We start from the raw sequence: 72,089 nt of genomic DNA, 5'->3' as shown, positions 1-72,089 counted from the left end.
ACGTGAGTAAGGGTCGATCCCATGAAGATTGTCGGCTTGAAGTAAGCTATGGTCACCTTGTAAATCTCAGTCAAGCGGATTCAAATTGGTTATGGAGTTTTCATAATTAAAAGATAAATAAAACATAAAATAAAGATAGAGATACTTATGTAATTCATTGGTGAGAATTTTAGATAAGTGCATAGAAATGCTTTGTTCTTGTTGAATCTCTGCTTTCCTACTGCCTTCATCCAATCCTTCATAGTCCTTTCCATGGCAAGCTGTATGTTGGGCATCACCATTGTCAATGGCTACTTCCCGTTCACTCAGTGAAAATGGTCCAAATGCGCTGTCACCGCATGGCTAATCATCTTTCGGTTCTCGATCATGTAGGAATAGAATCCAGTGATCCTTTTGCGTCTGTCACTACGCCCAACACTAGTGAGTTTGAAGCTCGTCACAATCATCCCTTCCCAGATCCTACTCGGAATATTACATACAAGTTTTAGACTTTTTGGATTTCAGGAATGGCTGCCAATAATTCTAGCTTATACCATGAAGACTTCGATCTTTCGGAATGGAGGCTAAGAGATATACACTTGATTTAACGTAGAATGGAGGTGGTTGTCAGGCACGCATTCATAGGTTGAGAATAGTGATGAGTGTCACGGATCATCACATTCATCAGGTTAAAGTGCAAGTGAATATCTTAGAATAAGAATAAGCTGAATTGAATAGAAAATATTAGTAATTGCATTAATACTCGAGGAACAGCAGAGCTCCACACCTTAATATATGATGTGTAGAAACTCCACCGTTGAAAATACATAAGTGAAAATAGGGTAGGCATGGCTGAATGGCCAGCCCCTAATGTCTAAGGACTAAAAATGATCCAAAGATTCTAAGATGAAAATACAATAGTAAAAGGTCCTATTTATAATGAAACTAGCTACTAGGGTTTACAGAAATAGGTAAATGATGTAGAAATTCACTTCTGGGCCCACTTGGTGTGTGCTTTGGCTGAGCATTGAGCTTTACACGTGTAGAGGTCTTTCTTGGAGTTAAACACCAGCTTTGGTGCCAGTTTGGGCGTTTAACTCCAACTTTTATGCCAGCTTTGGCGTTTTGACGCCAAAAAAGGGCAGAGAGCTGGCGTTTTGACGCCATTTTACGTTATCAAAACACGCGAAAAGTATGGACTATTATATATTGCTGGAAAGCCCTGGATGCCTACTTTCCAACGCAGTTGAGAGCGCACCATTTGGAGTTCTGTAGCTCCAGAAAATCCACTTTGAGTGCAAGGAGGTTAGAATCCAACAGCATCAGCAGTCCTTTTACTATTGTAAAGTCCAGAAATGTAAATTTTGCTTAAAAACTAATAAAAATATACTAAAAACTAACTAAATCATACTAAAAACTATATAAAAACAATGCCAAAAAGCATATAAATTATCCGCTCATCACAACACCCAACTTAAATTGTTGCCTATCCCCAAGCAACTGAAAACAAAATAGAATAAAAAGAAGAGAATATACAATGAACCCCACAGTATTAATGAAACTTTGTTCTAATTAGATGAGCGGGGCTTGTAGCTTTTTGCTTCTGAACAGTTTTGGCATCTCACTTTTTCCTTTGAAATTAAGAATGATTGGCATCTATAGGAACTTAGAATTTTAGATAGTGTTATTGATTCTCCTAGTTCAGTGCGTTGATTGTTGAACACAGCTACTTTATGAGCCTTGGCCGTGACCCTAAGCACTCTGTTTTCCAGTATTACCACCGGATACATAAATGCCACAGACACCTAACTGTGTGAACCTTTTCAGATTGTGACTCAGCTTTGCTAAAGTCCCTAGTCAGTAGTCCTTTGTCAGCCTCTGAATCAGATTTTTGCTCAGGTCCCTCAATTTCAGCCAGAAAATACCTGAAATCACAGAAAAAACACACAAACTCATAGTAAAGTCCAGAAATGTGAATTTTGCTTAAAAACTAACTAAATCATACTCAAAACTATATAAAAACAATGCCAAAAAGCGTATAAATTATCCGCTCATCATATGCATATTCACAAAACATGGCAAAATTGGTAAATTAATGAAAGCTATGAACCATAAATGATCAAAATCAATAAAGGCAACTCAAACAAACATAAAACAAGCATCAAACATCAATATCATCAACAAGAACATCAAAATTGCAAAACCAAGCATATATTGATAAGGGAAAGTAAAAATAGAAATAAGTGTAGAACAAGTATGGTAATTGAAAGAGACAATTAAAGAAATACTTACAATGTAAATTGCAAAATCCAAAAGCAAGGCTTGAAATATAAAATTCTACAAAACCCTAATTAAACCCTAAGAGAGCAAAACCTAAAACTACACTACACTACTCCTAATATGTGTTTTTCCTATTCTAAGATGGCTCCCTTGATAAGCGTTGAATTCCCCTTGATATAACACTCCAATTTAGCCTTCAAGCCTTCCAAAATGGGCCAAGAGGCCTCAGAAATCACGAAGCATGTGTTTCATTAATAAAATCACGTGCAGGGACCTGTGCGAATGCACAGATGTGTGCGTCCGCACACTTGGCTGAAAATCCTCCTGTGCGTACGCACAGGTACTTGTGCGCACACACACGTCGCTGTGTGTGCTTTTTCTTGTTTTCTTTATGTGTTCTTCCTTGTACATGCTTTCTTCCACTTTTGGCCATCCATTCTTGCCTCTAAGGCCTGAAATTACTCAACAAACATGTCATGGCATCAAATGGAATAAAAGTGGAATTAAATTGTTCATTTCAAGCTCAAAATTGAATGTTTTCACAGTTAGGATCAAATTAGGGACCAAACACAAAAGTATGTTATTTTAGTTAATAAGTGTGAGTTTATATGATGAAATCCATCCAATTCAAGTTAAAATATATCGTTAAATATGGACCCATTAGTGGCCAACCTAAAAGGAGAGAAAAAGAAAGAAACTTAAGCCTACAACAAAAATATCAAAGCAAATAGAACATAGGCGGGGGCTAATGCAAAATAAGAGTAAGGTTCTCAACAACATGGTAGCTATAACATGTGAGTGAGAAAACAATATGAGCTAAGGCATATTAAGTAACTCTTGATAGACGAACAACATTAAAACATGAAGAGCACTTAAGAGCATCAAGTTCAAACAAGATTGGCGATAAGTGGTGTGGTAATTTATAACCCACAAACTAAACGACAAGTGCACCGAGTCGTACCAAGTAATACCTCAGGTGAGTGAGGGTCGATCCCACGAGGACTGATGGACTAAGCAACAATGGTTAAATGATTTACTTAGTTAGGCAAGCAGAAAATGGTTTTGAGATGTTCAAAAGGTTTAAAAAGTGACTTCAAAATATTAGAAGGCAGCAAGTAATTAAGTTGAAAATAAAATATGGGAGAAAACAGTTAAGGCTTCAAAGTTATCTATTTTTGGGATTGACTTTTCTTATTAACTATTTTAATCATGCAAGATTTAATTCATGGCAAACTATTTGTGACTAGACCCTAATTCCTTAGACCTTCCTAGTCTCCTCTAAAATTCATCAACTGCTAATTCCTTGGTCAATTAATTCCAATTAGAGGGTGATGATCAAATTCCAGTTTATATGCCACAAGAATCCAAAATATCCAAAAATAAGGGAATTATATGTCACGTATATCGTTAAATACAAACAATTAGAAATTTAGGATAATATGTTTTCAAGCTGTTGTTCAAGTAAAGTGCTTTTCGAAGTTATACAAGAACTGAATTAGAACATGGGTCATACTTCCGTTCCACCCAAATTCATAAAATAAAGAACGAAAATAATTTTTGAAATATAAATCAAAACATGAATTAAAATAGAAAAGTAATAATGTCAATCCATATAATAGACAGAGCTCCTAACCTTAACAATGGAGGTTTAGTTGCTCATGACTCAGAGAAGAAAACTAGGATTCTGGTAAACTGTAGAGTACGGAATCATAGTTGGTATAGAATCTAATATCTTTTATATCTAATCCTAATAAATTTAAATCCTAATTTTTAAAACTAAAAAAAGTATCTTTTCCTATCTTAAAAATAATATTTAAATTTAAATAAGAATTAATTATGGCAATCAACAAGTCTTCAATTGATGGATGGGGACCACTTGCTTTGTAGGACCCACGCCGAACTTGGGAAGTAAATGAGAAGTGTTCCCCTGATTCCTCCGTTCTGCAACCTCGGATCTGTGCATTCTGGGCCGAAAAATGGGTCAAAAACATCCCAGAAATTGCCCCTAGCATTTTTTGCATTTTCTACACGTGGTGCATGTCACGCGTACGCGTCGATGGTCTATTCTGTGTGTTACGCGTACGCGTCAGGTATGCGCACGTGTCGCTGCACAAATCTTTAAATCACGTGCACGTGTCAGGTACACGCACGCATCGCTGTGCAAATCGCCAAATCACGCGCACGCGTCAGGTACGCGTACGCGTCGCTCATCGCTGATTTTCTCCTTTAATTCTTGTGCTGCAGAAACTCCATCAAATCCAGCTGAATGCTATCTAAAATAAATAGAATTGCACAAGACTCAAAGTAGCATCCATAGTGGCTAAAAAATAATTAATTCTTGATTAAACTTAACAATTTAAATGCAAATTCACTAGGAAAATATAAGAAAGATGCTCACGCATCACAACACCAAGCTTGAATTGTTGCTTGTCCTCAAGCAACCAAAATATTACAAGCTTAGGATGTGAATTTGCATGAGAATGAGAGTTCGATTAAGCTCAAGCCTATTCTTAAAATTGTGTTTATTCATTGTAATTTTAAACAGTTTTGGCATCTCGCTCTCCTTTGAATCAGAGGAATGTCAATGTCATTCAGAATTAGAATCCGGATCATATTTTGAATTCTCTGATCTTTATACCCCAGTTTAATCCTTGAACACAACATGATTTTCTTTAATTTATTTTTCTTTGGTGCTTTGCACCTTGAACCTTGCCGTGACTTTAAATGTTTTGTATCAAGGGTTACTTGACACAGAAATACCACAAGCACTTAACTGTGGAACTCTCTTTAAGTTCTGCTTTTTCTTTTAGTTACTCCCAAACAGTGGTGCTCAAAGCCTTTGGCATACTCTGTTAAACGCACTTGGTCTCGACTCAAAGTGTTCTGTCTCAAGGATTACTTGACACAATCACACCACAAGCATATGACTAGGGAAACAACTCTTTGAGCTTTTAATCATGTTTGACCTCCCTAGTCATTGATGCTTAGAGCCTTGGACCTTGATTTTATAGTTTTTTTTTTCTTTTGCTGTTTCTTTTACTTCAAGGGTTAAATTTTTATTTATTTCAGAGAAGTCATAATAATTCTCTAAATTCCTATTCCTTATACATCAACATCCTTTGATTCAAATTAAAATATGCACTGTTCATGTCATGCATTCAAAATCACAAATAATACCACCACATTTAAGTAAATAAGACTACTCTTAAAATTAGACTCAATTTCTCAAGCAATACATCACTTCTTTTCTTTTCTTTTTTGATTCAAGTTCAGTGAGTGGTGCATAAAACAAATTTTTTGGTCTAAAAGTACTAACAATCATGCAAGCATTCAAAGCAACAAAAAAAAGAAGACAACAACATAAGAACGGAAGAGAAATAGAATGAAAGAAACTCAACCACCTCAGTTATGATGGTGGTCATCTCATTCCTTCATGAAGAACACTCATCTCCCTTTGGTGCTAGACAGAAAAGCCATAAGCGAAGCATCAACACCAAACTTAAAGGTTTGCTTGACCTCAAGAAAAGAAGAATTGCAAATAGCGAGGGACATAAAAGCAATTAGTATGATAAAAGAAGAAGAAAAGAGGAAAAGAACGAGAGAGAATTAGGATGTGGGAGGAGAGGGAATGAGAATTAAAAACTAGGCGGCGCACTAGTGGAGGTGTGCAGCACATGCGACGCGTACGCGTATGGCACGCATACGTGTGGGGTACGCGATTATCATAGTGACGCGTGAGCGTCAAGCACGCGTACGCATGCACTTGGATTGTGCGAATCGCGTGAAGCCAGCCACATGCATGCGCAACTCTCTGCTCGCGTGGCTTGTGGATCAAAATTTTATATGACGCGTGTGCGTCATGCGTGCGCACGCGTGGATGGCCATTTGTGCAAAGGACGCGCACGCGTCAGGGACGCGTACGCATGAACAAGTTGGTGCTTCTAGCACACTTCCAGCCCCAAGCCAGCACAACTCTCTGCCCAAACACCTATTTATGCCGATTTTCAAGGTCACACGAACACATCAGTGACGCGCACGTGTGGATGGCTAAAAGCGCAAATGACGCGCACGCGTGAGGGACGCGTACGCGTGGTCTTGTCTGTCTGCAAAGCATAGTTCCAGCACCACTCCTGCTCATCTCTCGGGTAACTTTTCTTCTTCGTCTCCTTCCTCTGTTTTTTTCATCCGGTTCCTGTCCTGAAATAGCTGCATGATTAGAAAAATATTAAACACTCAGTAAAAATAAAATAAGTGAGAAAACTACTACTACGAAAAATAACTATGGATACGAAATTATCGGGTTACCTCCCGACAAGCGCTTCTTTAACATCACTAGCTTGACGGTCAACTCTTCTAAGGAAGAGGATCATAGGGGCTTAGCTCTTCATCCCTTGATTTGAACTTCTTTCCTGTGTCTCCATAAATTAGCTCAATATGCTCCAAAGAGAGGATTCTGTTTACTGTATAAATCCATGCTGGATTTCTAGTCAACACCACTTTCATACCAGGGGAGAAACCTTCAGTGGGAATCTTTTTGTTTCTCCATCCTCTGGGCACTTTCTTCTTTTTAGGAACCTCCTCTTTGGTGGATGATGCATTCCCGACACCAAACTTAGGTTTGATGTCAGGAGGAATTTTATTGGTTGTCACCAAAGGAGGTTTGAGCTGCAATTTCTGCTGTGTATCATCAGGGGGCTCTTGAAGGTTTGGATCAATAAGCTCAGTCCACATGCATCTCTCTTCTTTACCTGCTGAATGTATATCTTTGAAGACATGAAAGACTAGCTGCTCATCATGCACTCTAAGTACTAATTCACCCACTTTTACATCAATCAGAGCTCTTCCAGTGGCTAAGAATGGTCTTCCTAGAATTATAGAGGCATTGTCATCCTCTCCTGTGTCAAGAATCACAAAATCTGCTGGGAGGAAGAACTTACCCACTTTGACCAAGATATTCTCCACTAATCTGTATGCAGGCTTCATAGATTTGTTTGCTATCTGTAATGCTATCTTTGTGGGTTGTGCCTCTTGGATTTGTAGCTTCTTCATCACAGATAAGGGCATTAGATTTATGCTTACCCCCAGATCACATAGGGCTTTCTCAAAGGTTGTGCTTCCAATGGTGCATGGAATTTGAAAGCTCCCTGGATCTGTCATCTTCTTTGGTAAGTTATTCTGAATGATGGCACTGCATTTTTTAGTCAGGACTACTAGCTCATCTCACTTTAAACGCTTCTTCTTTGACAACAGCTCCTTCATGAACATGACATAGATAGGCATTTGCTCCAAAACCTCAGCAAAAGGAATATTGATTTGCAACTTTCTGAAGACTTCCAAGAACCTTGAAAACTGCTTGTCCTTGGTCTCCTTTTGAAGTCTCTGAGGGTATGGCATTTTAGGCTTGTACTCAGGAGCCTTTGGCAATGTGGGATAAGTGTCAAGAGAGTCTGGGAATAGGTTGTCTGCACGCTTTGGTGGGGCGTGCTCTACTTCTTCCTTCTTCTCCTTTTTAGCTTCTTTTTCAACTAACTCTTCATTGACCTTGGTCTCAGAGCCAGCTACTTTACCAATTCTTAGTTGAATAAGCTTGCAATCATTTTCAACTGACTCCTCATCAACTTGTGCTTACATACTTGCCACTTGTCCACTTATCAAGGTGATACCCTTGCATTCCTCTCTTGGATTTGGAATTGTGTTACCAAGAAGGCTATTAGTGGTCCTCTGATTAATTTTATTAACTCTGGTGGCTATTTGACCCATCTGAATCTCTAAATTCTTGATCGATGCTCTGGTTTCCTGCGCAAAACTCCTCATTATTTACCAATTAGAATCTTCTTGGGACTTAGAATTTGCCTGTGGAGGTTATTGTTGTTGATGAGATTGAAATTGGCGGTTATTATAATTACTCTGTTAGAAGCTGCCCTAAAAATTATTGTTGAAGTTCTGAGGTCTCTGAGGTTGGTCTCTCCACCCAAAGTTTGGGTGATTTCTCCACCCTTGATTGTAGGTCTGAGAATAGGGACCATTATTCGGATTTCTAGGAGCACTCCCCATGTAATTAACCTGTTCAGCAGAGAATTGAGCATAATCATAAGTATCATTTTGCACAAAATTACCTGTCATGTCATAAGAGACCTCTTGGGGTCGATTTTGGGTGTTGATAGCTGAAACTTACATGCCACCCATCTGCTAAGTAAGTAGATTTATTTGCATAGACATAAACTTGTTCTGAGCAAGAAGAGCATTAACAGCTTCCACTTCCAACACGCCTCTCTTCTGAGAGGTATCAGAGTTCACAGGATTCCTGTTAGATGAGTATAAATATTGGTTGCTTGCAACCAATTCAATAAGCTCAATAGTCTCCTCCAGTGTCTTCTTCTTGTGCAATGAACCTCTTGCAGAATTATTTAAGCATATCTTGGACATTTCACCCAAGCCTTCATAAAAGATATATAGTCTCCCATTTGGAGAACATGTTCAGAGGATATTGCCTAGTCAGTAGCTTGTATCTCTCCCAAGCTTCATAAAGAGTTTCACCGTCCTTCTTTCTGAAGGTCTGAACCTCCACCCTAAGCTTAGTCAGCTTCTTTGGTGGGAAAAATTTAGTGAGAAACTCAGTAACAACCTTGTTCCAAGTATCCAGACTCTCCTTGGGTTGGGAATCTAGCCATAGCTTTGCTCCATCCCTCAGAGCAAATGGGAAGAGCATAAGTTTGTACACCTTTGGGTTCACTCTATTTGTCTTCACAGTATCACAAATCTGTAGAAAATTGGAAATAAATTGATTTGGGTCTTCGTGGGGAAGATGGTGATACATGCAATTTTGTTGCACCAGGGTGACCAATTGTGGCTTCAACTCAAAGTTGTTCGCAGCTATAGGGGTTACCACAATGCTTTTACCATAAAAATCTACAGTAGGAGCAGAGTAAGAGCCAAGTACTCTCCTTTGTTGCTCATTTCCATTCGAATTTGCCACATTGGCATTATCAGCATTGTTAGGGTCCATAGTGGATTCTGCAGCCCTGTAAAGTCTTGCTTGTTGTAAACGCCGCCTGAAAGTTCTTTCAGGTTTAGGATCAAAGTCTAAGAGATGTTCTTTGTCTCTGTTCCTGCGCATAAACAAATAGAAAATAAGAAAAGATGGGAATCTCTACGTTAGAGTGCAGAGAATTTCCAGTGAGGTCACCTGTACTAGGAAACACCAAACTTAATTTCAGAAATTACTAAAAATATTAGTTCTAATAATTTTTTTTCAAATATTTTTTTAAATAAAATTTAAATAAAATTAAAACTAAAATGCCTAATCTAATCAATCAAACAACTGATAGTTGTTAATCACAGTCAGTCCCCGGCAATGGCGCCAAAAACTTGGTGTGGAATTTATAACCCACAAACTAACCGGCAAGTGAACCGGGTCGTACCAAGTAATATCTCAGGTGAGTGAGGGTCGATCCCACGAGGATTGATGGACTAAGCAACAATGGTTAAATGATTTACTTAGTTAGGCAAGCAGAAAATGGTTTTGAGATGTTCAAAAGGTTTAAAAAGTGACTTCAAAATATCATAAGGCAGCAAGTAATTAAGTTGAAAATAAAATATGGGAGAAAACAGTTAAGGCTTCAGAGTTATCTATTTTCGGGATTGACTTTTCTTATTAACTATTTTAATCATGCAAGATTTAATTCATGGCAAACTATTTGTGACTAGACCCTAATTCCTTAGACCTTCCTTGTCTCCTCTAAAATTCATCAACTGCCAATTCCTTGGTCAATTAATTCCAATTAGAGGGTGATGATCAAATTCCAATTTATATGCCACAAGAATCCTAATTATCCAAAAATAAGGGGATTATATGTCACGTATCCCGTTAAATACAAACAATTAGAAATTCAGGATAATATATTTTCAAGTTGTTGTTCAAGTAAAGAGCTTTTCCAAGTTATACAAGAACTGAATTAGAACATGTGTCATACTTCCGTTCCACCCAAATTCATAAAATAAAGAATGAAAACAATTATTGAAATATAAATCAAAACATGAATTAAAATAGAAAAGTAATAATGTCAATCCATACAATAGACAAAGCTCCTAACCTTAACAATGGAGGTTTAGTTGCTCATGACTCAGAGAAGAAAACTAGGATTCTGGTAAACTGTAGAGTACGGAATCTTAGTTGGTATAGAATCTAATATCTTTTATATCTAATCCTAATAAATTTAAATCCTAATTTTTAAAGCTAAAAAAATACCTTTTCCTATCTTTAAAATAATATTTAAATTTAAATCAGAATTAATTATGGCAATCAACAAGTCTTCAATTGATGGATGGGGACCACTTGCTTTGTAGGACCCACGCCTAACTTGGGAAATAATGAGAAGTGTTCCCTTGATTCCTCCGTTCTGCAACCTCTAATCTGTGCATTCTGGGCCAAAAACTGGGTCAAAAATAGCCCAGAAATTGCCCCCATCGTTTTCTGCATTTTCTGCACATGGCGCATGTCACGCGTATGCATCAGTCACACGTACGCGTCAGTCATGCGTATGCATCAGTCATGCGTACGCATCAGTCACGCGTATGCGTCAATGGCCTATTCTGTGTGTCACGCGTACGCGTCAGGTACGCGCACGTGTCGCTGTGTGAATCGCCAAATCACGCGCACGCGTCAGGTACGCGTACGTGTCGCTCCTTGCTGGTTTTCTCCTTTAATTCTTGTGCTGCAGAAACTCCATCAAATCCAGCTGAATGCTACCTAAAATAAACAGAATTGCACAAGACTCAAAGTAGCATCCATAGTGGCTAAAAGATAAGAATGATGCTCACGCATTAATAAGCATGAAAGCAATTGATCATATCCTACCTCAATGATAATGAGGTGCAAAAAACAAATAATAATGAGTTAGGAAGGACTAAAGCACTAAAATACCAGGAGTCCCAACATCGCATACGACGCGTACGCGTCCCCCACGCTTACGCATGGGTGTGCAAAGTGAACAAGTGATGTGTACGCCACCGACGCTTACGCGTGGAAAGAAATTGTGCTCCCAGCATAGAATTCAGACAGATCCAGCCCAACTCTATGGTTTGTGTGCCAGGAGTTGTGGAAGCGCATCGACACTTACGCGTTGCCTACGGCCACGCATAGGATGACTTTCTTTCTTTCTTTTTTTAAACATTAAAACAAAAACAGAGCACTCTCGTAATCCATAATTATTCTAAAGCAACCAAAATACTAAAAAAAGAACATGCAAAGAAGAAAACTACCTAACAATGGCAACTCAATTCATTCATTATTTATATATACAAGAGAATGGAAAGAGGTTACCATGGTGGGGTGTCTCCCACCTAGCACTTTTAGTTTAAGTCCTTAAGTTGGACATTTGGGAAGCTCCTTGTCAAAGTGGTTTATGCTTGTATTCATCCTTGAACCTCCAAGGATGCTTGCTCCTCAAACGGTTGTCAGAGTTTCCAACCAACTTCACCAAGCTTGGGTGAGGTTCTTCCCAAGATATGAGCTCCCAAAATTAGTCTTCATGTTGTGATCCGGGATCCCATATCTTATTTTTACACCCGTCTTCTAATTGGTCATCATGATTCCATCCGGGTGGTAGGCACATAGAATTCTCAAGTGAGCACCCAAACATTCTCCTAGACTCGAGCAATCGAACTCTACACCAACCTTTACAATTCCACTTTGAGCATGCAACCATTATGAACCTAGAATGATGTTTCTAACCATTGCACAATTCTCTACTACTCTTAACTCCACAAAGAGCTCTAAGTTGCCCATCATTTTCAATCAAGCCATATTCAGGTGGAAAAGCTTAGGGATAAGAAATTTACCCACTTGAATGGAAGGATGGATGGTAACTTAGGAAGGGGGACCTCCTCACACTTAGACAATGCAAGGTGCCCTCTCTTGTGTTCTTCTTTGAATGCCTCTACCTCTTGACAACTTTCTTCAACTTCAACCTCTTCCTTTTGGTAGCTTTCCTCCAATTCAATTTCTTCTTCATCACTTTCCAAGGGTATGGGAGGTGAGTTGTCTTCTTCTTTAATCTCTATGTCAAGCCCAATGGGAGAGGATTCAATTGTACTTAAGAATTCCTCAATGATTGAATCCATCTCTTGGTCAGCCTCTTCAAAGTCTTCAACCTGATATGCCTTGGAGGTTGTATACCCTCCTTAACATCAATATCAAGCTCCTTGGAAGAGGGTTCTCGAGTTCTACATTCCCATGGACTTCCAACGTCTCCTAGGTCTTCAACCACTTCTTCCGGCTCAATTGTTCCAACCTTCTCCCTTTGTGGTAATTCTTACTTCAAGTTCTCTTCTCCTCCTTGGAGCTCTAGATTTACTCCCTCACTAAGCTCTGTGGTTGCTTCTCCAGATTCAACAATGGGAGTGCCTTGATCGTATAGGCTTAGGCGAGAGGAGACCATGTTGTTTACGGCATCCGCTACGGTAGCAATCTTGGCTTGTAACTCCTTGAACTTTTCTTGCTTCTCCTCTTCTTGCCTTAGGATACGAGATCTAAGATCTCTCTGTTCTAGCATGAGGGCATAAGGATCTTTGTCCATTAGAGGCATTGGAAGAGAGGGTTCATTATTTGGGAGAAAGAGCTCATAATTGGAAGGTGGTTTTTCTTGGTGAGGGTATGGAGATGATGTGTATTGAGGTGGTTCTTGGGAGTAGTTGTGTTGGAATTGTTGTGGTTCTTCATAGGGTTCATATGGCTCATAAGGTGGTTGGTATGACAGATATGGATTAGGGTCATATAGAGGTGTTTGGTGGTGAGGGGCTTGTGAGTATGATGGTTGAGGACTATATTGTGGAGGGGGTTTAAAGGCATATGGTGGATGTTGTTGGTAATCACAAGGAGGTCTACCATATGCATTAGGAGTGGAATTATACCCATACGAAACCGAAGGTTATTGCCACGAAGAGTGATCAATTCCTTGAGGCTCCTTCCCGCTTTGATTGTTCCATCCTTGATGCATATCCTCATTGAAGCTTCTATCCCCAACAACATAGTTGTAGCCAAACTCATAGCCAAGATGATGAGAATTCATAGTAGCAAATAAAAACAAATGCTAACAAAAATAGGAAACAAAGTCCTAAACCTAACAAAAACTAACAAACAAACAAAAGACAAACATATTCACATATTCACAATAGCCAATAACATAACACCATTGCAATTCCCCGGTAACGGCGCCAAAAACTTAGTGTGAGCAAAACTGTCGGCTAAGAATTTCCCTCAGTTAAGAGGAAAATAACTTCGTTGGTAGTATAGTTCTCAACCGACAAATGATGCTCAATCAACGTTTTAATTTGGTTTTGTCACAAGTACAAACCCCAATGAAATTTTAACCGAAGTATTTAAACCTCGGGTCATCTCACAAAGAATTGCAATGAAGTGCTTAATTATTGGCTATGAAGATGCAAGGGGGGTTTAATTGGGAAAGGGCAACAAAAGTAAAGGAAACAACTAAAGGAAACAAGTAATAAAGAGAGATATTCATGGCAAGGGTTGAGAATATAGGCTTTCTATCTTAGTCATGCAATGATTAATAAGAGCTTATCTTATTTAGTCAACCCAAACAAGGATGAAGGTATAATGTTATCTTCCTTGTTCGAGAACGTCAAATAAGACTTAACAACTCTAGATCGCTAACATAAGTTGGGTGTTCATGACTCAAGATTGCCCAATTCCTCTCTGCAAGCCAAGAATGCTCAAAAACTACTCTAAAGCCCAACCAAGTATTTTGTCAAACACTTGGTGGGTGTGAAAGGAAAACATAATAAAAGTGCAAGGAAATATAAAATCTACAACTACTAATTGCAAGGAAACAATAATAACAACTACATTAACACTAAAAGAACATCAAACATCAATTGCATTAAAAGAAGATCCAAATCCAACAAGTACTCAATAACATAAAAGAGAGGCATAAAAGAGAAATTAACACTATAATTAATAGAATTAAGATATAGCAACAAGAAATCTCAAAGGAAATGAGATGAGAACAAGAGAATGAACCTAGATCTAAAATACAAATATCCTAAGAACCCTAACTCTAGAGAGAAGAGGGAGTTTCTCTCTCTAGAAACTAAACTACATGATGCTATCCTACAATTAATTGCTGCCCCCTTTGTCCAATCTTCAATTCTGCATGAAATAGTCCCCGGAAGCAGTTGGATTTGGGCCTGGGAAGCTCAGAAATTGCCCCCAACGTTTTCACTTTAATGAGGTCACGTGCGAGCAACGACGCGTACATGTCATGTCATGCGTACGCGTCGCCATGCGACTTCATCTTCATGCGTTGTCACGCATGTGCGTCGGTGTTAGCACTCCAAATCCTTGATTTTTCATGACTTCTCCACTTTGCATGCTTTTCTCTTCACTCCCTTGATCCATTCTTAGCCTTTTCAACCTGAATTCACTAACAAACAAATCAAAGTATCTAGTGGAATTAAAGTGAAATAAAATTAACGATTTAATGGCCTAAAAAGCATGTTTTCACACTTAAGCACAAATTAGGAGAAATTCACAAAACCATGCTATTACATTGAATAAATGTGAGAAAAGTTGATAAAATCCCCTAAAATCAACGCAAGATAAACCACAAAATTGGGATTTATCAGTACGCGTGGGTGATGCGTGCGCGTGGCCCTTAATTCTCCAAATGCTCATTTCTTCATGCATTCTCCACTTTGCATGCTTTTCTCTTCACTTCTTCCATCCAATACTTGCCTTATGAATCTGAAATCACTCAACAAACATATCAAGGCATCGAATGGAATTAAAGTGAATTAAAATTAGCAAATTAAAGGCCTAAAAAGCATGTTTTCACTCTTAAGTACAAAATTAGGGAGAATTACAAAATCATGCTATTTCATTGAATAAATGTGAGAAAAGTTGATAAAACCCCCCAAATTAAGTACAAGATAAACCACAAAATTGGGGTTTATCAAACCTCCCCACACTTAAACTAAACATGTCCTCATGCTAAACTCAAGAAAGAAACAAAGAGTATCAACCTTTATTCATTGCAAACTATCTAGATGCAACTCATCTACATGCAATCTATCTAAATACATGCAACTACTTGGTCAAAATAAATCAATCCTCAAGAATACAAATATGAACATAGGGGCTAAAGGTATAAACAACCAAATCAAACCCACAATAGAATTGAGTTCTTGAAAGGATTTCACAAACTTGCAAGAAAAGATGATCATGGGTAAAAACATGTAATTGAGCGATCGAACCCTCACTGGATGTGTATCCTCTCTAGTCACTCAAGTGTATAGGGTTGATTCACTCAATTCTCCCCTAATCATGCTTTCTAAGATTTGTTTTTTTATCTAACGATCAACAATTATTCAATACATGCATACAAATATCATGAGGACTTATCCAAAGGTTAAATGAGGCTAGGGTCAAGGTAGGATGCATATGGTCAAGTGAGCTTGAAATTTGAATCTTTGATTAACTTAAACTTCCTACCTAACCTATGACAACCTATACAATTTAAAGCAAACCTAACTACCCATTCTTCACTTTTTCACACACTCATGCATGCATTCTCTTTTTTTTTATCACCACACATATACATTGATTATTATTGAACTTTACTTTAGGACGTTTTGTCCCCTTTTTATTGCTTTTCTTTTTCTATCTTTTCCTTTTTTTGTATTTTTCATTTTATTTTGCTCATTCATTCTTTTTTTTCTATATATTTTTTTTCAAGATAAAATATATACAAGAGTATCAATGCATATGATTTAACATTTAATTAATACATGAGTATGTACCTAATTCCTAATATTTTCAATAGAAATTCAAAAATACTCTTTTATCTCAACCCAATATTCCTAAACTTCCCAAACTTGAATCATAACACCCTCACTAGCCTAAGATAATCAAAGATCCAAACAAGGGACATTTATTTTTTTCGCTTTAAGGCTTGTAATGTGCTAAAATTAAGAACAAATGGGTTTAGCACAGGCTCAAAGTTGGCTAACAATGGAAGATAAAAGGTAGGCTATTTGGGTAAGTGAACTATTTAAAATAATTGCCTCAATCATATAAGTGCATTCATACACAAAATAATGGACATAAAGAATCAAACAAATCAAAGATTGCTATCATAGAAAGAGAATAATACACACAAGAATGAAAAATAGTGGTCATATGATGTAACCACACAATTAGGCTCAAAACTCACATGCTTATGTGTTCTTAGCTCAAAAACATGATCCACAATATATAGTTCAAGAAAGTTCAAATTTTTTTTAAATCAATTGGTCGGTGCCATAAAGATAAAATACTTGGAAAACTTCATTATTTTGACTAAGCTTATTATATATATATGCAAAATAAGAAAATGCATATAAAACTTCCTAAAAGACCTAAAAAATGAAATGCAAAAGTGTTAGAATTAAATTTGTCACCCAAAAAATACTGACTAGTCGGATGACCTCCCCACACTTAAAAGTTTGCACCGTCCTCAGTGCATTCAAAGATGAGCAAGGGGGTACGACGACTTTCTGGATTGCCACCTTCAGCTAGTGGATCAACCGAAAGTTGCATGTTCTTTCTCCCGCTTCCGTTTTTGCTTATGGTGACTTATCCTGAAAATAGAAAATAGGATATAATGAGACAGGTAAGTGCAAAAGCAAGTGATGAGCGGATAATTTATACGCTTTTTGGCATTATTTTTAGGAAGTTTTTAGTAGGATCTAGCTACTTTTAGGGATGTTTTTATTAGTTTTTATGAAAAATTCATATTTCTTGACTTTACTATGAGTTAGGGGTGTTCGCGGTGCGGTTTGGATCGGTTTTGAGTCAAAAACTCATCCGATCCAAACATTAATTTTACTTGCGGTGCGGTTTAGATTGGATGATGTTTTATAAAAAATCCGATCCGATCCGATCCAATTTCAAGCGGTTTGGATTGGATTGGATTTGTGGTTTTGTAAATTAAAAAAATTAAATACATATAACAAGTCTTAACATCAAATTTTAAATAATTAACAATGACATAATAAGTTTAAACAATATCTTAAAAAACTAACGATAACATAACATAGAAATAAAATTATAGGTTAGTTAAAATAAATAATAAATAACATTTTGAACATAAACTATTTATTAAATAATAATAATACATGAATAATATAAAAATATATAATAAATTAAACATGTTATAAGTATAATTATAAATATAATAATAAAATAATAATATTATAGCACATTGTGCGGTTTGGATTGGATTGGATCGGTTTTGAAAAGTAGATCCGAAATCCGATCCGATCCAGCTGTTTGTAAAAAATAAAATCCAATCAGATCCAAATTAGTGCGGTTTTAATCGGTTTCGGTTTGGATTGGATTGGATGAGCGGTTTAATTTGGATCGGTTTGGATTTGAACACCCCTACTATGAGTTTGTGTGTTTTTCAGTGATTTCAGGTATTTTCTGGCTGAAATTGAAGGACCTGAGCAAAAATCTGATAGAAGGCTGACAAAAGACTACTGATGCTGTTGGATTCTGACCTCCCTGCACTCGAAATGGATTTTCTGGAGCTATAGAACTCCAAATGGCGTGCTCTCAACGGCGTTGGAAAGTAGACATCCAAAGCTTTCCAGAAATCTATAATGGTTCATACTTTGTTCGAGCTTAGAGGATGCAAACTGGCGTTTAATGCCAGTTCCATGCTGCATTCAAGAGTAAAACGCCAGAAACACGTCACAAACCAGAGTTAAACGCCAAAAACACGTTACAACTTGGCGTTTAACTCCAAGAGAAGCCTCTGCACGTGTAAAGCTTAAGCTCAGCCCAAGCACAAACCAAGTGGGCCCCGTAAGTGGATTTCTGCATCAATCACTTATCTCTGTAACCCTAGTAGCTAGTTTTAGTATAAATAGAACTTTTTACTATTGTACTAGTGTCTTTTTGACCACATCTTTGGATTATTTTTGGATTACCTTATGATCCTTTGATCATGTTTATGGGGGCTGGCCATTCGGCCATGCCTGGACCATCACTTATGTATTTTCAACGGTGGAGTTTCTACACACCATAGATTAAGGGTGTGGAGCTCTGTTATACCTCAAGTTTTAATGCAAAGTAGTACTATTTTCTATTCAATTCAGCTTATTCTTGTTCTAAGATATTCGTTGCACTTCAACATGATGAATGTGATGATCCGTGACACTCATCATCATTCTCACCTATGAATACGTGATTGACAACCACTTCCGTTCTACCTCAGAACGAACGAATATCTCTTGGATTCCTTAATCAGAATCTTCGTGGTATAAGCTAGAATTATTGGCGGTCACTCTTGAGAATCTGGAAAGTCTAAACCTTGTCTGTGGTATTCCGAGTAGGATTCAGAGATTGAATGACTGTGACGAGCTTCAACCTCGCGATTGTTGGGCGTGGTGACAGACGCAAAAGAATCAATGGATTCTATTCTGACAAGATCGAGAACCGACAGATGATTAGCCGTGCTGTGACAAGAGCATTTGGACCATTTTCACTAAGAGGATGGGAAGTAGCCATTGACAACGGTGATGCCCTACATACAGCTTGCCATGGAAAGGAGTAAGAAGGATTAGATTAAAGTAGTAGGAAAGTAGAGATTCAGAAGGAACACAGCATCTCCATACACTTATCTAAAATTCCCACCAATGATTTACATAAGTATCTCTATCTTTATTTTATGCTTTATTTATTATTATTTTTGAAAACCATTTATAACCATTATAATCTGCCTAACTAACATTTACAAGATGACCATAGCTTGCTTCATACCAACAATCTCCGTGGGATCGACCCTTACTCACGTAAGGTTTATTACTTGGACGACCCAGTGCACTTGCTGGTTAGTTGTGCGGAGTTGTGACAAAGTGTGATTCACGTTTGAGAGCGCTACCAAGTTTTTGGCGCCATTGTTGATGATCACAATTTCGTGCACAAAGTTTTTGGCGCCGTTGCCGGGGATTGTTCGTGTTTGGACAACTGACAGTTCATCTTATTGCTCAGATTAGGTAATTTTCTTCTTATTTTATTTTCAAAAAGTTTTCAAAAATCTTTCAAAATTTTTCTTCTTTTTCGTTTTTCCAAAATTTATTTTCAAAAGAAATCCAAAAAAAAAACCCAAAAAAATTAATAAAATCATAAAAACCAAAAATATTTTGTGTTTCTTGTTTGAGTCTAGTGTCAATTTATAAGTTTGGTGTCATTTGCATGTTTTTAAAATTTATTCATTTTTCGAAAATTCATGCATATGTTCTTCATGATCTTCAAGTTGTTCTTGACAAGTCTTCTTGTTTGATCTTTATGTTTTCTTGTTTTGTGTTTTTTGTTGTTTTTCATATGCATTTTTTCATTCAAGTGTCTAAGCATTGAAAATTTCTAAGTTTGGTGTCTTGCATGTTTTTCTTTTCTTGAAAATTTTTAAAAAATAAGTCTTGATGTTCATCTTGATCTTCAAAGTGTTCTTAGTGTTCATCTTGACATTCATAGTGTTCTTGCATGCATCATGTGTTTTGATTCATAATTTTCATATTGTGAGTCATTTTTGTTGTTTTTCTCTCTCCTCATTAAAAAAAATTTAAAAATAAAAAATATCTTTTCCTTATTTTGCTCATAATTTTCGAAAATTTGAGTTGACTTTGTTAAAAATTTTTAAAACTTAGCTAATTCTTATAAGTCAAGTCAAATTTTCAATTTTAAAAATCTTATCTTTTCAAAACTTTTTCAAAAATCAAATTTTTTTCATTTTTTTATTATTTTCGAAGAATTTTTTAATTTGATTTTCAAAATATTTTTCTTATCTTTATTTCAAAATTTCGAAAACTTTACTAACAATCAATGTAATTGATTCAAAAATTTGAAGTTTGTTACTTTCTTGTTAAGAAAGGTTCAATCTTTAAATTCTAGAGTCATATCTTTTAGTTTCTTGTTAGTCAAGTAATCAATTTTAATCTTAAAAATCAAATCTTTTTCAAATCATATCTTTTTCAAAAATTTGAGTTCAAAATATCTTTTCTAACTTCTTATCTTTTCAAAATTGATTTTCAAATCTTTTTCAACTAACTAATTGACTTTTTGTTTGTTTTTTATCTTTTTCAAAACCACCTAAGTACTTTTCTCTCTCTAATTTTCGAAAATCATCTCCCTCTTTTTTCAAAATTCTTTTAATTAACTAATTATTTCAAATTCTAATTTTGATTTTATTCCTTCTCTTAGTTTTCAAATTTTAACTTTAATTTAAAATAAAAACAAAAATATTTTTTTATTTTAAGTTAACTTTCGAAAATCCCTCTCTCTCATCTCTTTCTATTTATTCATTCATTTACTAAAACTTCTCTTCATCCTAATATTTGAACCCCCTCTTCTTCTCTGAGTTTGAATTTTCCTCTTTTCCTTATTCTATTTCTTTTTTTCTTCTATTAACATAAAGGAATCTCTCTACTGTGGTAAAGAGGATCCCTATTATTATTTTCTGTACCCTTCTTTTTCATATGAGCAGGAGCAAGGACAAGGACATTCTTGTTGAAGCAGATCCTGAACCTAAAAGGACCTTAAGGAGGAAGCTAAGGGAAGCTAAAGCACAACCCTCTGGAGAGGACTTGACAGAAATTTTCGAAAAAGAAGAGGAGATGGTAGCTAAAAAAAATAACAACAACAATAACGCAAGGAGGATGCTTGGTGACTATACTACACCTACTTCCAAATTTGATGGAAGAAGCATCTCAATCCCTGCCATTGGAGCAAACAATTTTGAGATGAAACCTCAACTAGTTGCTCTAATGCAACAAAACTGCAAGTTTTATGGACTTCCATCAGAAGATCCTTACCAGTTTTTAATTGAGTTCTTGCAGATCTGTGAGACTGTCAAGACTAATGGAGTGGATCCTGAAGTCTACAGGCTCATGCTTTTCCCTTTTGCTGTAAGAGACAAAGCTAGAACATGGTTGGACTCACAACCTAAAGATAGCCTGGACTCTTGGGATAAGCTGGTCACGGCCTTCTTGGCCAAGTTCTTTCCTCCTCAAAAGCTGAGCATGCTTAGAGTGGATGTTCAGACCTTCAAGCAAAAAGATGGTGAATTCCTCTATGAAGCTTGGGAAAGATACAAGCAGATGACCAAAAAGTATCCTTCTGACATGCTTTCAGAGTGGACCATTTTGGATATATTCTATTATGGTCTATCTGAGTTCTCTAAGATATCACTGGACCATTCTGCAAGTGGATCCATTCACTTAAAGAAAATGCCTGCAGAAGCTCAAGAACTCATTGACATGGTTACAAATAACCAATTCATGTACACTTCTGAGAGAAATTCTGTGAGTAATGGGATGCCTCAGAGGAAGGGAGTTCTTGAAATTGATGCTCTGAATGCCATATTGGCTCAGAATAAAATGTTGACTCAGCAAGTCAACATGATTTCTCAAGGTCTGAATGGATGGCAAAATGCATCCAACAGTACTAAAGAGGCATCTTCTGAAGAAGAGGCTTATGATCCTGAGAACCCTGCAATGGCAGAGGTAAATTACATGGGTGAACCTTATGGAAACACCTATAATTCCTCATGGAGAAATCATCCAAATTTCTCATGGAAGGATCAACAAAAGCCCCAACAAGGCTTTAATAATGGTGGAAGAAACAGGCTTAGCAATAACAAGCCTTTTCCATCATCTTCTCAGCAACAGACAGAGCATTCTGAGCAGAGCTCCTCTAGCTTAGCAAACATAGTCTCTGATTTATTTAAGGCCACTTTAAGTTTCATGAGTGAAATAAGGTCATCCATCAGAAATTTGGAGGCACAAGTGGGCTAGCTGAGTAAGAAAATCACTGAAACCCCTCTTAGTACTCTCCCAAGCAATACTGAAGAGAATCCGAAAAGAGAGTGCAAGGCCATTGACATAATCAAAATGGCCGAACCTAGAGAGGAAGGGGAGGACGTGAACCCCAATGAGGAAGACCTCATGGGACGTCTCCCAGACAAGAAGGAGTTCCCTATTGAGGAACTAGAAGAATCTGAGGCTCACATAGAGACCATAGAGATTCCATTAAACCTCCTTCTGCCATTCATGAGCTCTGAAAACTATTCTTCCTCTGAAGAGGATGAAGATGTAACTAGAGAGCAAGTTGCTCAATATCTAGGAGCTATCATGAAGCTGAATGCCAAGTTGTTTGGTAATGAGACTTGGGAAGATGCACCTCCCTTGCTCATTAGTGAATTAGATAGATGGGTTCAGCAAACTTTACCTCAAAAAAAAACAAGATCCTGGTAAATTCTTAATACCCTGTACCATGGGCACCATGACCTTTGAGAAGGCTCTGTGTGACCTGGGGTCAGGTATAAATCTTATGCCACTCTCTGTAATGGAGAAACTGGGAATCTTTGAGGTACAAACTGCCACTTTCTCATTAGAGATGGCAGACAAGTCAATAAGACAAGCTTATGGAATGGTAGAGGACGAGTTAGTGAAGGTTAAAGGCCTTTACATCCCTGCTGATTTCATAATCTTAGACACTAGAAAGGAAGAGGATGAATGCATCATCCTTGGAAGGCCCTTCCTAGCCACAGCAGGAGCTGTAATTGATGATTGACAGAGGTGAACTAGTTCTTCAATTGAATGGGGACTACCTTGTCTTTAAGGCCCAAGGGTATCCCTCTATAAACATGAAAAAGAGGCACGATAAGCTTCTCTCAATACAGAGTCAAACAAAGCCCCCACAGTCAAACTCTAAGTTTGGTGTTGGGAGGCCACAACCAAACTCTAAGTTTGGTGTTGAACCCCCACATTCAAACTCTAAGTTTGGTATTGGGAGGTCCCAACAATGCTCTGAACATAAGTAAAGCTCCATGAGAGCTCACTGTCAAGCTATTGACATTAAAGAAGCGCTTATTGGGAGGCAACCCAATTTTTATTTACCTATATTTTTATTGTTATTTTATGAATTATTAGGTTCATGATCATGTGGAGTCACAAAACAAATACTAAAATTAAAAATAGAATCAAAAACAGTAAAGGAAATAGCACACCCTGGAGGAAGAGCTTACTGGCATTTAAACGCTAGTAAGGAGCATCTGGCTGGCGTTCGACGCTAGAACAGAGCATGAATCTGGCGTGGAACGCCAGAAACAAGCAGCAGTCTGGCGTTTAAATGCCAGGATTACACCCTGAGGAGAGCTGGCGTTAAACACCAGAAACAAGCATGGAACTGGCGTTCAACGCCAGAAACATGCTGCAGACTAGCGTTGAACGCCCAAAACAAGCATAGAGCTGGCGTTTAACGACAGAAACAAGCATAAATCTGGCGTTAAACGCCAGGATTGTATGCAGAGGGCGTTTTACATGCCTAATTGGTGTAGGGATGATAAATCTTTGACTCCTCAGGATCTGTGGACCCCACAGGACACCTCAGAATCTGTGGACCCCACAGGATCACCTCAGGATCTGTGGACCCCACAGGAACCCCACCTACCTCAACTCACCCTCTCTCTTCTTCACCCAATCCAATAACACTCTTCCCCCAAAACCCTTCACCAATCACCTCAATCTCTCTTCCCCATCACCTCTTCACCACTCACATCCATTCACTCTTCCCCATAAACCCCACTTACCTTCAAATTCAAAATCCCTTTCCCACCCAAACCCTTCCTAATGACCAAACCTACTATCCTCTCCCTCCATTATATAAACCCCTCTATCCTTCTTCATTTTCACACAACACAACCCTCTCTTCCCCCCTTGGCCGAATACACATCCCTCTCCCTCTCCTTCATATCTTCTTCTTCTTCTTCTTCTATTCTTTCTTTTCTTTGCTCGAGGGTGAGCAACATTCTATGTTTGGTGTGGTAAAAGCATAGCTTTTTTGTTTTTCCATAACCATCTATGGCACCTAAGGCCGGAGAAACCTCTAGAAAAGGAAAAGGGAAGACAAAAGCTTCCACCTCCGAGTCATGGGAGATGGAGAGATTCATCTCAAAGGCCCATCAAGACCACTTCTATGAAGTTATGGCCAAGAAGAAGGTGATCTCTGAGGTCCCTTTCATGCTAAAAAAAATGAGTATCCGGAGATCCGACATGAGATCCAAAAAAGAGGTTGGGAAGTTCTGACCAACCCCATTCAACAAGTCGGAATATTAATGGTTCAAGAGTTCTATGCTAATGCATGGATCACTAGGAACCATGATCAAAGTATGAACCCGAATCCAAAGAACTATCTTACAATGGTTCGGGGGAAATACTTAGATTTCAGTCCGGAAAATATAAGGTTGGCATTCAACTTGCCTATAATGCAAGAACACACACGCCGCTACACAAGAAGGGTCAACTTTGATCAAAGGTTAGGCCAAGTCTTTATGGACATATGTGTGAAAGGAGCTCAATAGAAAAGAGACTCAAAAGGCAAGCCAGTTCAATTAAGAAGACTGGACCTTAAGCCTGTGGCTAGAGGATGGTTGGAGTTCATCCAACGCTCCATCATCCCCACTAGCAACCGATCCGAAGTTATTGTGGATCGGGCCATCATGATCCATAGCATCATGATTGGAGAGGAAGTAGAAGTTCATGAAGTCATCTCTCTAGAACTCTACAAAGTAGCCGAAAAGCCCTCCACCTTGGCAAGGCTAGTTTTTCCTCATCTTATTTGCCATCTATGCTACTCAGCTGGAGTTGTCATAGAAGGAGACATCCTCGTTGAAGAGGACAAGCCCATCACTAAGAAAAGGATGGAGCAAACAAGAGAAGCCATCCATGGATCTCAAGAGATGCATGAGGAAGCTCATCATCAAGAAATCCATGAGATGCCTCAAGGAATGCACTTTCCTCCAAATAACTATTGGGATAACATCAAGAAATCCTTGAGTTATAACATGGACCAATTAAGGGTGGAGCACCAAGAGCATTCCATCATTCTCCATGAGATTAGAGAAGATCAAAGACCTATGAGGGAGGAGCAACAAAGGCAAGGAAGAGACATAGAAGAGCTCAAGAACATCATTACTCCTTCAAGAAGAAGATGCCACTATCACTAAGGTGGACTCATTCCTTGTTCTTATTTCTCTGTTTTTCGGTTTTTATGTTATATGTTTGTCTATGTTTGTGTCTTTATTACATGATCATTAGTATTTAGTAACTATGTCTTAAGGCTATGAATAATTCCATGAATCCTTCACCTTTCTTAAATGAAAAATGTTTCTAATACAAAAGAACAAGAAGTACATGAGTTTTGAATTCATCCTTGAAATTATTTTAATTATATTGATGTGGTGACAATACTTTTTGTTTTCTGAATGAATGCTTGAACAGTGCATATTTTTTATCTTGTTGTTTATGAATGTTAAAATTATTGGCTCTTGAAAGAATGATGAACAAGAGAAATGTTATTGATGATATAAAAAATCATAAAATTGATTCTTGAAGCAAGAAAAAGCAATGAAGAACAAAGCTTGCGAAAAAAAAGAAAAAAAAAAAAAAAGCAAGCAGAAAAAGCCAATAGCCCTTAAAACCAAAAGGAAAGGGTAAAAAGGATCCAAGGCTTTGAGCATCAATGGATAGGAGGGCCCAAGGAAATAAAATCCAGGCCTAAGCGGCTAAATCAAGCTATCCCTAACCATGTGCTTGTGGCATGCAGGTCTAAGTGAAAAGCTTGAGACTGAGTGGTTAAAGTCGTGTTCCAAAGAAAAAAGAGTGTGCTTAAGAGCTCTGGACACCTCTAGCTGGGGACTTTAGCAAAGCTGAGTCACAATTTGAAAAGGTTCACCCAGTTATGTGTCTGTGGCATTTATGTATCCGGTGGTAATACTGAAAAACAAAGTGCTTAGGGCCACGGCCAAGACTCATAAAAGTAGCTGTATTCAAGAATCAACATACTTAATTAGGAGAATTAATTAACACTATCTGAACTCTGAGTTCCTATAGATGCCAATCATTCTAAACTTCAAAGGATAAAGTGAGACGCCAAAACTGTTCAGAAGTAAAAAGCTACAACTCCCGCTCATCTAATTAGAACTAATATTCATTGATATTTTGAGATTTATAGTATACTCTCTTCTTTTTATCCTATTTGATTTTTAGTTGCTTGGGGACAAGCAATAATTTAAGTTTGGTGTTGTGATGAGCGGATAATTTATACGCTTTTTGGCATTATTTTTAGGTAGTTTTTAGTAGGATCTAGCTACTTTTAGGGATGTTTTTATTAATTTTTATTCAAAATTCACATTTCTGGACTTTACTATGAGTTTGTGTGTTTTTCTGTGATTTCAGTTATTTTTTGGATAAAATTGAGGGACCTGAGCAAAAATCTGATAGAAGGCTGACAAAGGACTGCTGATACTATTGGATTCTGACCTTCCTGCACTCGAAATGGATTTTCTGGAGCTACAGAACACCAAATAGTGCTCTCAACGGCGTTGGAAAGTAGACATTCAGAGCATTCCAGCAATATATAATGGTCCATACTTTGTTCGAGCTTAGACGACGCAAACTGGCGTTCAACGCTAGTTCCATGCTGCATTCTGGAGTAAAATGCCAGAAACACGTCACAAACCAGAGTTAAATGCCAAAAACACGTTACTACTTGGCTTTTAACTCCAAGAGAAGCCTCTGCATGTGTAAAGCTCAAGCTCAGCCCAAGCACACACCAAGTGGGCCCCGGAAGTGGATTTCTGCATCAATCACTTATCTCTGTAGCCCTAGTAGCTAGTTTTAGTATAAATAGAACTTTTTACTATTGTACTAGTGTCTTTTTGACCACATCTTTGGATTATTTTTGGATTACCTTATGATCCTTTGATCATGTTTATGGGGGCTGGTCATTCGGCCATGCCTGGACCATCATTTATGTATTTTTAACGGTGGAGTTTCTACACACCATAGATTAAGGGTGTGGAGCTCTGCTGTACCTCGAGTTTTAATGCAAAGTACTACTATTTTCTATTCAATTCAGCTTATTCTTGTTCTAAGATATTCGTTGCACTTCAACATGATGAATGTGATTATCTGTGACACTCATCATCATTCTCACCTATGAATACGTGATTGACAACCACTTCCGTTCTACCTCAGAACGAACAAATATCTCTTGGATTCCTTAATCAGAATCTTCGTGGTATAAGCTAGAATTATTGGCGGTCACTCTTGAGAATCCAGAAAGTCTAAACCTTGTCTGTGGTATTCCGAGTAGGATTCAGGGATTGAATGACTGTGACGAGCTTCAAACTCGCGATTGTTGGGCGTGGTGACAGACGCAAAAGAATCAATGGATTCTATTCTGACAAGATCGAGAACTGACAGATGATTAGCCGTGCTGTGACAAGAGCATTTGGACCATTTTCACTGAGAGGATGGGAAGTAGCCATTGACAACGGTGATGCCCTACATACAGCTTGCCATGGAAAGGAGTAAGAAGGATTAGATTAAAGTAGTAGGAAAGTAGAGATTCAGAAGGAACACAGCATCTCCATACACTTATCTAAAATTCCCACCAATGATTTACATAAGTATCTCTATCTTTATTTTATGCTTTATTTATTATTATTTTTGAAAACCATTTATAACCATTATAATCTGCCTAACTAACATTTACAAGATGACCATAGCTTGCTTCATACCAACAATCTCCGTGGGATCGACCCTTACTCACGTAAGGTTTATTACTTGGACGACCCAGTGCACTTGCTGGTTAGTTGTGCGGAGTTGTGACAAAGTGTGATTCATGTTTGAGAGCGCTACCAAGTTTTTGGCGCCATTGTTGATGATCACAATTTCGTGCACCAGCAAGGAAGCGTAAATATTTGGAATGAGGTAGGAACCACTAGAATGGAGTGAGTTAATTAGTGTGACATTGATAAAGACAAATGTGTGAATTCTAAATTGGGCGACGTTTAGAACAGAGACACTAGCATAGAGAGCTAAGTCATAATTACACTAAAGACAAGTGCACTGCACTCATTCTAGTGTGCTTGAAATACTCTAAAGGAAACTTGTAGGTTAAGACAACTAAACAAGGAATAAAGAAGCATAAAAGCATTCAAGCAAAAATCAAGCAATTTTGAATTGGATAATGAATGGGCATTGATTGATGTGCAAGTAAACTTAATGAACCAAATGAAATATAGAGCTCACATATCAAACAATGACACATATTAAAGTTTCTTTGCAACACCTAAGTGACATAGAGGTGGAACACATGGGTGCTATGGAACCTAGAAAAAGAGATATAAGAGTTAAAATCAATCACACAGCAAACATGGTCCACTGGTGCATGAAATTGTGATACATAATGGCGCCAACAACTTGGTACGCACAATTATAATCTCAACTCTTTTTCACAAATTCGCACAACTAACCAGCAAGTGCACTGGGTCGTCCAAGTAATAAACCTTACGTGAGTAAGGGTCGATCCCACAGAGATTGTCGGCTTGAAGCAAGCTATGGTCATCTTGTAAATCTCAGTCAGGCAGATTCAAATGGTTATGGAGTTTTGATAATTGAAAGATAAATAAACATAAAATAAAGATAGAGATACTTATGTAATTCATTGGTGGGAATTTCAGATAAGCGTATGGAGATGCGTTATTCCTTCTGAATCTCTGCTTTCCTACAACCTTCATCCAATCCTTCATACTCCTATCTATGGCAAGCTGTATGTTGGGGGATCACCGTTGTCAATGGCTACCGTCCGTCCTCTCAGTGAAAATGGTCCAAATGCGCTGTCACCGCACGGCTAATCATCTGTCGGTTCTCACTCATGTTGGAATAGGATCCATTGATCCTTTTGCATCTGTCGCTACGCCCAACACTTGTGAGTTTTAAGCTCGTCACAATCATCTCATCCCAGATCCTACTCGGAATACCACAGACAATGTTTAGAATTTTCGGATCTCAAGAATGCTACCAATTGATTCTAGCTTATACCACAAAGACTCTGATCATGAACCAGAAGGCTAAGAAATATGCATTCAAGCTTGTTTGCATGTAGAACGGGAGTGTTTGTCAGGCACTCGTTCATAAGTGAGAATGGTGATGAGCGTCACATAATCATCACATTCATCATGTTCTTGTGTGCGAATGGATATCTTAGAACAGGAATAAGCATGAATTGAATAGAAAATAGTAGTAATTGTATTAATACTCGAGGAACAGCAGAGCTCCACAACTTAATCCATGGTGTGTAGAAACTCCACCATTGAAAATACATAAGTGATAAAGGTCCAGGCATGGCCGTGAGGCCAGCCCCGAATGTCTAAGATCACATAAACTGATCAAAGATAGATCCCCCGATCCCAAATACATTAGTAAAAAGTTCTATTTATACTAAACTAGTTACTAGGGTTTACAAAAATAAGTAAGTGATGCAGAAATCTACTTCCAGGCCCACTTGATGTGTGCTTGGGCTAAGCATTGAAGCTTTCACGTGTAGAGGTCTTCCTTGGAGTTAAACACCAGCTTTGGTGCCAATTTGGGCATCTAACTCCAACTTTTATGCCAGTTCTGGCATTTTGACGCCAGAAAAAGGGCAGAGAGCTGGTGTTTTGACGCCATTTTACATCGTCAAAAGCTCGTGCAAAGTATGTACTATTATATATTGCTGGAAAGCGCTGGATGTCTTATTTCCAACACAATTAAGAGCGCACCATTTGAAGTTCTTTAGCTCCAGAAAATCCACTTGGAATGCAGGAAGGTTAGAATCCAACAGCATCTGCAGTCCTTTGTCAACCTTTGAATCAAATTTTTGCTCAGGTCCCTCAATTTCAGCCAGAAAATATCTGAAATCACAGAAAAACACACAAACTCATAGTAAAGTCCAGAAATGTGTATTTTGCTTAGAAACTAATAAAAATATACTAAAAACTATATAAAAATAATGCAAAAAAGCGTATAAATTATCCGCTCATCACAACACCAAACTTAAATTGTTGCTTGTCTCCAAGCAACTGAAAACAAAATAGGATAAAAAGAAGAGAATATACAATAAATCCCATAGTATCAATGAAACTTAGTTCTAATTAGATGAGCGGGGCTTGTATCTTTTTGCTTCTGAATAGTTTTGGCATCTCACTTTTTCCTTTGAAATTCAGAATGATTGGCATCTATAGGAACTTAGAATTTTAGATAGTGTTATTCATTCTCCTAGTTCAGTATGTTGATTCTTGAACACAGCTACTTTATGGGTCTTGGCCGTGACCCTAAGCCCTTTGTTTTCCAGTATTACCACCGGATACATAAATGCCACAAACACATAAACTAGGTGAACTGGTGCTCGAAATTGTGATCATCAATGGCACCATCAACATGGTACGCTCAATTTCAATCTCAACTCTTTATCACAACTTCACACAACTAACCAGCAAGTGCACTGGGTCGTCTAAGTAATAAACCTTACGCGAGTAAGGGTCGATCCCACGGAGATTGTTGGTATGAAGCAAGCTATGGTCATCTTGTAAATCTCAGTCAGGCAGATTCAAATGGTTATGGAGGATTAATGATTAAAAGATAAGTAAAACATAAAATAAAGATAGAGATACTTATGTAATTCATTGGTGAGAATTTCAGATAAGCGTATGGAAATGCTTTGTCCCTTCCGTCTCTTTACTTTCCTACTGTCTTCATCCAATCCTTCTTACTCCTTTCCATGGCAAGCTGTATGTTGGGCATCACTGTTGTCAATGGCTACAGTCCCGTCCTCTCAGTGAAAATGTTCAACGTGCTCTGTCATAACACGGCTAATCAGCTGTCGGTTCTCGATCATGTCGGAATAGAATCAAGTGATTCTTTTGCGTCTGTCACTAACGCCCCACAATCGCGAGTTTGAAGCTCGTCACAGTCATTCAATCCTTGAATCCTACTCAGAATACCACAGACAAGGTTTAGACCTTCCGGATTCTCAAGAATGCCGCCATCAATTCTAGCTTATACCACGAAGATTCTGATTAAGGAATCCAAGAGATAAACATTCAAGCCTTGTTTGCTTGTAGAACGGAAGTGGTTGTCAGGCACGCGTTCATAAGTGAGAATGATGATGAGCGTCACATAATCATCACATTGATCAAGTTCTTGAGTGCGAATGAATATCTTAGAACAAGAATAAGATGAATTGAATAGAAGAACAATAGTAATTGCATTAATACTCGAGGTACAGTAGAGCTCCACACCTTAATCTATGGTGTGTAGAAACTCCACCGTTGAAAATACATAAGAACAAGGTCTAGGCATGGCCGTGAGGCCAGCCCCCATGATCTAAGAACTAGATGTCCAAATATGATCCTAAGATCTAAAGTGATCAAAAGATGAAAATACAATAGCAAAATGTCCTATTTGTAGAGAACTAGTAGCTTAGGGTTTACAAAGATGAGTAAATGACATAAAAATCCACTTCCGGGCCCATTTGGTGTGTGCTTGGGCTGAGCATTGAAGCTTTCATGTGTAGAGACTTTTCTTGGAGTTAAACGTCAGCTTTTGTGCCAGTTTGGGCGTTTAACTCCCATTCTTGTGCCAGTTCCGACGTTAAACGCCAAAATTCATGAGCTGACTTGGAACGCCTATTTGGGCCATCAAATCTCGAACAAAGTATGAACTATTATACATTTCTGGAAAGCCCAGGATGTCTACTTTCTAACGCAATTAGAAGCGTGCCAATTGGGCTTTTGTAGCTCCAGAAAATCCACTTCGAGTGCAGGGAGATCAGAATCCAACAGCATCTGCAGTCCTTTTCAGCCTCTGAATCAGATTTTTGCTCAGGTCCCTCAATTTCAGCCAGAAAATACCTGAAATCACAAAAAAACACACAAACTCATAGTAAAGTCCAGAAAAGTGAATTTTAACTAAAAACTAATAAAAATATAATAAAAACTAACTAAAACATACTAAAAACATACTAAAAACAATGCCAAAAATCGTATAAATTATCCGCTCATCACAACACCAAACTTAAATTGTTGCTTGTCCCCAAGCAACTGAAAATCAAATAAGATAAAAAGAAGAGAATATGCAATGAATTCCAAAAACATCTATGAAGATCAGTATTAATTAGATGAGCGGGGCTTTTAGCTTTTTGCCTCTGAACAGTTTTGGCATCTCACTTTATCCTTTGAAATTCAGAATGATTGGCTTCTATAGGAACTCAGAATCCAGATAGTGTTATTGATTCTCCTAGTTAAATATGATGATTCTTGAACACAGCTACTTTATGAGTCTTGGCCGTGTCCCAAAGCACTCTGCCTTCCAGTATTATCGCCGGATACATACATGCCACAGACACATAACTGGGTGAACCTTTTCAGATTGTGACTCAGCTTTGCTAGAGTCCCCAATTAGAGGTGTCCAGGGTTCCTAAGCACACTCTTTTTGCCTTGGATCACGACTTTATTTTTACCCTTGCCTTTTGGTTTAAAGAGCTATTGTCTTTTTCTGCTTGCTTTCTCTCTCTCTTTTTTTTTTCGCACATAATCTCTCTTTTTTTTTGTATTCACTGCTTTTTCTTGCTTTAAGAATCATTTTTATGATTTTTCAGATCCTCAGTAACATGTCTCCTTTTTTCATCATTCTTTCAAGAGCCAACATTCATGAACAACAAATTCAAAAGACATATGCACTGTTCAAGCATACATTCAGAAGTCAAAGTATTGCCACCACATCAAAATAATTAATCTGTTATAAAATTTGAAATTCATGCAATTCTTCTCTTTTTCAATTAAGAACATTTTTCATTTAAGAAAGGTGATGGATTCATAGGACATTCATAACTTTAATGCATAGACACTAAGACACTAATGATCAAACATAGATAAACATAGGCATAAAAACTCGAAAAACAGAAAAATAAAGAACAAGGAGATTAAAGAACGGGTCCACCTTAGTGATGGCGGCTTGTTCTTCCTCTTGAAGATCTTATGGAGTGCTTGAGCTCCTCAATGTCTCTTCCTTGCCTTTGTTGCTCCTCTCTCCTGTTTCTTTGATCTTCTCTAATTTTATGGAGGAGGATGGAATGTTCTTGGTGCTCCACCCTTAGTTGTCCCATGTTGGAACTTAATTCTCCTAGGGAGGTGTTAATTTGCTCCCAATAGTTTTGTGGAGGAAAGTGCATCCCTTGAGGCATCTCAGGGATTTCATGATGAGGAATTTCCTCATGCTCATGTCTATGAGTGGGATCTCCTGTTTGCATTGAGCTCCTTCCACACAGATATCCATGAGGACTTGGTCCAACCTTTGATTAAAGTTGACCTTTTCTTGAGTTCGAAAAGGGGCCTCGGGGATCACCTTCTTCATGGCCACAACTTCATAGAGTGGTCTTGATGCACCCTTGAGATGAATCTCTCCATCTTCCATGACTCGGAGGTGGAAGCTTTTGCCTTCCCTTTCCTCTTTCTAGAGGTTTCTCCGGCCTTAGATGCTATAAATGGTTATGGAAAAACAAAAAGCAATGCTTTTACCACACCAAACTTAGAAGGTTTGCTCGTCCTCGAGCAAAAGAAGAAAGAAGAGAGTAGAAGAAGAAGAAGAAATAGAGGAGATGGAGGTGGCTTTATTTTTCGGCCAAGGGGGAGAAGTAGTGTGTAGGTTGTGTGAAAATGAAGGAGTGAAGATGGGTTTATATAGGAGTGGAGAGGGGGTGTATGGTTCGGCCATTATGGATGGGTTTGGGAGGGAAAGTGGTTTGAATTTGAATGGTGAGGTAGGTGGGGTTTTATGAAGGATGAATGTGAGTGGTGAAGAGAATGGTGGGATTCGATAGGTGAGGGTTTTTTGGGGAAGAGGTGTTGAGGTGATTGGTGAATGGGTGAAGAAGAGAGAGAGTGGTGGGGTAGGTGGGGATCCTGTGGGGTCCACAGATCCTGAGGTGTCAAGGATAGCTCATCCCTACACCAAGTGGCGAGCAAAAATGCTCTTTCTGCCAATCCTGGCGTTAAACGCCGGGCTGGTGCCCATTTCTGGCGTTTAACGTCAGCTTGGTGCCCATTCCTGGCATTAAACGCCAGTCTGGTGCCCCTTTCTGGCGTTAAACGCCCAGAATGGTGCCAGACTGGGCATTAAACACCCATTTGCTACCCTTACTGGCGTTTAAACGCCAGCAAGTTTTTCCTCCAGGGTGTACTGTTTTTCCTTCTGTTTTTCATTCTACTTTTGCTTTTTCAATTGATTTTGTGACTTTCCATGATCATCAACCTATAAAAAACATAAAATAACAAAGGAAAATAGATAAATATAACATTGGGTTACCTCCCAACAAGCGCTTCTTTAATGTCAGTAGCTTAACAGTGGGCTCTCATGGAGCCTCACAGATGTTCAGAGCAATGTTGGAACTTCCCAACACCAAACTTAGAGTTTGAATGTGGGGGTTCAACACCAAACTTAGAAGTTGGTTGTGGCCTCCCAACACCAAACTTAGAGTTTGACTGTGGGGGCTCTGTTTGGCTCTGTTTTGAGAGAAGCTCTTCATGCTTCCTCTCCATGGTTACAGAGGGATATCCTTGAGCCTTAAACACAAAGGATTCTTCATTCACTCGAATGATCAATTCTCCTCTGTCAACATCAATCACAGCCTTTGTTGTGGCTAGGAAGGGTCTACCAAGGATGATGGATTCATCCATGCACTTCCCAGTTTCTAGGACTATGAAATCAGCAGGGATGTAATGGTCTTCAACCTTTACCAGAACATCCTCTACAAGTCCATAAGCTTGTTTTATCGAATTGTCTGCCATCTCTAGTGAGATTCTTGCAGCTTGTACCTCAAAGATCCCTAGCTTCTCCATTACAGAGAGAGGCATAAGGTTTATACTTGACCCTAGGTCACACAGAGCTTTCTCAAAGGTCATGGGGCCTATGGTACAAGGTATTGAGAACTTCCCAGGATCTTGTCTATTTTGAGGTAATCTCTGCCTAGTCAAGTTATCTAGTTTTTTGGTGAGCAAAGGAGGTTCATCCTCCCAAGTCTCATTACCAAATAACCTGTCATTTAGTTTCATGATTGCTCCAAGGTACTTGGCAGCTTGCTCTTCAGTGACATCTTCGTCCTCTTCAGAGGAAGAATACTCATCAGAGCTCATGAATGGCAGAAGTAAATCCAATGGAATCTCTATGGTCTCAGTGTGAGCCTCAGATTCCCATGGTTCCTCATTAGGAAACTCATTGGAGGCCAGTGGACGTCCATTGAGGTCTTCCTCAGTGGCGATCACTGCCTCTTCCTCCTCTCCAAATTTGGCCATGTTGATGGCCTTGCACTCTCCTTTTGGATTCTCTTCTGTATTGCTTGGAAGAGTACTAGGAGGGAGTTCAGTAACTTTCTTACTCAGCTGACCCACTTGTGCCTCCAAGTTTCTAATGGAGGGCCTTGTTTCAGTCATAAAACTTTGAGTGATTTTGATTAGATCAGAGACCATGGTTGCTAAGTCAGAGTGGCTCTGCTTAGAATTCTCTGTCTGTTGCTGAGAAGATGATGGAAAAGGCTTGCCATTGCTAAACCTGTTTCTTCCACCATTATTGTTGTTGAAACCTTGTTGAGGCTTCTGTTGATCCTTCCATGAGAGATTTGGATGATTTCTCCATGAAGGATTATAGGTATTTCCATAGGGTTCTCCTATGTAATTCACCTCTTCCATTGAAGGGTTCTCAGGATCATAAGCTTCTTCTCCAGATGAAGCGTCCTTAGTACTGCCTGGTGCAGCTTGCATTCCAGACAGACTTTGAGAAATCATATTGACTTGCTGAGTCAATATTATGTTCTGAGCCAATATGGCATTCAGAGTATCAATCTCAAGAACTCCTTTCTTTTGATTCGTCCCATTGTTCACAGGATTCCTTTCTGATATGTACATGAATTGGTTATTTGCAACCATTTCAATGAGTTCTTAAGCTTCTGCAGGCGTCTTCTTCAGATGAAGAGATCCTCCAGTAGAGCTGTCCAATGACATCTTGGACAGTTCAGACAGACCATCATAGAAGATACCTATGATGCTCCATTCAGAAAGCATGTCAGAGGGACATTTTCTGTGATACACAATGGCGCCAACAACTTGGTACGCACAATTGTAATTTCAACTCTTTTTCACAACTTCGTACAACTAACCAGCAAGTACACTGGGTCGTCCAAGTAATAAACCTTATGTGAGTATGGGTCGAACCCACGTAGATTGTTGGCTTGAAGCAAGCTATGGTCATCTTGTAAATCTCAGTCAGGCGGATTCAAATGGTTATGGAGTTTTGATAATTGAAAGATAAATAAACATAAAATAAAGATAGAGATACTTATGTAATTCATTGGTGGGAATTTCAGATAAGCGTATGGAGATACGTTATTCCTTCTGAATCTCTACTTTCCTACTGCTTTCATCCAATCCTTCATACTCCTTTCTATGGCAAGCTGTATGTTGGGAAATCACCGTTGTCAATGGCTACCGTCCGTCCTCCCAGTGAAAATGGTCCAAATACACTATCACCGTATGGCTAATCATCTGTCAGTTCTCACTCATGTTAGAATAGGATCCATTGATCCTTTTGCATCTGTCACTACGCCAACACTTGCGAGTTTTAAGCTCGTCACAGTCATCCCATCCCAAATCCTACTCGGAATACCACAGACAAGGTTTAGACTTTCCGGATCTCAAGAATGCTGCCAATTTATTCTAGCTTATACCATGAAGACTCTGATCGTGAACCAGAAGGCTAAGAGATATGCATTCAAGGTTGTTTGCATGTAGAACGGGAGTGTTTGTCAGGCACGCGTTTGTAAGTGAGAATGGTGATGAGCGTCACATAATCATCACATTCATCATGTTCTTGTGTGCGAATGGATATCTTAGAACAGGAATAAGCATGAATTGAATAGAAAATAGTAGTAATTGCATTAATACTCGAGGAACAGCAGAGCTCCATACCTTAATCTATGGTGTGTAGAAACTCTACCGTTGAAAATACATAAGTGATAATGGTCCAGGCATGGCCGTGAGCCCAACCCCCAATGTCTAAGATCGCATAAAATGATCAAAGATAGATCCCCTGATCCCAAATACAATAGTAAAAAGTTCTATTTATACTAAACTAGTTACTAGGGTTTACAAAAATAAGTAACTGATGCAGAAATCCACTTCCGGGCCCACCTGGTGTGTGCTTGGGCTGAGCATTGAAGCTTTCACGTGTAGAGGTCTTCCTTGGAGTTAAACACCAGCTTTGGTGCCAATTTGGGCGTTTAACTTCAACTTTTATGCCAGTTCTGGCGTTTTGACACCAGAAAATGGGAGAGAGCTGGTGTTTTGACGCCATTTTACGTCGTCAAAACTCGCGCAAAGTATGGACTATTATACATTGCTGGAAAGCCCTGGATGTCTTATTTCCAACGCAATTGAGAGCGCGCCATTTGAAGTTCTTTAGCTCCAGAAAATCCACTTCGAATGCAGGGAGGTCAGAATCCAACAGCATCTACAGTCCTTTGTCAGCCTTTGAATCATATTTTTGCTCAGGTCCCTCAATTTCAGCCAGAAAATACCTGAAATCACAGAAAAACACACAAACTCATAGTAAAGTCCAGAAATGTGAATTTTTCTTAGAAACTAATAAAAATATACTAAAAACTAATTAAAACATACTAAAAACTATATAAAAATAATGCAAAAAAGCGTTAAATTATCCGCTCATCATCCACAAAGCTTTACAAAGCTCAAAAATATGTTACTAGGTAAGCTTTCAATCCAATTCCACAATTCCAAAATTTCAATGCATGAAATGGGTGATGTGAGTAAGGTAAATCATAACAAGCATCACCTAAAAAAATGCATTGATAATGTACAGTTGCCTAACAATGGATGATGAATGTATGGTGGCCAAAACATGCAATTCAAAAGAGTTACAATGCTTGAAGGCAATGTTATACACTTGTTATTCAAAAATGTTAAGCATGAAAAGTTCAAAACCAAGTAACAAAATATAACCTCAACAATGAATCCCAACAATGAAAATTAACAACAATGATGTTAAAATAACATCTTATCAATAATCAGTAGCAATAGATAGCAAACAAGATTAATAATCCAACACCTATAATGAAAAATAGAAAATTAAACAAAAATCCAACTAACTAAATAACTAACTAACTAACCAACAATTAACAACTAAAGAAAATAATGGTAGATGGTGAATGGTAGCGTTGGATGATGGTTGAAAGAGAGAAAGAAAAGAAAAAAAGAGAGAAGAAAGAAAGAAATGGAAAAAAAGAGAAGAAAAGAAGGGAGTGAAACAGGGCAGGGGTGTCACGCATACGCGTCATGTCATGCGTACACATGAATGGAAGAAGTGTGGTGTAACGCATACGCGTGGGTTACACTTACGCGTGATGGTCAAATCAGAGAGGCGACGCGTATGCGTGGGGTGACGCGTACGTGTGGGTAGATTTTGTGTTAGAGGCACAATTCCAGCCCAAAATGCGCGCAACTCTCTGATTTTTGTATGGGAGCATGAAAAATTGGATGTCACGCGTACTTGTGGGTGAGGTGTACACGTGGGTGGTCGAAAAACCTAGGGTCACGCATACGCGTGGGTGACGCGTACGCGTGGCATGGTGCTCTGTCTTTCAAAATTTTTCCAAGTTCTAGCACCAAACCAAGCATTCCAAACCTCCAAACAGCTACCAAAACACTATAAAACCTTATCTAACCTACTAGACTCCCAAATAAACTTAACTAACAAAACAAAACATGAAATTAAACTTATTTTACCCATATATACAAAAAGGAAAAATGAAAAGATGTTACCATGGTGGGTGTCTCCCACCTAGCACATTTATTTATTGTCCTTAAGTTGGACTTATGGGAAGCTCTCATCAAGGTGGCAATTGCTTGAATCCATCCTTGAACATCCACCAATGCTTGGACTTCCAATAAGCTCCATCATACAAAATTAATAGCTCCAAGCTTTGATGGAGTTCTTCACAAACCATGAGATCCCGAAATTGATCCTCCTTGTGTGATCTAGGATCCCACACTTTGTTTTTACACCCATCCTCTAATTGGTCATCATGATTCCACTTGGGTGGTAGGTGAGCCAAATTCTCAATGAAGTCTCCAAACAACTTCCTAGACCCATGCAATTTGGTTCTAATTTCCCTTGTTTTTATGTTGAATATCTGCTTGAGAATTGAACTTTCTTTGTTTTAGTTCTTAGAGATTAGGAATTAGTTGTAGCTTGTGTGTGGTGAAACTTTTGAAGTGTTTAAAAATTTTTTGTGGCTCGATGGTCCCGTGTATGCGGCAGTATTGTCGCATACACATCTCTGATTTTTGGGACCATCCCACGCACCCATCCACCCTTTGCGTACGTAACCTCAATGAACAGAGGCCACCCTCTATGTAGCTACAGTCCGTGTACACAAGAGCAAGAGGCAGTGGCTAATTGCCGCGTGTGTGACCCTACTGCCACGGATGCGGGTGTTCAAATACCTCAGCCTATCTTGCGAACCCTACTCTTCCCTCTTCACTTCACTCCACACTTATCCCTCTCCTTTCTTCTTCGTCTACCACCCCCTAAACTTACCATCACCACTCTCCACCCCTCTGTCCTGGCGACTTCTCTACACTGGTGACACCACCGCCACTCGCCATTCCTCTCTATTCCCTTCTTCCTTCCCCTCTTCCTTCCCTCTATTCCCATTTTCTTCAAATTCTGCCTTGTATCAGCGACCCAGGTCGTGTTTTTCCTCTTCATCCTGGCAAAATCTCTACCATGACTTCGGCGGTGGTGATCAAAGTACTACCGCAACCTTCCCCTTTCCCTTCTTCATTGTTCATCTCTTAGGTTCCATTTTTGCTTCCCTATGTCCTACTTTATTTAATTAGTTTTCCTTGCCTTTTATTTTTTTATTTTTGTAATCATGTTAGGTCAATATTAGGTTACATTAGTTGCTTGTTGATTGTTATATAGATTGCAAATGTTTGTTTACTACTTTTTGGGGATTGAATGTTGTTGAAATTGGTTTAAATTTCATGGAAATAGAACTGCATAGTAACTATTTGATAGATTGCCTGAATGAAATCTATGTTTGATTCATATATTGTGGCCACCATATGTTTTAAAATATACTCTTGTTAGGCATTTCAACCATGAATTGTGTATTCTTGAATGGTTATGGAGCTACTTTTGATTGAAATTCACCAATGTTCTTAATTGTGGCTTTGAGTTCCTAGTGCCATATTGATTTGAAAATTTACATTTGTATTACATATTTGGTGAAATTTAGTAACATCTTGAATATCATGAATTGAATTCAATAACATGCTCTTACATCCTGTTGAACCATTGATTTTTAACTGCTTACATATATGCATTTCACATGGTTCTGTGGTGCGAAATTAGAATATCCACAACTGAACCGGCAACTGCACCAGGTCATACCAAGTGATACCTTAGGTGAGTGAGAGTCGATCCCACGAGAATTGATGGACTGAGCAATAATAGTCGAGTAATTCACTTAGTCAGGCAAGCAGGAAGTGGTGTTTTGGGGTTCAAAAGTATTAAAATAGTGATTCAGAGAGTAAGAGCGCAAACAGTGAAATTAGTGTGAAGATATGTGAGAAGATAGTTAATGTTTCGAAGTTATTTATTCTTCCGGATTAGGTTTCCTTACCACCTATTTTAATCATACAAGATTCATTTCATGGCAAACTGTATTTGACTAAACCCTAATTCCTTAGTGATTTAGTCTCCTTTAACCTAATCAACCGCCAATTCCTTCATCACTTAATATAGATTAGAGGGTTAGGTTCAATTCTAGTTTATTAGCCACAAAAACCCTATGACGGAGCTATTATCGCCGGTCTAGATTTTTTCAAACAAAGATCATGTCAAAGTATAGTCCTAAACCGACAAATAACCCTTCGATCAAATTTTGATATGGTTGTCACTAGTTCAACCTGTAACAACCCTAGTTTTTGAAAATCAAATAATTAGTTATTTGTGATTTATTTTAAGAAAATTATTTTGTTAAAGGTGATTAAATAGAGTTTCATGATAATTGAAGTTTAAATTAATTAGAATTTTTGTATAAACTTTACTAGATATTTGGTATAATTGAAGTTATAATTTTGGTAATTGAAAAAAAAGAAGAATTGTATAATTTAATTTAAATAAATTCTATTTTGAATGAGTTATGTTATTAATTTGAACTCTTAGGAATTAATTTACTAGAAACGATTAGATTAATTTTTATAAATACTTTAAGTTTAAGTCAATTAATATTTGTGTACAATTTTTATTATAATTAGTTATTCTACACAAATTGAAATTAGAATTTTGATAATAGAAAAATAATAAAAAGTTATATCATTTAATTTGAATAATTAATATTGATTTTAAGTTATATTTTATAGAAATATGATTAATACGTTCATTTTATATTTTAAATTAGAAATAATTGATTGAACTTAGCAATATGTTGGTAAACAATGTTCTTAAATATTTTTAATAGAGTATATTTGATTTTAAAATTACTCTACCCTTCAACTTTATCAAAATATCTATTCATACCTATCCTTATTCTTTTATAAAATTCTAATTTCTAACCCCAAATTCCCAAATTGAATCAGAAACCCTAAATTCTTAATCAGAAACCCTAACCCTAGCCCCTTACCACACCCAGCCGCTGCCCCACCCTCCCTCAACGTAACAGCACACACTCACGCTTAGAGAGAAGATCTGAGGCAGAGCTAGCACTGACAGAAGGGAGGAAGAGCGTTGCCGGCCTGGTGCCACTGTCGTCGTCGCGTCCTGCCATCCCTGCCACGATGAAGCTGCCGAACTAGGCTGAGGGAGAGAGAGATTGAAACGAGCTTTGAGGAAGAGTGTTGCGCGAGAATGGAGAAGGAGAGGAACCGTCGCGAGCTGGCCATCGAGGGAGTCGTTGCTGCGAAATCGTCGCCGTTGAGAAGCTGCCGCCGTGTCCAGTTCACCACCAACATCATGCCGTTCGCGCCGTCGCCACCGAGAGCAGAACCGGGAAGAGAGTTGGCTCGCGAGTGAGGGTGGCCACGGGCTTGGAGCCACCGCTGCCTCGCGCCGTCGCCCTCGCCGTGAATCCCGTCGCCCCTGCTGCAGCTGCCTTGCGCCGTCGTCCTTGCTAGCAGCGAGAGAGAAACAAGGTGAATCCCCTTCGTTTTTGCTGCTCTGGTCCGCTGAGAAAGGGGAGACGCCGCCATTGTGCTTCACGGTCGCCGGTGATGCAGCCCGCGTCGCCGAAACTGCTCGGAGGTTTCCGTTACTCATTCTGATTCTATCCTTTTCAAGAATCTCACTGCTACCACTGGAATCACAAACCAGAAAGGGGAGGATGCCGTTTTCCTTGTTGCTGTTGTTGCCATGGGAACTGGTGCTGGGAACTGCTAACGGAACTGCTGTGCTTGGCGATCTTCGTGAGTTTCGACATCGAGGTAGGGGATTTAACGTTTTAAATTTAGAATGCCTAGAAAGTTATTGGATAAGTGCAAATGGTTAACAATGGTTTAGAATTTCTTAATTGACATGAATGACTTGAAATGCATTTGAAATTTGTTAGTTGTTGTGAATATTTTGAGCTGTGATTGGAATTAAATGTGGTTGTGAATAATGATTAGTTTAGTGTAATTTATCAAATTGATATATGCTAGGTTAACTACTGAAAAGTTGTCGTAATGATAAATGATGAACTGAGTTAGATTTGTGTTTGGTTTGGGATTATTGTGATGATGGTTGAGGTTGTGAAATTTGGAGTAAGTTTAATGATGTTTTAGTGCTTCAATTGGATTATTGAATTCAGGTTAAGGCTGTGAATGTCTTTGGGCTTTGTTGTGAGTGTCTGAAGTTGTAATTGATATTATTTTCTCTGATATGGATGGAATTGTTGAAAAGTTCTGACTCTATGTGATTATATTGAATTAGTTGAGTTGTGTGGCTGAAATTATGATTGGAAATGATTGAGATTTTTTATTGGAACTTTGGTTGAATTTGTTGATTTTGTGAGATTGAATTATAAATTGTTTGATGAGAGATTATTGTGATTTCGGTATTTGATGGGTCAAATTGAAACTATTGCTGTTGAGTTGGTTTATTGTAATGGGTTTAGTAGTGATTAATTGAAGTTGGGCTTAAGGAATAATTGGAAGATTGAATCTTAAAATGTTAAACTAGTTGCTGAAATCTGATTTTTGAGATTAAAAGATGACTTTGGAAGTGAATCAGTTATTCAACGATAATCGAAGTGATATGAGAGTAAAGGCTGAGTAAACTATAATAAAAGTTGTTGTTAGGATCCAATTTTGAGAAGTTTGAACTAACTATAGAACTAGTTATGATTTTTCAAAGTTAAAATGTAAAACTTGATTTTCTGCATTACTTTTAAATGAAGCCGGAGACTTTGAAAATCTAAAACTAATTTTGTAATGATCGGAATTGCGTGGAACCAAGTCTGGATTAAGCTTTGGAATATAGGAAGCTGGATTGGTGAATTTGAGGCTTTTTCATTAAGTTTATGATTTATGATGAATTTTTGAGTTATGAATGTCAAATCTGGTTTTCTGCAGAACGCTAAACACAGCAGCAACTTGTTTCCTCTATTAGAAATTCTCCAGTTTGCATTTTGAAATGGAACCAATTTTATATGAAACTTTGGTCTTATTAATTTAATTTCATAAAAATTTAGAATTGTTAGAGTTGTGGTTTTAAAGATTTGGATTTTCAAAAAAAGATGTTTTATGCAGTAAAAGTCAGGCTTTGTTTTCGAAATCAGTAACTTTGAGGCTTTATAATTTTTAAATCTGGAATGATATTGAGATGCAACCAATTGGAAGTGAAAACTAAGTATGTTTAGCATATGTGACTAAAATTTCAGGGCTATTCATGTTTTAATGAGTAAGTTATGGGACTTGGAAGAAGATAAGTTCATTAACTTTTAAAGCAGAATTATGCAGAAAATTAGTCAACTTCTAGGTTATATAACTTCTTCATTAAAAATGATATTGACCTGAAACCAATTGGAAAAGAAACTTGGATGATTGAAGTTGAACTGTATTAATTTTTAAAGTCATTGGATTTAACTTGGATTTTATATTGAATATTGAATATCACATGCTGCTGCTGTTTTTCTGGTTATTAGTCAACTTCTAGGTTATATAACTTCTTCATTAAAAATGATATTGACCTGAAACCAATTGGAAAAGAAACTTGGATGATTGAAGTTGAACTGTATTAATTTTTAAAGTCATTGGATTTAACTTGGATTTTATATTGAATGTTGAATATCACATGCTGCTGCTGTTTTTCTGGTTTTACGCACTGCAGAGCAGTCTCGGTTTTTCCTTTATTCCTAAGGCTAGAGAAACCAGAAAATTATGATCTTTGGTTTGTTAGAAAGCTTATTTCAAGATGAACGCCTGGACATAAAGTTTGCGCAATTCCGAGTTCATTTGCTATATTAAAAACAGAAAAGAAGATAGGGTGTTGGGAACGCTTGAGTGAGAGTTATGAGTTCATAAAATTAAAAGATGAACCTTAGCGTTATATGGCTGATTCAATGTTGGAATTTGCTTGTTCCTGAATTGAATTGATATTGGAAAGGTTGAAAAGAGTTTGGTAAATTGTTTGGTTGGGACCCGTAAGAGTGGCTAAGTCCTATTTTTAAAGGAGATTATGTCCGAATTTTTATAAAAGTACAATGACTTAATCAAAATCAATATTTAAGGCTTATCTAATGATAATAACTTCAATGATTCTTTTAAGGAAATATTATTTGGTATATGAGATTGTTGGCAAGGGCGTGGGTCTTGTCCCGCTTGCGTATTTACAATTATGAAAGAAAAAGGAAAGAGTAATGTACTTATTGTATGATTATCGGTTGCTTGAGGCAACCCAAGAGATGTGTTTGTTCACTTGTTGCGTTATGGCAACTCCTGAGATATTTGTGTGATGATCTACTGCATTGTAGCAGTCAGATAGATAATGGTGCAACCACTGAGAAACGCTTTCCTGCGGTACAGATCCATATTTTATTTCTGTAAGGCAGAGGGGTTATTTCCTGCTACAGAAGTACCGTGACCACCTGTTCCATTTCTGTAGTGGCAGAGGGGTTATTTCCTGTATACAGAAGGTGTGTCGGCATACAACCCTGCAGTGGCAGATGTGTTATTTCCTGCGTGCAGTGGACCCTGTGGTGGCAGAGGGGTTATTTCCTGTACACAGGGGTATAGCCAACAGGAAAGCCATATCCGGCTAGTAATGCTGGGTTACGTCGAGAGCGGGTAGAAACCGACAAATGAGCTCATTACCTGCACTAGGGCTAGACATGCATCATCCTTGTGTGTGCATTTGCATTTGATTGGGTTTGCTCGTTGTATTTCCCTGTGATTGTGCTGTTTGCCTTGCTGTGACTTGTTTGTGTGCTGAATTGAATCTTTTGTTAGTGCTATTAGTTGGTGAATGTATGATGATGATTAAGAATTGACGTTGTGATTGAAAATTAACTATGTGGTTGAAAAATGTTTAAAGTGACCAGTTTTATATTTTGGAATTTGTTTTGAGCTTAGATTTTTTTTGAAAGAGGTAAATAATTAGTAAAGTAAAACCAAAAGAATAGTATTTTCAAAAAAGAGTTTGACAAAAATATAGTTTCCTTGAGTATATTAATTATTTGCATTCTATTTCATTACTTTTACGGCATTCCCATTCCCTACTGAGAACGTGTGGTTTGTTCTCACCCCCAAAATCCTCCACCTTTTCAGTGACGTAGGTTTGAAGACCCAGTTTGAAGCTGCGGGAGATTATAGAATTTACTTATGAGTTAAGTTACTTTCATAGAAGTTTCCTCGCTCTTATTGCTTAACATTTTTAGTTTATACAGAGGGATAGGATTTGTATGTGAGTTTTATTTGAAATCTTTTGTATGACAGATATTATTATTAATAATTATGTGATTATTACTTGGTGATGCTTGCTATATGATTTTAATTATCAAAAACAAAATTTTCTGGTATTATTACTAAAACTGGATCGCGATATCGAACTAGAGGCTCAATAGTAAATAGTTAATAAAGGAAAGCACGTTGGTAACGCCTTACTTTCAGTACGATCATGACGTTCTAGAAGTTGGGTCGTTTCACAACCCCAATAAAAAGTAACCCAGAGTATTAGTCTTGAGTCGTCCTCAAGAGAATGGGCAAGTGTGTGAGTCAAGATTGGTTAGAATTTCGGGGTTGGGAGTCATAAACAAGAATTTAAACTACTAAAGCTTAGCATGCAAGAAGCTTAAAGTTCAAGAAATTAAATCTTGAGAAGCAAGAAATATCTAAATGAGTATCAATTTACCAAGATAAGATGCGAATCTAATTCTATTCTAGAACTAATTAAACTACTAAAAGCATCTAAAGCAAGAAGTAAACAATTGAGGTTTTTGGTGTTTTAACTAGGTGCAAAAAGAGCTCTTGGCTAGGTGTGAGAATTAAGATCACTATCCTTGTCTAACAAGCATATATTGACAATTAAGAGGGACCAAACCTATTAAGTCTACTTCTATACTTGAAGTAAGTCAAATAGACTTAATCAACATGAACCATAAGTCCTAACCTAGCTACTAATTAACTTAGTAGTGAGTTAGTGTTAATGGACATCGAATTGATCAACAAGGGGTCCCAAATCATCAATCCAATTTGACCCAATGACTCAAGATCGCTCAATCTCCTTCACCTAGGCCAAGAGTAAGGAAAACTACTCCATAACTAGTGAAAATATTTTGTCAAACACTTGGTGTGCACTAGTTGGAAACATAGAGAAATTGCAAAATCAACTAGAAATTAATGCTACCCACTAACAACATTCAATAATATCAACTCAACTACAACCATAAAACATGGAAAACATCAATGCATTAAAGTGAATTCAAAATTGACAAGGTTCACAAAATGAGAAATAGAAGATACTAAGTAGAAGAGAAGAACATAACACTAACAAAAGAACTAAGGAAAATTAGAACTAAAGAGATTAAAATTAAGACAATAGAAGTAGAATTAACAAGCTCTAATTCAGAAATTCAAACAAGAGATGATTAAAATAAACTAAACCCCAGAGAGAAGTGAGAGTTCTTTCTCTAGAAAAACATAAAAACATCATCATTATGTCAAAAAATCCTCCTTTTTCTCTTGTGAATGTTGTGTCTTGTATCTAGGTTGACCCCATCCATTTTCCTTCAGTTGACATCAATTTCGGCTTCAAAAGAGGTCTAAAAACCCTTATAAATTGCTTGTTACGTGCTCTTATTAATGAGTCACGTTTCTCCCAGTATGAGTACGCATGCAAGTTCTATGCATACGCATGTATGGTTGAACCTGCGTATGCATGCATATCCTATTTGTACGCATGTATGCAGGAACTTCAAGCTTCAAATTTTCTTCATGATTCTTCACTCTAGCATGCTTCCACTTCACTTTCCATATCATTTTTGACCTATATGACCTGAAATACTTGAACGAACATATCAAGGCACCAACAGAATGAAATAGTGAAATAAAATCAACCTATTTAAGCTTTAAAAGCATACTTTTATCATTCAAGCTCAATTACAAAGAAATCACAAAACATGACAATTTCAAGGAATAAGTGTGTGAATAGTTGATAAAACCACCCTAAATTAGCATAAGATATACCACAAAATTGGGATTTATCAAACCTCTCTACACTTAAACCAAACATGTCCTCATGCTTAAAGTTAAAGAGAAGATAAAGAACAAGAAATCAACTTTTTATTCAATGCAACTTCCTAAATGCAACTATTTCTATTCATGCAACTATTCTATCTAATTCTGTCGTGTATCAACTATATGTATATGCTTAATCAAAGTAATCCTATTTCCAAGGAAGCAAGTTTCGCAAATAGAACCAAGAAAATAGCTACGTAATCAATTCAAATCCAAGAATTCAATTTAAGTTATCTCAAAGAAATCACAACTTGCAAGAATGAATAAGTGTAGGTTGAAGCATACAATCGAGCAATTGAACCCTCACCCACTACAAAAAATATCGATAAAATTGACGGCCAAATTGACGGCTAGACCGTCGATAATATTAAAAATCGATGGCTCAATGGACTGCGGGGGTGGTTGCTATTAAGCTTGTCGATTTTTCAAAATTCTAATAAAATTGACGGTATGTCAAACTGTCGATATATTTTAAATAAAATCGACAATTCTGCCCTCGATAATATCAGGTAAAGTTTTTTTCATATTTAGTAAAAGTGACGCATCTGTCGTGGATAATATTAAATAAAATCGACAAACCAACTGTCGATTTTGGACTTATTAAAATGGACAAGGGAACCGTCGATAAAATTATAAAAAGATTGACAAGTTCTCGTCTATTTTTTATTTTCTTTTGTCTATTTTAAATTTAAAAATCGACATTACTACCGTCGATTTTAATAGCTACAATTTTTTTTATTATTTGAAAAATAATAGACAGTTAAATATTAAATAATGAGACAAATAAACTTTTAAATACAAAAATAAAATTTATAATAAATATTAGATAATGAGTTTACATACTTTTCGAAAAAATAATAAATAATCCTCTACCTTAAAGATTTAAAACAAGATAAGTAACTAAACTCCACTAATAATACAAAATATTCAAAACAAAGTAAATAATCCTACTCGTACTCATCTAAATAGTCCTCATTTGAGTCATCGAGATCGTATTATCCTCCGTATGTGCACCGTGTGACTGTCTTAGGGGCTGCAAGATAGGTGGGAGTTTTCTTCTTGGGGTTTGGGCTGCGCTTTTCTGGGAGCTTGGAAAAGTAAAAGGAAGAGGTGGAGGGACACGTGATCTAGAACTACTAGGACCCATGGCCCTCACATACACAGTTAAACTGCTAAGTTGATGACTAAACTGATCCATTTGTGAGTTACTGTGGTGTTGAGATCCTCACGCAAGGTTTCGATAGTCTTTTGCCACTCTCTTTTCTCCTTTTGATAGTGGTCTTCAATCTCGCTATATTTAGCAGCATGTTGTTCAACTTCCCTATTGAGTATTATGATTTGTTCTTTAAGATTCAAAACATCAGTGTTGGTAGCCGTGGTTGGCCCATCAACTCGGGGTCGCACCAGGGAAGAGTTCCTTACCTCATCCATGCCATATACCCTACCTCTTCATTTTCCACCCACCATCTCAATCTATATGCTTTTCTCAGAAACAGGCGGTGGATTAGTTACACCAGCCTATATAGCAGCCTGTCGCTCTTGCTCAGGCTGAAACATGTGCTCTTGAAATGTCTCCTACAATGATTGGTAAACTACTTTAAGTATTAATAATAATGCAAAAGTTAAGAAGATATGTTACAAAAATAAGTCCAAAATTACAATGAAGGAAAGTATTAAGTCATTTCTTTTTGCACATTCTAAGTTACATAAAAAGCAATTACAATGAAAAAAGGTAAGCTACCTTTACCATTCGGGAGTGTTCATCAACCCATTGAGTCCTATCCTCTTTGCGAGTATGGGTGTGCTAAAAAAATTCATCCATACGTGATGGTCTTCCAATCCATTAATTCTACATAATATAAGTAATAATCAAAAGAAAGAAGTTGATATTATTGTCAATGTTTAGAAAAAAACTCAATTTTTGCATTATTACTAGTCAAATAAGGTTCTTGCATAATTAGGCAGATTAGAACAATTAGCAAAAAGGAAACAATCAAGGGATAGCTTCATTATACAAGGTCTGTGATCTGTATGCATTTGTGTTCACAATGACCAAGATAAATACTATGTATACCTATAACACAATGATTACCCGAGTATGTTTCCGTTTCATGTCACCTAACACAATCTCCACCAAAAATAATATTCAAATCACAAATGTCAATGATGTTTCAGTTTACCCTCGGCAACAGAAGCCATAAGATGCTACATATGACATGAAGCTTTCTCCATGAGTGTTGACTGGCTTCTAATGTGACAGCAAAGTAAAGATAAACACTACAAAGGAGAACTAGTAGAACAAGAGTTGACAAGAGTGACCCCGTGCCTCTCCATGAGTGTTGACCAACTTTCCAGCTCATTCTTAATTAAGAAGGTACCATTTATTACACACAGCAGGTTCATTGCTTTTAAACTAGTCAATTTGCTTTTAATCTATTTGACCAGGTAGGCCCATTCATACATATAACATTATTTATAATCTTTTATTATTAGCATCTCATCCATCATTAGAGTTTTAGATGTCATTATTTCTATCTCTCAAAATCTACTAAAAAATTAAATAGAACAAGAATGTGTCTCTCCAATAAAAATCCTACTTCAGCTAGTTGTTCAAGTTATGACAAACATACAAAGGAACAATGAGAGATATAGTGCATCAAACTAGATTACATATTTTTTGTAAGAAGTATTCATAAACATCAACAAACCAGATTCCAAATCATTTCAATCTCATATCTAATTCTAAATGCAGGTGCTAAAAATTTGAGTCGATAAACAACTTACCAAGCATAACCTCGCTTCTGGAAAGGTGGTGCCTCCTGCAGTGTGAAGAGAGGTACCTCGAGTTAATTTTCCAACAGCTGTATTTCTCACCTGTAATTGTCTGTAGGCATCAGTGTCCCAACGTCTCATTAATTCACCATGAACTTTTGGTGGGATCCAATATGGATGGGCTCCTTTTTTGCGAATGGCATGGAGCATACCTCGTAGGCGCTTGGCTGCCCTAAACCTCCAAGCCTGATATATGTCATCTTCTTCCGTATAAAGAATGTCAAAACATTTCTATTTTAAAAAAAAGAAATAACATCTTGCTATTATATAACATACTATAATATATAAGATTGTAAAATACGTAAAATAAGATAGATAAAATTTACCCTCCATTCTGTCCACCATATTTTTCAAGTATCATCATCTGCCTCATCAAAACTCAGCCAAGACTTGTTGTAATTTTCCTTAAAAACCTGAGAAATGCACTTCAAGCCAGGTTTAGGTGGGTGCCAACTACATCGATAATTCCAAGGTATATCTGTTCAGTGTGATAGGCAATTTTCATAATCATAGGAATAGTGTAATCGAAAAAGAAAAATGAAAAACAACTTTTAAGTTTGGAAGAAGACTTTTGAATTTTTATTTAAAAAATGTGAGGTCCCGACAAGTTTTCACAATAAAATCTCATAATATATAGAAAGGGATATTAGCTAATATCATCAATATCTATATATCTGATCTACCACCAACATTAATTTAAACTAAAAGAGGAGATCAGAGGGATTATTGTATATATTCCTTGGCCAATGATTAGCAGAAGTTTATATAAGCTAGCCTAGATTCTAACTAATTATAAAGACATATTGTTTCATAAAAATGAGACATGCTATTCATAAAATTTAAAGCAAATAACAAACCATTTGGCACCATCATATTTAAGCTTATGAGCACTTGTGGCGGAGTGACCAGTGGTAGTGGATGTTCCTGGACCTTGAGTATCTTGGGTACCAGTAGATGTGGTTTGTTTTTTCCCACAAGATCCTGCTCGACTGGGAGCTACGATAGTTGGATCACTCTACACACCAAGTGAGGCAGTGTTGGAATGCTCATTGGCTTGTTGAGCTCATGATCTTGGTGCACTCGGAGCAGGCATCATGTGTATCTGAGGCTCATGATGAGAGGGGGTAGTAGTAGCAATAGGTGGCAGTCTCTCACTAGTCGGAACAGTCGTGCCTGATGATGACCCAATGAGAGTGTATGGATCTGCATGTAAGTCAAGCGGGCGACCGGTAGAAAGCCTAGGCCTCCCCTTTCAGCCTCAGCCACGGCCACAATCTCCGTCTTTATCAGAGATATGTAAAGTAGCTGGATCACCCTTTTGGCCTCGGCCTCTGCCCACGGCCAAGGCCATGACCGCGATCTCCATCTCTACCAACCATATCCTGTACACATTGAAATTAAGTTTTAATAGAGTGGAAATTATTTTTTAATTAAAAACTTATCTCTTCAATGAAATTAACTTTTCACCAAAAGAAAAATTTCCCTATATAATATGGCAGCTTGTATTTTTATGTGTGTGTGTGAAATAGCAGTAATATGGCAACTTGTAGTAATGGAAGAGATTTTTGGTCAATGTAATTGCATACAGCTATGTGATTATAACTGGCTAGTAAAGGGCACGTTAGTATTAATCATTTGGTTTCCATGACCTAGCAATTCTTATAGTAAGAGACAAATCAAGAGAGAAATTGGCATATCATATGGTATATAAATTCTTATATTATTCAAAATTTCGGATCACAACAGCATCTGACAAAATAATTTACTGTAGCTATATAGTTGAATTATTTTATTATTTATTTATTAATAATTTAATTTTGAATTTGATGATTTTTAATGTATCTTTTGGAGACAAGAAAAAGAAAAGCATTTGTTTAAAAGACATGATTGAAATTGGAGCGTGGAATGAAGAAGTAGTGAAGGACCACACATGCATGTTATATGATTATTGAGAGAGAAAGTGTCTCTTCAATTTGCTTCCTTGGGCCTCCTCTCTTCCCCATTATTATTATTATTCATCCACCATCACAATTATTCAAAATTTGTATTAGTAAATAAATATCAAGTTAAGCACCAAAAAAACAAATAAATATCAAGTTGCATTGGCCACATAAAAAGTTTTTCTTTTTCATTGTTATATGCCCTTCTAGTCTTCATTCTGCTATTTCACACACATATATATAGTTGTAGCTATAATTACTCTCTTCAATGTACTTTTTATTTTTTACCTTGTATTTTTTTATTCTTCTAACATAAGATGGATTGCTGGCAGCCTGTCACATGCATGCACAAACACTAGCTAATACAAAGAGGCAAGGGCAAAAAGGAAGGGGAAAAAACCTCCAAAAAGCAATAAGATTGAGAAAGTAATATACCTGGGCAGATGAAGTCCCTGCTGAACCCAATGTTTTACCCTGTAGAGAAGTAAAATGCAATGAAGGTTAATGGAGGTAACAGATGCCTAAACAAACAAAACATGAAGGTATAACAATAAAATTGAAAGAAATATTTCTAGATGACTTCATTAAATTGAAAAAGACAGCATAATGGAATAGTGTAAATGGCAGAGGCTTCTTAATCACTTAGTAACTTGCATGAATTGAAATGCATGCTTAAGCATTTACTTTTCCTCTAATGCTTGCCTAATTTGTTAGCACAACAAATAACTATGGAATATGAGGCATGAATCATTCTTTTTATATTAAATCTTCATTAAGGTAAGTTAGAGTTGAACTGTATTCTCCACCCTACTCCAAAAGTAAAGAAATCAAAATGTTTGGCTTTGAAAAGTTCCAAATTATATGCAGACAAACTAAAATAGGTAGATTGATCATATGAACAAAATCAAACTCCTATTTCTCCTTTATGTCACAAGAGCCGTCATGTATGCTTATCACTGGATAGTTTTTATTTGAAAATAAAGCTTGGGGATGAGTTTTACTTTTAGAGTTGACAAGACATTCCAATCTTTAGTTGCTTTGAGAAGCATCCAACGCACTTTCTAGTGGCCAACTCTTTTAACTCTTAGTGGGAAATGATCATTAAAATATTGTTGGGTTTTCCAACAAATTTTTGTTATAAAAAAACAAATTCATCCGTAAAAAGTTTCACCTTATTTTCACCTTATCATTTATGAAGAGAAAAGGCAGTGCTACAGTGCAAGCAAACAAAAGACAAAAGATTGAATATCATTACTAGGATTTAACAAATCAGTTTAAGATGAGAAATTCTGTGATATTACTTTATCTTTAGATCAGTGCAGTCTCCTGTGGTGCTATCATTGTTTTCACTTTGGGTGCTATGTAAGTTTGAAATTTAACATAACCTTATACTTTTACGCTTTGACCCTCTTGAACTTCCTGTTCAATCCCCTCATTAAATTCACTGCATCCTCACCAAGCAGAGAAAATGCAAATCTATAAATATTAGGGTGTCACATGGAAAGCAAAAAGGAAAAGAGGTTAAGCCTACACCAAAAAAGCTAATTAGAAATAGTCAAATGTGAATCATGCATTCTTAGCTACACATTTTCTTACAACACTTGACTAGTTATTAGCAGATGACATCATGTATAGAATATGTTTAATTACACATGTAACAATACATAGTTGTTAGTAGATGCCATCATGTAATATATTACATTAACTCCCAAGTGATCTTCAAATACCAATTTGAAAAAAAAGTTCATAAGATTAAAGATCAGCAAGCATGCCACTAGCTAAACCCGGGACACTAGCGACCAAAAGGTTAGCTCAATGTTTTTCTTTAAACCAAATTCGGTAACCTATACCACTAGTTCGCACAAAAATGTCACTATTCCAAGTAATTATTCACACATACATCTAAAATGAAACCACCTAAAATCAAGGTAATAAACAGAAAAACTAAGCAAACATTTTGTTACCAAAACTTATAAGTCATGTTGAGAGCCCATAATAACTACGCCTCATCCACCGCCTCATACCACGTGCACTTTCCTGTAATTATCGGCTGCTTTGGATAGCGATTGTATTGAAACAGGTGCTCCTGGCCCCATTTGCAAGAACAACAACAACATTAAACTGACTTATCAACTTGAAAGAATGAAAGCAGATATACGAGAATGAGAAAATGTGCATTATCAGTTTTTCTGAATTGATGATCCTCATAGCACAAATATTCCATGTTAATAAAAATTTCTGAACTGTATAGTCAATCTAACCTAAAAGAGAAACAAGACAATGGAATTTAGAAGTTTAGTAACAGTTACAGAAAAAGTTCTTGTGAGCTCGATTGAGAGACAAAAGACGCGTAAGAGAGAGCAGAGAAGGTCCAACGTAGGAGGAGCGACGACAGCCCGAGCAACAGGAGAGACAGTGGCGCCAACTTGAGGAGCGAAAGAGGGACAGTAGTAACAGAGCGTGATGGCGGCGCGAGCAAGAAGAGTGACGGCGGCATAACCGTGACGGAGGAACGACGGCAGCAGAGAATGACGGAGGAACAACCGTGAATTTAGGGTAGAATAAGGGGGAATTGTGTTTTTGGTGATTGGGTAATTTGGGGGAATTGGGTTCTAAACTTTGGATGCGGGAAGTGGATGCGGGTATTTGTGATTTTAGTGATAAAAATCGACGGTAAATTTGTCGATTTAAATTAAAAAAACAACACTCTAGACGTCTATTTTATACCTTAAATTTACACCATTTATTTGATTTAAGAAAGTGATCTAGATCGTTTATATTTATCGACGGTGAATGTTGTCGATATTTTAAATAACAAAATCGACGCCATGTTCGTTGATTTTAAAGTAAAAGTATTTTCTGCTACTCATTCGTCAACAGTGTGACGATAATAATGTTAAGGTTAATTCATTATAAATATATCAACGGCCTGGCTGTCGATTTGAATACTTTATTTTTAATTACGTTTTTTGACAATATTGATAGTAAGCTGTCGAAAAATATTGACGGCAGAAATAACCGTCAATTTTTGGCGTTGAAAAAAAATGCTTTTTCTTGTAGTGACCGGACGTGTATACTCTCTAGTCACTTAAGTGTATAGAGTCAATCCACTCGGATCTCCTCTAATCATGCTTTCTAAAATTTTTTCTCTATCAAATAATCAATAATCATTCTATGCATGCACACGCTCATCATGAGGTCTTTTTAAAGGTTGTAACGGGGTTAGGATTAAGGTGAGATTTGAATCTTTTGATTGACTTAAGCTCTCACAAAATTCATATACAAAACATACAATGTCAAAACAATTCACCCCTTTATCCTTCCCTTTTCTTACACTATCATGCATCCCCTTTTAATTCAAACCTTCATATGCATCGCCATTATTGAATTCTTTGTTAGGGTCCTTTGTCCCTTTTGTGCATTATTATATTTATATACATGGATCAAGAGCGAATGCATATGAATCAATCCTTGAAAAGCATGATTTATACCCAATTCCAAGATTTTTACAATGAGAAATTAAGACAACTTCCATCTACCAATGTGTTTAATACTCCACATTTGCCCATTACACATCCTTCACCACTTAAATCAATCAAAAATCCAAATTAGGTGCATGTACAATGGTTTTTCACTTAAGGCTTGTAATGTGCTAAATTGAAAATCAAAAAGGGATTATTAAGGCTCAATCTAGTTAGCAAGGGTAGATGAGAAGGGTTGGCTTTTTGGATAAGTGGGTTAATTAAAAAGAGGGTCTCAATCATTCAAATATATGTACATCTAGAACAATTGACATATAGAATTGAACAAATTAAAGATCACAATCATAGAGGGAAAAACACACACAAGAAATTAATTAGTGGTTGTATAATGTAACCACATGCAATAAGGTTCAAAACTCACATGTTAATGTGTTCTAGCTCATCAAATATGCTTCACAAAATGTGCATTTCTTTTGCAAGTTTCCATAAAATTTTCCTTAACTCAAATCAAACTTTTGGATTACTCTAAAGAAAGTAAAGTTTATATACATATATATCATATATGCTCCTATTTGTAAAAATGTTTTTTTATTTTTATTTATTTGTGTATGTATGGAAAATACGGTTTTTGAGATAAGCTCCTAAAAATGTTCCAAAATTGATTAAGCTTATTCTTGAATATGTATATGTATGTATGTGATGAGTAAGATTATGGTCGGTCTAGATTTTATCGAACAAAGATCATGTCATAGTATAGTCCTAAACCAACGTGTAACCCTATCATCAAATTTTGATATGGTTGTCACAAAGTAAACCCCAATATAAAGTAATCGAGAGTATTAGTCTCGGGTTGTCCTCAAAAGAATGGGCAAACATGTGCATCAATATTGGTTAGAATTCCGGGGTTGGGAGTCACTACAACAAATATGGGCTTTAGCAACGCCAAATTTTGCAACGCCTTAAAACCGTTCTCTTAGGTAGTTTTAGACAACGGTTTTTTATAGTGTTACTGTTGAATTCAATTTTTTATTATTTTATAGCAACAAATTAAAACCGTTCTCTTTGACTATTTTAAAGAACGGTTTTATAACTGTTACCATGATTTGGTTTTAAGCAACGGTTTTTTATTGTTTAAATAATTGTACAAAAGAAACGCATAAAACTCGTTGCCAAAATGCTACATTTTAAAACCGTTCTATTAGATGGTCTTAGACAACGGTTTTTACAGTGTTACTATTGAAGTTCAATTTTTTATTACGTTATAGCAACAAAATAAAACCGTTCTCTTTGATTATTTTAAAGAACAGTTTTATAACTATTACAACAATTTTTTATCAAACAATAATTTTCTAAGATTATTTAAATAATTATACAAATTTAAATAATTTTCTCTATAAATATTAAATTTGTAGAACACTCAAAATTATTGTATAAATATATTACAAATATTATTTATAGAAGAAATAAATTTAAGATAAATTTATAACAATGATATATTTTTGATTTTATTCCCGCTCTAAAATTTAAGATAAGATTTTTTTAACACTTCAAAAAAATTTCAACAACCTTTCTTTAAAACAAAACATAGAAACTTGTCAATTTTTCCTTCCTCTACTAGCCCTAGCGCTCCATAACCGTCACCACTCATCATTAGCGCCATCATCGAACAATGCCAAACATTAACAACCCAAATTTTTGAAAAATTAAATAATAATTTATTTATAATTTATTATATTTGTTGATAATTTTATTTTAAGAAAATTATTTCACTAAAAGTAGTCAAATAAAATTTTATGATACTTTAAATTTAAAAATAATTAAAAATTATATATAATCTTTATAATAGTTGGAGTTTAAATTAATTAGGATTTTTATATAATTTTTATTATAATTAATATTTTGTATAATTAAAGTTATAATTTCGGTAATTGAAAAATAAGAAAGAATTATATAATTTAATTTAAGTAACTTCTATTATGAATAATTTATGATTTAATCCGAGTTCTTTATTTTTAGAAAATAATCTATTAAGAATGATTATATTGATTTTATAAATACTTTGAATTTAAATTAATTAATATTCTTGTATATTTTTATTGTAATTGGTTATTTATATAATTTGAAATTAAAATTTTAGTAATAAAAAACAATAAAAAATTAAATAATTTAATTTAGATAATTAATATTTCGAACTTAAACTGTATTTTATAAAGTATAATTAATCTGTTCATTTTATAATTTAAATTAAAAATAATTATTTAAACTTAATTATATATTAATAAATAACATTTTTAAATAATTTTAATAAAATACATTTGATTTTAAAATTATTATTTTACCCTTTAATTTTATCAAAAAATTTATTTTATCCTTATACCTTTACAAAATCCTAATTTTTAAATCAGAAACCTAACCCAACACTAATTACACTCACGCGAATACATAGAGGGGAAACGAAAGAAAGAAAGGGAAATAGAGAAGTGGGGGCTTGGGGAAGAAGGAGAGGGAAGAAAGAAGGGACGACACCGCCTAGGATCGCCGCCATCGCTATCGCCAGGAGAGAGAGGAAGAGCTGCGTCCAAGACAGGGAGAACCAGAGGGACCGTCGCCGCCATCATCGTGCGTCGCGATTGAGCACACGAACGAAAGGGAGATGCAAGCAGTGAGCGAGAGGAAGCTTCGTCCTCGTCGCCATTTCGTCGCCGCCGTTGAAGCCAGCCTCGTCGTCGTCGCCGAAAGTACGCCGTCGATTAGGGCAGGACAAAGAGGAATGTGAATGACCAGAGAAAGGGGAAGAAGAAGAACGCATAGTGGTGGGTGTTTTCCTTGCTGTCGCTGTCGCAGTTGTTGAAGCTCACTGTCGCCGCCGTGAGAGACGCTCCTTGCTGGTGCTGCTACTATGGGTTTGGAGAGAATGGCCCCGTTCTGCCTCTGCCTCTGGATTCTACAAGTTGCTAGAGTCCTCTGCCACTGGGAACCAACACTGGAGCTGCCCTAAGGTAAACTAACCCCTTCAGTAATTTTAGTTTGGTAAACAAATTCCCAAATGAACTACCAATCATTGCTTTTGCTGTTTAATATTCGAATTTGGTCTAAAGTAAAGGTTGATACGTTATGCAGCTAGTGCTTTGCTCTTTACTGAAAAGGGTGTTGATCCATTCCTTGTTTCATGGAATCGGTAAGCACTGAAAATATTTGTTTACTTAGGAATGCCCTGTTTGTTTATATGTTCTTCAATTTTGAATGTAAATTTGCTACATGCATACTTTGGTTTTGGGACATCTGTAAAATAACTCAGTAAATTTGTTAAGATTCTATAGAGTTCCTTTAAAAGAAAAGATTGCAGATTGAGGGACTACAGCTAACTCTTGCAAACCATGAAAGAGAAGGGGACTCAACAGACAAAGGAAGGAGACCAAAAACTTGCTGATGGTGGAACTATACTTATTGTGTTCATTAGACTGTGAACTAAAAGCTAATAGCATAGAACTCGCACAAATAATATCATTTTTGAATGTGTTTTAAGCTAATCATGTTTACCTTTATTTATTTGAATCTAGTTTTACTAATGCAGGTAAAATTATTGGATAGATTCATAACAAACAATAATGAGTTCTATCTAAAAAAATAGAATTAAAGTGAATGCCACATTCTCAGATTCCTACAGTGCCAGGTTATTGAAGTGAATGCACATTTTTTATTCAGTAAATGGTTTTCAGAAAATGGCAAGCTGGTATGCATGTACAATAGTTATTAGAAGTACCAATGCTTTGTAGTTGATGAATTTCCAATTTGTTATCACTTCAGAGGTTATTACTAGATGAACTGTTATTATGTTGTATTGTTGCACTGAATGTACAATTGTGTTTCCTTATTGTTTAGGTTGCAAAACTTTTCCAAAAGATTCAATAAATGGTAAAGAAGAAAGCAATCTAGTATTTGTTTTGATTAGTAAGTGATGATTGGATTTTCTATTGGTAAAGAAATTTAAAAATATAATCGCGTTGTAAGTATAGTTTCTAAACCAACGGAGAATCCTTTCGTGCAAAAGTTTTGGTTGTCACAAGTAACAAAACCCAATAAAATTTATAACCGAAGTATTTAAACCTCGGGTCGTCTTCTCAAGGAATTGCAGGGATGTGTGTTTTATTATTGGTTATGGAGAACAGTATTTTTGGGTTTTTAAAAAGTTTGAACAAGAGAAATAAATTGCAGGAATTAATAAATCAATAGCTAAGAAAACTCTTGGCAAGGTATGAAAATTAGAAGTCCTATCCTAGTTATCCTTATCAATTGTGATGAGAATTGCTCGTTGCTCCCACTTAGTCAACCTCTAACTATGAAGGTAAGTCAAGTGGATAAATCAATATGAATCCTCAAGTCCTAGTCAATTCCCAAAGAAAGACTAGAGTTTGTGGAATTCAAGTCAATTAGCAACTTCCAATTATCAATCAATAAAAGAGTTTGGTAACTCAAGAGTCTCTAATTACTCAACCAAAGCCAAGAATATAGAAAGCTAAATAAAAATCATATATCTGAAATACCTCAAATTTCATTAATAAAAGAAATCAAATCTAACATGGAAAAGTTCATAAATCAAATTGGAAAAATAAATAAAAGGAACATTGAACCTGGAAATTGAGAAGTAGAAATCCTAATCCTAAAAGAAATCCTAAATCCTAAAACCTAAGAGAGAGGAGAGAGCCTCTCTCTCTAGAAATTACATCTAAAACCTAAAAATTTGTGAATATGAATGTTGTGTCCCCTCTCCTATGAATGGATGCATTTCCCCACTTTATAGCCTCTAATCTGTGTTTTCTGGGCTTAGATTTGGACCGAAAAAGGGTCCAGAAATCGCTGTGGGGTCCGTCACGCGTTCACGTCATCTGGAGTTTTTTTCTTCCTTGCATCCGCGTCAGTCACGCGTCTGCGCAGTTGTGTTTCGTGCTAGTCACGCGTCCGCGTCGTTCACGCGTTCGCGTCGATGCCATTTTGTGCAAGGCATGCGGTCGCGTCGTCCATGCGTTCGCGTCGCTGCCAATTCTTCAAAAACTCCATTTTGTGCATTCCTTCCATTTTGTGCGTGTTTCCTTTTTATTTTATAAAGCCTGAAAATACTCAACACACAGATCACGACATCGAATGGTAATAAAGGATAATTAAATTTAACATTTTTAAGGCATAGGAAATATATTTCACATATATCATAAAATAAGGAAGGAATTGTAAAACCATGCAATTCATATGAATAAGTGGGTGAAGAATTGATAAAATCACTCAATTGAGCACAAGATAAATCATAAAATAGTGGTTTATCAACCTCCCCACACTTAAACATTAGCATGTCCTCATGCTAAATCCAAGAGAAAAGAATGAAGGTAAAATGGTGGAATCTTGTGCAATGCAATCTATTCTATATGCAAGCTACCTAAATGAGTTATGTAATTCTACTTACTATTCACTTATATATATAAAGCTTACATATGGTTGAATTGATTCATATTTTCAAGGAATCATATATGTACAATTAAAGCCAAATCATATTAAAGCACAGTCACAATTGAGTTGAGTTAAGATAGTTTAAAAACTTGCAAGACAATTATTAATTAAACATGGATATATGGGAATGAGCCATTGAACCCTCACTGGATTTGTGTTACTCTCCAATCACTCAGTGTTTGGGGTTAGTCACTCTATTCTTTTCTAGTCATGCTTTCTACTTTGTTCTTTATCTAACCAATCAACAAATATCTAATGTATACATACAAACATCATGAGGTCTTTTTCAAGGTTGTAATGGGGCTAAGGTAATGGTGAGGGTGTATATATAAGGCTAAGTGAGCTAATAAAGTGAATCCTTGACTAGTCTAAGATCTCACCTAACATATATATACTCTAATATTAAAAATCTTGCCTAGCTACCCAAATTTTCCCATTTGTGTTACATACTCATGCACCACTTATATTTTTTATTTTATCTGATGTGCATTGATTCTTCTATTTTACATTGGGATACTGTTGTCCCTTTATTTAATTACTTAATAATAAATACTTTTTTTTCATATATAAAGATAATATATCAATGCACATGGTGTTTTAATTATTTTGATTTCACATGAGTATGCTCCCAAATTTCAAATAATTTTATCAATTAATATTTTTTTCTATCATCCCATGTTCCCATAAAATTCTCCACACTTACTTGATACACAATTTCTATCTTAAGCTAACCAAGGATTCAACTTGGAATTTTTAATTTGTTTTTCTGCTTAAGGCTAGTAATGTAGTTATAGAACAGAAGGGGATTAAAAGGCTCAAAGGGGCTAACAAGGGTGACGTAAAAGGTAGGTTTATTTGGGATAAGTGAGAAAAAATTAAAATAATGGCCTCAATCATATGTAGGTATGTATCTACATTCTATATCGGACATATAGACTAAAACAAAGTAAAGATTGCAAGCATAGAAAAAAAGTGCGAAACACACAGGAATGAAATTTATGGTTGAATGTAACCATACAATTAAGCTCAAAACTCACGGGTTGTGTGTTCTTTGGCTCAGAAACCATATATCAGTTATGTATGTCATGCAAGTAGAAATTAAGAGTTTCCATTCAACTCAATGTGAATCCTAGAATGGCTCTTATAAAAATAGGTATTTTCCTTGAAAAATATTGTCAACTAACCAACATGTATTGCTATATATATACAAGGTGTGTGGATTGTTTTGATTTTGTTACACTAAAGCTTCTAGTTTACTCCTTTTATTTGCAATTAAACTAACTTATCATATCCTAAAAGGGTAAACTATACTAATTAATCCACATATTCTATAACTAATAAGCTAAAAGTGCAAATTAAGCTAAATATCTAATATTTACAGCCAAAAGTGAAAAATGCAAAAATAAAATAAAAATACAACAAAAGCAAAAGAAAAATGTGCAAGTACTAAAAGACAAAATAAGATAAGATAAAATAAAAATAAAATAAAATAAAAGACAGAAAAATAAACAAAATAAGATAGAAGAGTCTGTAGTGGTTCACCATAAAGATTCACCAGAGATGGCGACCTCCCCACACTTAAATTATAGCATCGTCCTCGATGCTCAATCAAGTTGGGTGTGAAGAAGTGTCATCTTCGAAAGGATGTGCTGCTGGTGTCTCGGTGGTAAGCTAAGGGTCTGCAGTCTCTATGAGTGTCGGAGGAGCTACCTGCTAAAGCGGAGGCACTGTCTGTAGGGGAACCTCTGGATCTGCGGGCTGTATCTGATGTGGCTCCTCATGATGTGGTGCAGCTTACTTAGGTCCTCCCTACTCAGTCTCTGCACGTGCCTCCTTCTCATGATCGTCCACCTCCGCATCAGATGGCTCTGATGGTGTGTCAGGCTCGGAGGGGATGTCACTGCCGGATCCGATCATCAACTTCAAATGCTCATAGCGGCGCTTGCTGTGACGCTCAGTCCTTTTGTATCGCCGCTGGTTGCGGCGCTCCATCTGGTCTAGGCACTCGAATAGGCGGTGCACAAGGTGGTAGACGGGCTCTGAATTAGGTGGAGGTGCTATGGTGGTGGCTGGTGCCGTAGGTGCTGAATGGGCAGCAGAAGATATGGCTGCCTCAGCGGAGGCAGTGAGAAAAGGTGGCCTGTAGCCCAAAGCTTGGAACTTCCTACTGTGAGGGATAATTTTCTTGTAGTCGGTGGCAATTGGCTTCTCATCTGCGAGCTCCCCGGGCACCTCAGCTCGGTGGCCTAGCTGAGTGATCAGATATGGAAAGGGTAGAGTGCCTCTGACATGGACCCTGGCCATGTAATACTGGATGAAGCAGGGAAGATAAAGGTCCTTACCCTCTATCACACACCAGATGAGGGTGATCATGGCAGCTGGTACCTCTGTCCCATGAGTGCTCGGCATCACGTAGTTACTCTGAATCTGTTGCCAAAGCTGAGTCTCATCATTCAGATAGAGAAGCTTAATTCCTTTTGGCACCACTGTGGACTTGCTTATGACCCATGGGATAGTAGGATCAAGAGCTATAGTCCGCTTTACTACGTCCCAGTCAAATCTCATGAATCTCATATCCTCTTCAGCCTTTTGGTAACCATCTGGTTGATCTGACTTAGGCTGGAGTTGGATGATGTCTTCAATAGCTTCCTCAGTAATCAAGATCTGCTTCCCTCTGAGGTGCACTGTATCCAGGGACGTTTTGAAGTAGTTGCAGTAGAATTCCCTGACCCAGGATGTATTGACCTCAGTCAAGTTCCTTTCCAGGAAGAACCAACCTCTCTGTTTTATCTGATCTGAGGTGTATTGCTATAGTTCTTCCGGGATTTTGAGGGTCCTTTCCAGGTATAGGTTCCTGGAAGTGGCAAAAATCGGATACTTAAGCTCACAGTATTTGTTGGAAAACTTGACATGGTCTGTGGCAGGCAGCAACTGGTCTGCCCTTTCTTGCGGGGTAAAATTCTTTTCCCGCCAGTAATCGTCATGGAGGATATCTAGGATAGTGGTGGAGGATTCGCCTTTTTTCTGTTTGCCTGTAGTTGCTTTGCCTTTTTCTTTACTTTTGGGATCAGACATCCTGAAAAGCAGAAGTTGCAGGATACAGGTGAAGAACTACAGTAGGAAAATAGGTAGGCAAATAGGATTTATCAATATAAGCATAAAGGCAAAAGAGCAATAGAAGCATGAAATGAGTTAAATATAAGTAATTTTGGACTGTATGCGAGTTAAAAGTCTGAGAGTAAAAAAAATCACAATCCAAAATATAAGATAAGTGGAATTCATGTTAATTAGGAAAAATAATAATCATGCCTTGAGTTAGAAAGTTAAAATAGTTAGGTAAAAACCAAAAGAGAAGTTAGAAAGTTAAAATGGTTAGGGGTTAAAAAGGAAGTTAATGTAAGTGGCATAATAATGGGTTTCCTTGTTAACAATAAATTTACAAACTTGAAGAACAATTGACTCAAATTCAAGCAAAGATTGCAGTTTATTGATGATTAATCAGATAAATAACAGAATTGCAAAATGAAACTGAAATCATCAATAATGCAGTTTATTAATCAAGGAACCAGGAAGAGTAAGAAAGCTAGCCCATGCATCCATGAATTGGTTTGGTTATAGCCAATTAGTTCAAAATTCTAAATTACCAAAACCAATGCATGAATGGGAGTTGAGGGAAACAAAATTATTGAAAAAAAATTGGACAGCATTCCAGCTAAAATTGGATGTTCCCGAGGAATAAACGGCAACCAATTCAGTTCATATGACATAAAATTAATGCCGAAAAGAGAAATAAATAGCAAAAACATTAAAGAATAGTGTAATAGCAGCATCAAACATTAAAGAATAGCATATGACAGTATCATCATAAATTCAAAATTGCGAATCAGATAAAAACAGGTAACAAGAACGGCGCAATTATCAGGCCTAAATCCACTAACCACATCCTAGCTACCTAACCACCTAAAATCCACTATGATCATGCATCTCTAACTATCCTCATTTGAATAGAATTTGAAAAATATGCCACTAACTAGCGAACTGATAGAGGGATTAGTGTTCGGCGGAACATGGTGTATAGAGGAATAAAAGTATGGATCAGAAAGATGGTGGGAGTGTCGTGGTGGTGGCGGCAACACGGCGGAGCAGGTAGGCACTGTGGCGGCGGTCCGTGGTGGAGGCAGGGGCGGTTCGGTGGTTGGATTAGGGTTATGGATCAGAAAGATGGTGGGAGTGTCGTGGTGGTGGCGGCAACACGGCGGAGCAGGTAGGCACTGTGGCGGCGGTCCGTGGTGGAGGCAGGGGCGGTTCGGTGGTTGGATTATGGTTATGGAGGGGAAGGAGAGAAGAAGGAGGCGATGGGTTGGGGGTGGTGGGGTATGGTGGCTGGCGGTTCTGGGTGGGTGGCACGGTGGTGGCGGCTCGGTGATGGGGACGTCAGTGGTTGAAAGGGGGAGAAGAGGTAGGAGAGAAAAAGTAGAGAAAGAAAAAGGAGAGGGGTGGGGTGTGGTGAGGTGGTGCAGCGGCAAGGGAGCGACACGGCGGTTCTAGTGGCTGGTCGGTGGTGGTGGGTTGCAGAGGAGGGAGGAGAGAGTGCAGAGGAGGAAGGAAAAAGAGAATGGGTTGACGCGAGGGGGTTTAGGGTTTTGCATGGGTTGGGTTAGTGGATTCAAATCCATGTGACCGCGTGGAGCACACGATCGCGTGATTGGGGTGGAAAGGGAATAACGCGGACGCGTTATTGACGCTATCGCGTGAGTGAGGTATAATGTAATTGACACGAACGCATGAAACATGCGAACGCGTCGCTTGGAATTGTGCTAAACTCACAATTCCAGTGTCGTTTTGGCGTAACTCTCTATCTTTATTTAGGGGGCCATAATATCCACGTGACGCGTGCACGTCGCCCACGCTTTCGCGTGGTGTGTGTGTAGTGTAAGTGACGTGATCGCGTCACTGACGCGAACGCGTGGCCCAATTTGTGCCTAACGCACACCAGCCGCACGATTCCAGCCCAACTTTCTGGGCATTGGATTGTTACGCCGATTTCTAATCAACGCCCTCGCGTGGGGTGATATATATATATATATATATATATATATATATATATATATATTTGATGCAGTATGCAGAATGTAATGCAGATGTGTATGTTATGCATAATTCCAGGTTCAATAAAATAGAATAAAATAAAACTTAAAAACAAACAAAACGAAATAAAATTGAAATTGACAAAGGAACGATCATACCATGGTGGGTTGTCTCCCACCTAACACTTTTAGTTAAAGTCCTTAAGTTGGACATTCTGGTGAGCTTCTTGTTATGGTGGCTTGTGTTTGAATTCATCCAGAAATCTCCACCATTATTTGGAATGCCAACAGCCTCCGGGGTCCTAAATAAGGCATGTAAAGCCTTTGAGTAAGGGCAAATAGGCTTCAAGGCTCCCGGGGTGTTAAATGTCAGAATAGATTCCAGGATCCCAAACCTTACATATACACCTGTTTTTGTCTTAATCTGCATTTTTCCAGCTGGGTGGTGAGCAATCTGAATTCTCACTGAAGCGACCAAACAGCGTCCGAGATCCATTTAATCGAACTTGATACCAATCCTTGCGCTTCAGATTGAAGCGTGGACTCTTATTGGATCTTGCATACCAGCTCTGAGTACGAACCATTTTCCTCTTACCCTTAAAGCCGCAGAGAGCTCTAAGCTATGATGACTGGTCATCATATACCCATTTTTCAAGCTAATTTCACTTGTTTTATTAGCCTTTATGCACTTTCTTGCATCCTAAGTAAGTGATTTGGAGTGAAAATGCATAACTTCTTTAAATCAAACAACCACCATAAAATTAATAATAACTCATGAGGTTTAAGCTGAATTTAATTGATTTTTAATTGATTTATAAGCCTTGTGAATTTAGTGATACTTTGAGTGGTTGTTTTGGTTTATTGTAGGTGAAGAAAAGAAGAAAAGAGGAAAGCGTGGCTTAAGAAAGCGTGGCCCAAGAGAGGAAAAGTGTGGCGCATGGAAGGGAGGAAGCAAGCATTGCCCCCCACAAGGGCACACTGCCCTCTAGGAGGGCAACATGAGCAAGCAAGCCTTGAGAGGCAACACTGCCCTGCCCATGACAAGGGCAGAGCACAAATCTGTGCCTTGGATTAAAGAAAGTAAAAACATTGCCCTGCCCCTCCTCAAGGGCAGTATCGGCTCACCAAGGGGAGAAATTCAAAGAAAAAGTTCACCATTGCTTGCCACAAGGATCGAACACGGAACCATGAGGAAATAAGAAACTAAGCCTTACTTTGGTGCCAAGAAAATCAAAGAAAAGAGGTAGTGTGAGCGTCACACAAGGATCGAACACGGGACTTCAGTTTGGAAACATTGCCCTGCCCTCCGCAAGGGCAGGGCAGCATTTTGGTGATGCACACACACGCACCATTCTGGTGCACCAAGGGAAGGCTCGGCAGCATCATTCTGGCGCACAGGCATCACTCGGCAGCACCAGCAGCACGCACGGGCACCATTCTGGCGCGCCAAAAAGTTCTGCCCTGCCCTCCGCAAGGGCAGGGCAGCGTCCTGCACGCACCAACGCATCACACGCACGCACCAATGGGCCAGATGCATCATTTTCTGCCCTGCCCTTTACAATGGCAGGGCAGCCTCCTGGAAGCAAATTGTTTTGGTCTAAAAATTGAATTAAAAATCCAATTTAATTCATTTCTTCACCAAATCAAAAGCCCATCCAAATCTCAAGATCCAAGAATAGAAAGTGTATAAATAGGAGCTAGTTTGATGTAATTAGGACATTTTACTTTACTTTTGAATTTGGAACCTTCTTTTGAATTTTGGAGATTTCATTGAGAGCTAGGAACTGAGATTTCAGAGAATTGGAGAGGAGAATTGATCTCTCTTCTTCCTGGTTCTTGCTTGAGCATTTTTATTTTTCTTGTTTGAGTCTTGGGTGTTAAGAATTGAGGAAATTCTGTCTCAATCTCCACTCAAGAGCTCTTTAATTTCTCTTCTGCATAATTGAGTTCAGTTACATTCCCTTTACTGCTTCTTCTTCAATTTCTTGTTAATCGCTTTGGGAATTTGGATCTGGGAAGGCAATTGAGATCTAGACTTTGCTATCTAGTCTCTGGAGTCCTGAGATCACATTTTTCTTTTGGTTCTTCTGTGAACCTCTGCTGCAATCCCTTTCCATTCTCTGTTTGAATTTTAAGTATTTCTAATTCATCTTCTGCTTTATTACTTGCTGCACTTTAATTTCCATTGCTTAAATTCTGAAATCCCAATCCTCAAATCCTTTTTTCATTCAAGCAATTTATATTTCTTGCACTTTAAGTTACTGCAATTTACATTTCTTGCACTTTAAGTTTCAGTCATTTAATTTCTTGTTCTTTAAGATTCAGTCCTTTTACTTTCAGTTCCTTTTAATTTCTGCAATTCTTCCCTTCCCCCTTTACATTTCCTGTTGTTTAATTGCTGTTGGATACAAAACACTCAACCAATACTTGATTCGCTTGACTAAATCAACCACTAAACTAAAATTGCTCAATCCTTCAATCCCTGTGGGATCGACCTCACTCATGTGAGTTATTATTACTTGATGCGACCCGGTACACTTGCCGGTGAGTTTTGTGTCGGATCGTTTTCCGCACATCAAGTTTTTGGCGCCGTTGCCGGGGATTGAAATAGATTGACAATGATTAAGTGAAGTGGAGGTCTAGATCAAGCACTTTTTCTTTTCTGTTTCTTTATTTTTCTTTACACACTAACTGTTTGAATTTTTGCTTAAACTAACTAAAAATTCATTCTAGCAATAGATTGAAGTTTCATTGGTTTTCTGGATCTGTGTGTTTCTTATCGTGTGTTTGTATGTCAGGTATAGGAAGAGCTTCCCCTATTCTCTCCGAACTTGACCAAAGAACTCTTCGAAGAATAAGAAGAGCTGAAAGAGGGAAGAACGTTATTGGAGAGGAAGAATCTGAGGAGGAATTCCAAGAAATGGAAGGAGATCCATCAAATCCCAATCAACCAGAAGGAGGGGCCAACAATAACCCACAACAAAGAAGAGTACTGGCTTCCTACACATTTGCAAATGCTAGACACTGTGGGAGTAGCATCCTTACCCCCAATGTCAATGCAAACAACTTTGAACTAAAGCCACAGCTCATCACATTGGTCCAAAACAACTGTTCCTTTGGAGGAGGGCCATTGGAGGATCCAAATCAACATCTATCTACCTTCTTAAGGATTTGTAACACTGTCAAAACCAATGGTGTGCCTCCTGACAGTTACAAGTTGCTGCTCTTTCCATTCTCTCTCAAGGATAAAGCCACTCAATGGCTAGAAACATTTCCAAAGGAAAGCATCAACACTTGGGATGATTTGGTGAGCAAGTTTCTTGCCAAATTTTACCCCCCTCAAAGGATCATAAGATTGAAGACTGAGGTGCAGACATTCACTCAAATGGAGTCTGAAAATTTATATGAAGCATGGGAAAGATATAAGGCACTATTGAGGAAGTGTCCACCAGAGATGTTTACTGAGTGGGATAAGTTGCAGAACTTCTATGAAGGACATACTCTGAAGGCCCAAGAAGCACTTGATCACTCAGCTGGAGGCTCATTACAACTCATGAAAACTACAGAGGAAGCTCAAAACCTCATTGATATGGTGGCCAACAACCAATATTTCTTTGCTCATCAAAGGCAACGCCAACCATCACAAAGAAGAGGAGTCATGGAGTTGGAAGGAGTGGATTCAATCTTAGCTCAAAACAAAATGATGCAGCAGCAGATTCAACAACAGTTTGAGCAAATGGCCAAAAGAATTGATGGCCTGCAAGTAGCATCAGTGAGTGCCACAAGCCAACCATCAACCACATGGGTGCAAAGTGAAGAAACTCAAGAGGAGCAACAGCAAGAGCAAGTCTAATACATGCACAACCAAAATCCTGGAACAAATGAAGTCTATGGTGATACCTACAATCTATCTTGGAAGAACCATCCCAACCTCAGATGGGGAGACAACCACAATCAAACTCAGCAACCATGGCAAAGAAACTCAAATCAAAACAATTGGAAAAACACAAACCACAACAACCAGCCAAACACTAACCAGAACACATACAGAAAACCACAAAACACTTACCCCAACTCAAACCATTATCCACCCAATAACCAACCAACTAACCAAAACACCTACCATCATCCAACAACACCCCAAAGCCAACCCACCTCACAAGAATCCCAGAGGATTACTAATCTAGAACTGCTCATGGAGAAAATGATGAAGAACCAAGAATTGACAATAAAGAACCAAGAAGCTTCCATGAAGAACTTAGAAAGGCAGATTGGACAAATCTCCAAGCAGATTTCTATTGAGAGACCATCAAGCTCACTACCAAGTGACACCATTCCTAACCCAAAGGAAGAATGCAAGGTCGTGCAACTAAGGAGTGGAAAGATGTTAGTGGATGGTAACCAAGGAGCAACTAAGGAACTCTTGGAGAATGACAAAGAGTCAACAGAGAAAGAGGAAGCTAACAACAAGGACATAACAAGCAAGAATGTTCCAGAAAAGCTCACAGAAGAAAACAACCAACCAAAGAACTCAAGGAAGGAAAAGCAGATCATGGAAGAACCAAATCCAAGACAGCAGCAAGTGGAAAAGAGCCTTACACCCCCACTACCTTATCCACAAAGATTCCACAAAAAGACAAAGGATCAGCATTTCCACAAATTTCTTGAGACTTTCAAGAAGCTGGAAATCAACATACCTTTGGCTGAGGCATTAGAGCAAATGCCTCTATATGCCAAGTTCTTAAAAGAGCTCATCAACAAGAAAAGAGACTGGAACGAGAAGGAGACGGTAATGCTCAGTGAGGAATGTAGCGCTGTGCTCCAAAAAGGAATTTCACCAAAGCTCAAAGATCCAGGGAGTTTTGTAGTATCATGCACCATAGGCAAACTAACCTTGGACAAAGCCCTCTGTGATCTTAGAGCTAGTATAAACTTAATGCCCTTGTCCATGATGAAGAAGCTTGCTATAGAAGAACTCAAACCCACCAGGATGTCACTAGTCATGGCCGACAGATCAATCAAGATACCCAATGGAATTGTGGAAAATTTGTTAGTGAAGGTTGGAGAGTTTATGTTCCCTGCGGACTTTGTAATCCTAGACACTGACGAGGAAGGAAACAATTCAATCATCTTGGGAAGACCATTTCTAGCAACTGCAAGAGCCATTATAGATGTGGAAAAAGGAGAAATGATTTTCAGAGTACACAATGAGCAAATGATCATAAATGTTTTTAAGTCAATGCAACACCCTCCTGAGCAGGA

At 37.5% G+C, this 72,089-nt stretch overlaps 2 long non-coding RNA genes across 7 annotated transcripts; one reads left to right on the top strand and one right to left on the bottom strand.

The window, feature by feature from the left end:
* The first annotated feature begins 41,863 nt into the window (after positions 1-41,863).
* On the top strand, positions 41,864-50,943 carry LOC130973949 (uncharacterized). Its single transcript, XR_009084326.1, has 3 exons — positions 41,864-42,698; positions 50,163-50,361; positions 50,740-50,943. It is a non-coding gene; the product is annotated as an uncharacterized LOC130973949 (long non-coding RNA).
* On the bottom strand, positions 48,777-55,394 carry LOC130973948 (uncharacterized). Of its 6 annotated transcripts, none has more exons than XR_009084321.1 (8): positions 55,069-55,394; positions 54,724-54,845; positions 53,195-53,233; positions 51,677-52,201; positions 51,146-51,297; positions 50,772-51,050; positions 49,729-49,836; positions 48,777-49,562 (listed from the first exon to the last, which is right to left on the bottom strand). It is a non-coding gene; the product is annotated as an uncharacterized LOC130973948 (long non-coding RNA). The 6 variants fall into 6 exon arrangements; XR_009084322.1 differs by having other exon boundaries at positions 51,146-51,272; XR_009084323.1 differs by having other exon boundaries at positions 50,772-51,297; positions 55,063-55,394.
* Positions 55,395-72,089: the final 16,695 nt, after the last annotated feature.

The sequence above is a fragment of the Arachis stenosperma genome, chromosome 4, assembly GCF_014773155.1.
Source record: "Arachis stenosperma cultivar V10309 chromosome 4, arast.V10309.gnm1.PFL2, whole genome shotgun sequence".
NCBI lineage: Eukaryota > Viridiplantae > Streptophyta > Magnoliopsida > Fabales > Fabaceae > Arachis > Arachis stenosperma.
Note: the sequence above shows the minus strand (reverse complement) of the source record. Positions and strands in the feature narration are given on the sequence as shown.